This window comes from Lissotriton helveticus, chromosome 12 (assembly GCF_964261635.1).
Source record: "Lissotriton helveticus chromosome 12, aLisHel1.1, whole genome shotgun sequence".
Taxonomy (NCBI): domain Eukaryota; kingdom Metazoa; phylum Chordata; class Amphibia; order Caudata; family Salamandridae; genus Lissotriton; species Lissotriton helveticus.
Window position 1 is genome coordinate 203,274,558 of NC_136073.1, and position 72,089 is coordinate 203,346,646.

At 45.1% G+C, this 72,089-nt stretch overlaps 1 protein-coding gene across 1 annotated transcript; it reads left to right on the forward strand.

The window, feature by feature from the left end:
* Nucleotides 1-31,886: 31,886 nt before the first annotated feature.
* On the forward strand, nucleotides 31,887-53,823 carry FOXF1 (forkhead box F1). The gene is made up of 2 exons (XM_078669210.1): nucleotides 31,887-33,732; nucleotides 52,316-53,823. Exons 1-2 carry the CDS (start codon nucleotides 32,766-32,768, stop codon nucleotides 52,474-52,476), a joined length of 1,128 nt encoding a protein of 375 aa, XP_078525336.1. The 5' UTR covers nucleotides 31,887-32,765; the 3' UTR covers nucleotides 52,477-53,823.
* The last annotated feature ends 18,266 nt before the right edge of the window (nucleotides 53,824-72,089 follow it).

The window sequence follows — 72,089 nt, forward strand, 5'->3', positions numbered from 1 at the left end:
GAGAGGCGAAACTTGGGCTGATTCTGCTGGACGCAGAAAAAGCGTTTGATCGCGTAGAGTGGCAATACTTATGGACTCTAATGGAAAGTGTGGGATTCCGGAAAAGTTTCATGACTGCATTACAAGTTCTATATACCTCACCTATAGAGAGAATAGTGATAATGGGATTCACTTCAGAAATATTGCGGATCACCCAAGGCACGAGACAGGGATGTCCCTGTTCTCCCTTACTTTTCGTTTTATATATTAATCCATTTATAGAAATGCTTTCCAGAAGCCAGTTAATTAAGCCTTTTGTGGTACGCAGCATCCCCTATACAGTATTAGCATATGCGGATGATATTGCGATTACATCTGCGGATCCGGCTACTGCAATGTTGGAGATCGAACGGTTAGCTGGGAATTTTGGGGAGATGTTGCAATACAAGTTGAATATCACTAAGACGCAACTTGTATGCACTGACACGTTAGCACTAAATGACTCAAGAGTTGTGACCGAAGCTACATATTTGGGTGTGAAGATTAGGGCTTCAATGACTGCACTTGTCGACACAAACTGGGGATCATTATGCAGTAATGTTGCAGACTCTTTGGAGAGATGGGGGAGTCTGCAGTTTACTTTGATTGGGCGAGTGAATATTTTAAAAATTATTATATGACCACGGGTATTATATCTATTTAGAGCTTTACCGCTGGAAATTTTGTCAACCCAATTGCAGAAGCTACAGGCACTTTGTTCTAAATTTTTATGGGCCCTGGGAAAACACGTAGAGCCATGAGATATATGCCACTTTCAACTGCAAGGGTTGGTTTAGCAGTACCTGATTTTGTTTTGTATTATTATGTGTGTTTTTTACAAAAAATGGCGGTACTATTGTGTGGAGCGGAGGAGGGCAACATAACAACAATCAGCTCCATTTTTTATTTAGCCTAAGGAATAGAAGCCAATCACAGCTTATTTCGAGAAATTGAAGGGAGCTATTACAAAAGAACTAGGTTTAAAATTGTGGATGTAGCAATAAAAATATGGAGGAAAGTACGCAAATTAATAGATCTAGGAGCTCTGTCCTATTATACTCCTATGAATGCTACGAAATTGCTCCCTTCTATTTTTGGTGATAGGGCAGCGATTGGGTGGCGAGATAAAGGAATATGTCAGCTAGGAGATCTATATGTAAGGGGGGCCTTATCAAACAGTATGGAGATCTGGTAAAGGTATATAATTTACCACAGTCACAGTGTTTTAAGTTTCTTGAAGTACGGGTTTTTTTTTGTTAAAAAGGAAATTAAATTTGATCTCTAACCCTTTGATCAAGGCTATTAAAGTTCAGAGCAAAATAGGGGTATTGTATAAAATTATAATTTCATGTAAAAAGATGATTTGGAAAAGCACAACTTACAATGGTCATTGATATTGGGAGAAAACGCACTTGATATCTCAAGTGAAGAGGCACTTGTAAGATCTAAGGAAGTTTTTTTGTCAGCAAACTTGAAAGTACAATTTTTTTAAACGTTATTCAGATTGTATTATACCCCAGCACGTTTGCAAAAGTGGGGTGATTGCTATGATGGAAAATGCTTTAGTTGTGGGGGAGATAATGCTGACATAGAACATATTTTTTTCAGCTATGTTAAATTGAATTTGTTTCTACATGACATCGAGAACTTCTTGTCCATTATTTTAGGGGTTACGTTTAACATCACTCCAGCTTTAATGCTCCTGGGAATGGGGAAGCTAGTCACAAGAGGGAGTCTTTTGTATAAACATCGACTGTTTTTGTTTGTTGCAATGACGGTATCGCGCTTGTGCATTGCTGGGGACTGGCTATGCCCTGAGCGACCAAGGTTGGAAGTCTGGAGGGCGAAAATGTATCGACTAGCTAATCTTGAATTAATCTTATATTCAGTAAAGGGGGGCGACGAAACACAAATTTGGATTAAATATTTGGGAGCTCTTTATTGCTCATAGAACACTTGAACGTACGAATGTTGGACATTGTCCCTGATTTACGATTATGAATATTATGATTTTTGCTTTATGACTAGTCATGTTGTTTAACCCTCTGACTCTTCATATTAATTGGATCGCCTTTTGTTTGTAAGCTGTGTATTTTGGGACCTAATTCTTGATTTATGATTGATAATTGATGTTGCTGAACTGTGGAACAAAAAATAAATAAAAATAAAAAAGAAATAAAAAACCTTTGAAATTCACTGAAAACCCCATAGGGATGTTATAGTTAAGTTTGACATTTCACTCATACAAAATTCAGTCCTAATAGTTAGTTCAGCTAACTATAACTCACGCCCCCACAATGCACTGCGGATGACGTCACATATTACATCATTCATGACATGGTCAGTGACATCACTGATGACATCTCAAATGACATCACTGATGACATCCCTGATGACATCATCCAGTGACTGTGTGTTTTTGTAAAGTTTAAATATGTTTTATATGTATGCCAAGGTGTATTGAAGAATGAGTGGGTGTATAAGTGTCTGGATGGAGGATTTAGTAGGTGCGTGACTGACTGTATAAGTGAGTGGCTGAATTTCTCTGGTTTTGTATGAGTGAAATGTCCAACTAACTATAACGTTCCTGAAACCTATGTTTTTTTCAGTGAATATATAAATATATTATGTATATATGTAGGAGGCGCTTTGATTTGGACTTTAAAGCAGGAAATCACAACTTTGGGTTTTTTGGCACTCGCTTTTCTCTGCACCCCCGCACAACCATTTGGTATTTATTTCTCCCCCGCGCACTATCTTCCAGGATCCATAACCTTGAATTCTGGGACATGGTGTTTTCCTTCACCTACGGGACTCTACATTGGTGGGCAATCAATTAGCAGGGGGAGGAGCGGGCTTGTTACATCAATGTAAAGGAGGCAGGACTTACCATCAGTTTGCTGCAAAACCTCCTGGATGCTTGGGCGCTGAAGAAGGCTGTAGTTATGCCGAAATGCATTCGCCACTTCCAAAATAAAAGTGCTTCCAATGGTTTCCCCTTGGGTCTCTGCTCTTTTGTCAAAAGGAGTTTTCGTGAATATATATATATATATATATATATATATATATATATATATATATATATATATATACATATATTTTTTGCCCGTAATTAAATATTCTTCTCGTATCTGGATCGGTGTGGCACGTACTTCATTTGAATGGTGAAGTTGCCTGTTGGATATATATACATGTATATATATAAACTGGCAGTATCCAAGTGCAGTCGCACACACAGCAGAATCACGGACACGACGTTAGCTGGTTGCCGATATGAAGGAGCTTGTTTATTTAAACCATAAGGTGCAATTCATAAGACGCGTTTCGGACACAGACTGTCCTTGGTATATGTATATATATATATATATATATATATATATATATATATATATTCAATTCAATTTCAATTTCAAAAAGCTTTTATTCGATTTGTACATCAAATCATACAAGCAGAAAGATACATGATTAAAATATTTAAAATCACCATACTAACACTTATAAGAAAGGGAGTAGGGAGATGTGCAAAGGCTGGGATGCAACAATTGAAAAATACTCTTGCCATTTTAAATCAACATACTGTTACAGAAATGCAGGACATACATATGTGAACAGACAGGAAAACAGTAAGATTTTACTCAATAGGCCTTTCCTGGCAACTGTACATAACAATTTAAATAATCATTTTATACTGTGGACATCAACCAATAAAATAAATAAAATAATACCTTAATGACAAAATTGATGATAGAAGACTTAAATGCATATATATATACAGACAGGAATGTGAAGGATAATAGCAGCATAATACAATTCCTGGCAGCTGTATAACATAGGTACAGACAGGTAAGTATATAAAAATGTTATAGTACGATACTTTTCCTGGCAGCTGTACACTTCAGAATAAAAGTAGCCAGAAAAAAGCAAATTTCCTCATTCTCTAATGAAGATAAAAGTGTCAGTGCAGTTTCTGTAGTACGAGTATTATACTTAATAAAAATCGGTTTAAGGTATTTTAGTCTAAAAGAATGAAAAAATTTGCAGAAGAGTAAAAAATGGCAACTACTCTGGCGGGAAATACTGTCGCACGGACAGGGTATCTCTGGACTGGCTCTTGTGTTTGGGAATGCAACCAGATGGTGAACAATACCCAATCTGACACGCGTTAAGACATACTGATGGGAGGGACGGGTCACATACGTAAGATAGGGTTGGAACCCCGAAATCAAGTTCAGATTTTTGTAAAATTTTACAGTAATTAGATTGCTATAAACTTTATCTCGCTCTGCCTTTCGGAAGTTTAGAAATGTTGTCTTAATTTCCTTTTTTGAGATGGAGACAACTTCTTCCGGCTCACGGAACACATCGATATTAAAAAGGAGAAGATACCAATGGTGGATGTATCTCAGCCACTGAATACGTAAAGAGTGGTCCAAGCCTATACAATCAAGAATAATATCCTGAGTAAATCGAGTCTCTGGCTTAGCCCAAATAGAACGCCACAATAAGAGTGGCCGGACTGCTGCTAAGTCAGATATAAACTCGACCCCAACCTCTTCATGGATCAGTTGTATGGAGGCAGAAGGGGGAACACACAACAACCTCCTTAGGAACTTATTCTGCTCCTTCTGCAGGGAAATACCCTCGCTGTGGCCCCATACACCTGCCCCATACAATGCAGAAGAGACACAGCAAACATTGTATATGTTCATCATATCTAAAATGCTTCGTGAGCCAAGTTTGGAGGCAAAGCGAAAAATACTGCTAGTGGACCGCAGCATTTTTAAACAAATAGAATCAAATTCCGAGGTCCAAGACCCGCTATTGTTGAAAGTGATTCCTAGATAACAAAAGGACTTGACATGAGTCAACTTTTCCTTATCGAGGAAGAAAGTATGTTTGGACTGCTTAGCTGCCCGTCCGCATGACATAACATATGTCTTGGTTTTATTCACACGAAGCTGCCTAGCTTGAATAAACTGCATAAAATTATCGATTAGGCGCTGAAGGCCAATCTGTGTTCGGGATAAAAGAACAGCGTCATCCGCATAAAGTAACAGCGGAACTGGTTTACCACCAATCAGGGGGGCGTCTGCTGGAATGTCAACCAAGGAACGGTCGACATCATTAATAAAAAGGGAAAATAAAAGCGGGGCCAAAACACATCCCTGGCGTATGCCCCGGGACACTTTAAAAAATGGGGTGCATTCGCCAAGGGTGCCATAGCGGACTTTACAGGAGAGTTTTTCATAAAGTCTGGCTAAGAAATGAACAATTTCCTTCGGAGCCCCTGCATCGAGCAGAACCTCCCAAAGAATAGCGTGGTTAACCAAATCAAAAGCGCTGCTCAAATCAGCGAAACATAAAAAGAGGTTGCCATTTTTAGCCACAGTAAATTTGTTGATTAAAAGATCCAGATTGACACATTGATCCAATGTGCCCATGCCTTTCCGAAAGCCATACTGGACTCTAGTTAAAATATTAAAATCAGTTGCCCAGTCTTCCAGCCTCTTGAGCATAATCCTACTCATTACTTTTACAGAGGAATCCAATAATGAAATTGGCCGATAGTTAGAAGCCTCTGATTTATTACCTTTCTTGTGTAAAGGGATAATAACCGATTGACCCCAAGTAGGCGGGAAATCAGTTTCTACCGCACAATTAAATATCCTTACCAGGATGGGGGCCCACAAAGCTGGTTCATCTTTATATAGATCCAGCGGGACCCCATCAGGGCCAGGGGCCTTGCCTCCTTTGCTATTAGAAATTGCTTCATGGCTTTCTTCTAGCGTTATTCCCAACGGGAGGGGAAGCCAGGGGGTAGATTCAGGTGGCAATGACTCAAGGGATAACCCTTCTGGATTAAAAATTTTTGAAAAGTGACTAACCCAATCATTGCACGCCACATGAGATGTGAGTTCTGGAACAACTTCTTTATTGAGAAAAGGGCTGTTAATTGTTTCCCAATAAAGTTTGCAGTTTTTAGTCTCAGCTGCTTCCTTCAGCTTGTCCCACGCCTCAGTCTGTAATACCTTTTTCCTATTATTAATTGCACTTTTATATCTAGCCCTAAAATATTGTACCTCCGTCTTATCACGTGGTTTGGTACCTAAAGCTTTTTTCAGTTCTCGGAGGGCGACTATACAGGTCTTATCAAACCACCCCTGCTTCGGACCACTATTGGATGACGGGGCCTTTGTAAAAATACCATCAATAATACTGTTCATGGAAACAAAATGAGCTACCAAACAGCCAGGGTCGCAGTCATCATGTAGACAAAAACCAATTTGATACTTGCAACTAGTCAGTACCTCCTTCTGTTTAACCTTAGAATTAAATCCAGTCCATTTAATCCTAAGACCCTTCGGTCTTATAGGTACTAGGTCAGTTGTGCATTTTTCGCCTGAAACTGTCGAAGTACCATGCCCTAAGAGGGTAACACGAATGCTGTTATGGTCGCTGAGACTTTCTTCATTTATATACAGATCAGTAAAGTCTCCACTGCTAGACAAAAGAATATGATCTATAAATGATCCTGCATCTCTGCCTGTAAAAGTAGGGCACATTATTGCCTGGTTGTTTATGTTGCAGTTTAACAGGGTCATATCTAGTGTGGCTAGCATGTTATTTAATATAGAACCATAACTGCAATGTTGGAAATGAGGAGAATCCTCCCTCACTCCCAAACCCCCCCATTGGCTACTCATAGCTGCTCCAAAACCGCAAATATTCCCATTAGACAAATGGCAAGGCTGCAAGTTAAAATCCCCTGCCCAAACAACCTCGGCCTTTCTTTTGGATTTACCCAAGGCCTTGGTAATTTCCCTTTCCAGGGGCGGTAAAATATCTCCTCTACTAGCATCAAAAATATTGTTGTAGAAATTTACTACAACTAAATCAATGCCTTTCCTGCACTCCACCCTTAAGACTTGACTATGGGTCCCAACTGTTGTACTGCTTTTAACTGTACAATCACACAGCTTAGTGGATAAAAGCATCAAAAGGCCCCCCTTAGCCCTACCCGAGCTAGATTTGGTGGCTTTAAGGCAGTAAGATGCGTACCCTTCGATATAAATGGGGTCCGGACACCATGTTTCCTGCAACAAAATCAGGTCCAGTCCCTCCCCCATAAATCTAGTCCAAAAGGGTGTACCTAATTTGCTGGCAAGGCCAGCAATGTTCCAGGAAACAAGGGAGAGTCCTACTGGTTTACCAGAATCGCCAGTAATGGTCGACTCTGGCTGGATTACACCTAATGGGGTAGGACCACCTTCCCGGGAATTGATATCCGGGCTTAATCTGGGAGTAACAGTAGGAGTGCATGCATCAAGGCTATCCCTGTTCCCTGTATACAAAAGGGATATTAGCGATGACACCATTGGCACTTCAGGGGGCACAGATAAAGGGGTAACTGGAGGAACAGTCTCCATATCTAAATTGGGCATAGTAATGTTTGAGTCCCAAACATCAGTAAAACTGAGTCAATCTACCGCGTCTAACGCGGCATACCTATTCGGATGGGCAAATTGTGAATACTGGGGCTCTTGAGAGAGGGGCAGATCCTGCCAAATTTGTTGCCGCTGGGATTTAACTGGTTGTAAAGGCTGAAAAGGTTGCTGCCACTGATGGGCAGGCTGAAATAAAGGTGGTAAAAAATGAGGAGGTTGTTGCCATTGGGGATTAACTTGGTGCGGGAGAAAAGGTAAAGCATGCGGTGGCTGCTGCTGAAAATTAGCATAATGTGGGAAAAAAGAAGAGGGCTGTAATGGCTGCTGCCAGGGTTTAGTAGCATGTTGCGGGGGATACACAGGTCCTCCATTGCTTTGAAAAATAGAACAAGGAGGATTCAGTCTTGTTGACATCGGAAGAAAATAAGACAGAGGGAGTGGATTGATTTGGGTCACAGGACCACTAGTAGGTGCATTACAAATATAACTAGCTGCCCCTATATCCCTAAAGTTAACTGTGATTACATCCCCTACAATCGTTTTCTTGCTTCTACCCACCCAGTCCCCTCTACGCACAGTAAGAATTTCCCCATTCATATTGCTGGGTAGAGGTTTATGTAGATGGAGCCATTGAGCACATTTATTTCTTAGCTCAACAAAACTTTCTTTTGCTCCCTCCTTCAGCGGGGGAACTGCTGTCAACACAACCACAAAAGGGGAAACTTCTGGTGGCAGATTAATAGACTTAAAACGTGCCTGTTTTAACTTAGGACCATCGGTCTTATTTGTGGGAGGACATACTGAAGGGGTGTTCGATTTTTCTACAACGTCTGTTACTTGAGGAGTAGTAGTTTTATTACAAACAACAGAATGTTGGTGGGGCAGAATAGGGCCCCCCGCCTTTGGAGTGGGTAAAACTGTAGATTGAACAGAATTATTCCCTGTTTGCGACAAATGAGGTAAAACAGGGTTACCGGGGGCTATAGTTACTTGAGCATTATTCAATACCTCTTTAGGGGGCTGGACACAGGATGAGCATTTGGGGACCGCTTTTGTGATCCCTTGTGGCTGATCGGGCCCTTGCCCATTCGTTTTATGTGGCCATTTCAAATGAATTAGAGACGTAAGCCTATCAAGTTTGGAAATTAAAGGCTTAATTTGTGCTGCTATTGTGGCTTCAAGGTCCAATTTTAAATCGGTTACCATGTTTTGCACCCAGCAAGGAATACCTGATGCCAATTGCGGGGTGGGTGAAATCAGATTATGGTTCCTAACTCCAACTTTTGGTTTATGTTTACTCTTGAAAGTGACTTTTGGAAGATAGGTGACCCTTCCTCCTGAATCTATAGGTACAGGAGCTATTACCACATCATTAAGCCCGCTCGGACTCAGCACCGCTTTGCCAGGTGACTGACAGGCTTCTAGATCTGGTGTGGCCTCCAGATCGACAAAAGACGGGTCTGAGTCCGATAGGGCAACCGATAAATCAACAGCATTCGGTACAGTCGTAGCACTAATAGTAGGCATAGATAAAGGTAAAGAACAATTGTTCGGTAACTGCAAAGCGGGTGACTTAGCATTTGCAAGGGAACCCAGGGATGAGCGCTTAGCATTCGCAAGATCCATGGAGACTCTTTTTTCCAATAATACAATGCTTTGGTCAATAGTCTCATTCACCCGTGAAATAAAAAGATCTATAGGCCCAGTCACCTGTGCTACCACCGTAGCTTTTTTGGTACGACTCCTAGTTCTGTTACGCATGGCCGACATCTATAGCACAGGGAGGATGTAATATAACTGTGAGGCGGCCACTGGTATTACAATAAGCAAATACAGGACTCAGTTCCGCCTACCTTAGGCAATTATAGGATTTAGGCCAAAAAGACAAAAAGGCAGGGGTTCAGGGCCAGGGCCGTCCTTTACCGTCCTTGAACGGCCTTAAACGGCCCGCTCTTTGCCCGGTCTTCGCCCCGGCCTTAGCCCCGCGCGCGTCCCGCGTGCGCGTTACTCTGGTTGCTTATCACTGAGTGAAGGAGGAGGAGGGGGGCGGGAAGAGGACCAGCTGCGGCCGATCAGCGCCGCTGAGCACGCTGGTCCTCGCAGTCCCGCCTCTGTTCCTGGGGTCAGCTTTGAAGTCCCTCGAAGCGCGTTGGTGCCCTAGGGCACGGGTTGAAGCCCAGGAGTTGCCGCTGACAAAGTCTCAAGCCTGCGAGCGGCACCCGCGAGGCGTGGCGCAGTGGCCGGACGGGCAAACAGGAAGGCAAGTAGTGCAGGAACGCTGGCAGTAACCACTCGGCAGGGTCAGTGGTGGATCCCAGGAAAGACTCTCCCCGCGCTGTTTTTAACTGGAGGAGGGGGCGGGAAGAGGACCAGCTGCGGCCGATCAGCGCCGCTGAGCACGCTGGTCCTCGCAGTCCCGCCTCTGTTCCTGGGGTCAGCTTTGAAGTCCCTCGAAGCGCGTTGGTGCCCTAGGGCACGGGTTGAAGCCCAGGAGTTGCCGCTGACAAAGTCTCAAGCCTGCGAGCGGCACCCGCGGAGCGGGGGCCGCAAGGCGTGGCGCAGTGGCCGGACGGGCAAACAGGAAGGCAAGTAGTGCAGGAACGCTGGCAGTAACCACTCGGCAGGGTCAGTGGTCACCGTGCACTGCGAGTAACTGGCAGCTGCTCAGCAACTCGGCGTCTCGGACTCGCGGCATAGAATTTCTATATATATATATATATGTAAAAGTAACCTCCAGCAGCGCGGAAGGAAGAGGCCACAAGCAGGGATTGCAGATGAGGCTTTCTTTATTCGAAACAGCAGATGTGGCATAATGCATTTCGGCTATGAAAAGCCTTCTTCAGATGCCGCTGCCAAACAGAGGTGAGTAAAGTCCAGCTTTTAATAGTCCTGCACCACTCCCCTGATGAGGAATAGGCGCCACCCCCAACCATGTGATCATCCACCACGCTGTAGTGTGGTCGCAAACTACAACTCCCAGAAACCTGCATACCTGGGCTGGTGGGATGTGGGGTAACCACAAGTTGAATCCTGGTGTTTGTGACGCCTTGCAGTGTTGGACTCCCTTGCTTCAGTTTGCATTGCTTCTCGAAAGCCTCTCGAGTCCCCGCATTGCGCTCCAACCTGGTGAGAGCAGGTCCGCCAGATCGTGCACTGATTGCAGTGAACCATGTGCCCTCTGTGAAGTCACAGACTGCCGGCTGGCAGTATCCCTCGTTTCTCCTGGACTCACAAGGCGGGCTGCCGCTTGTCAATACCTTGACTAAACAAAAAGCTGCTTTCACAGGGACCAGTGATGCAAGCAGCCACCTTGAAAGAGCGGGGCCCCTTGACGTGTCTCTGGCTGACACGAACAAATGTAAAAGAAACCTCCAGCAGCGCGGAAGGAAGAGGCCACAAGCAGGGATTGCAGATGAGGCTTTCTTTATTCGAAACAGCAGATGTGGCATAATGCATTTCGGCTATGAAAAGCCTTCTTCAGATGCCGCTGCCAAACAGAGGTGAGTAAAGTCCAGCTTTTAATAGTCCTGCACCACTCCCCTGATGAGGAATAGGCGCCACCCCCAACCATGTGATCATCCACCACGCTGTAGTGTGGTCGCAAACTACAACTCCCAGAAACCTGCATACCTGGGCTGGTGGGATGTGGGGTAACCACAAGTTGAATCCTGGTGTTTGTGACGCCTTGCAGTGTTGGACTCCCTTGCTTCAGTTTGCATTGCTTCTCGAAAGCCTCTTGAGTCCCCGCATTGCGCTCCAACCTGGTGAGAGCAGGTCCGCCAGATCGTGCACTGATTGCAGTGAACCATGTGCCCTCTGTGAAGTCACAGACTGCCGGCTGGCAGTATCCCTCGTTTCTCCTGGACTCACAAGGCGGGCTGCCGCTTGTCAATACCTTGACTAAACAAAAAGCTGCTTTCGCAGGGACCAGTGATGCATATATATATATTTCCACACAATCCACTCCAATCAGGCTAGAAGAATGACCAGCACACCGATATCGTAGATGATGATTTTTAATTCAAGCCCCTAACCCCCACAACAGACGCGTTTCGCCATAAGGCTTCGGCAAAAAAAATATATATATATATATATCATGTGATCAAGCTCCGCTTGCGGAGCGAAACGCGTCAGGGAGGGCACTTGCTCTTATATTTGTAAAATAAAAATGGATTGCTGATACCAAGATTGGGAAATGTGGCTTCATTGGTGTTTTTTCACTGGATTACGCACCTGATCTGAAGTGGAGTGGAGGTCTGCGCCTGGTGTAACCGCTACTCTTGGCGGTCAGGATTTCACGTCTAATATATATATATATATATATATATATATATTCATGCTCAGGCTTGGGTCCAAAGGCTTGAGATGCACTCGAGCATCAGCTCGGGGCTCCAAGCTCCAGCCCCATTCTATCGGTGCACAATCAAGCACCACTTTTGCCGATAAGTTTCGAAAATATTTTTTCTTCTTCCAGGGCTTGTGGTGTAAGAATAGGCACGTACCAGCAACTGTCTCTCTTTGTGCAAAATTAGCGCGCCCTCTGATGGGCGGCTCTGAATGAGTCCGCGCTAAGCATCCTGGAGGTTGCAGTGCCAGTAAATTAACATTTTCATTCCATGCATGCATTTTCTGTTGATCAATAAAGAGCGCTGAATGAGCTCTCAGCCGGCAAGCTTACCTCAATCCAACATTGATGCTCACATTTGGAGGCTGTAATATACTGGCCCCCTAGGTTACTGAGGTGATGCACACTCTGTGGTATGGCCACCGCCAATTATTCGTGCTCAGGTTTGGGTCCAAAGGCTTGAGGTGCACTCGAAACATCAACTTGGGGCTCCAAGCTCCAGCCCCATTCTATCGGTGCAGATGACGCCAAACCGCTCCCTTTCACAGTCAAGCACCACTTTTGCTGACGTGTTTCGAAAATATATTTTCTTCTTCCAGGGCTTGTGGTGTAAGAATAGGCATGTACCGGCAACTCTCTGTCTTTATGCAAAATTAGCACGCCCTCTGATGGGCGGCTCTGAATGAGTCTGCACTAAGCATCCTGGAGGTTGCAGTGCCAGGAAGAAGAAAAGATATTTTCGAAACGCGTCGGCAAAAGTGGTGCTTGACTGTGAAAGGGTGTGGATTGGTGACATCTGCACCAATTGAATGGTGCTGGAGCTTGGAGCCCAGAGTTGATGTTCGAGTGCACCTCAAGCCTTTGGACCACAGCCTGAGCACGAATATATAGATTTTCCCGTAGAAAATTCCCGTTTGAGCACTCCCCTCACCAGGAAAAAAGGACTCACATTCCAAAGTCAATGTAAATGATATGTATTATTGGCAACACGTTTGATCAAAAGATCTTCACAATCTATATATATTTATAAATACAAACACACAAATTTACATGTCTGTGCAAAAAGCAGTAAAGGCTAGGTTAGGGATCCTCAAAGTATGGCCCGGGGGCCACATGCAGGACTCCTGACCTTTACATGCAGTCCCCTGGTGAACAGCAGCACTTTGGCAGCTGTTTACTTGCCAGAGCACGAACATTCAGAAAGCTGAGAAAGCATTTATTTGCACTTTGAATAAAGTAAAAGAAAAGCAGCAAAAGGGGTGTCCTGCACAACTTATCTTCATTTTTACAGTCATCTTGCTCTAAACATGTAAAAATTTGGAACACTCTCTTCAAAATTAAAAAATTTATATTTCATTAACATGCAGTAGTGGTTCACCTTAGTACATCAGATTATATCACTGCATTGAAAGGCATTTATTATAAGTAATCATTTTCAAACATTAATTTAGAAACATTCATTACTCCTCTTCTGACAACAATGCCTCTACAAAACCAATATGCATCATTTGTTAGGTGCAACCTTTGTGTGGTTTAGTTTCTTATTATAATTGTAGCAACAATTTAGTTTATTAAACTAACCACAAAAGATGGTTTTGTACTGCACACATCCTCAACTCAAAGTGCCCTCTAATGTAGTAATGAAGGAAAAGCAGGCAAAGTGAAACAAAATAATTGCCTTATGATCACACAATTTGGTAAAGTGGGGAAGCCGGAATTGATCCCAGAATTTCTAGATTCACGTTGTATAATTGAGCCACTAGATGAGTATCTGTTTCCTTCTTATGTTTTACATCAAAAGTTAATAATTTGTATTTAATTCTTGGCACATGAGGTTAGAGTGAGGGTGGCAGAGAGGTCACATGAAACCTCAGTTTGTTGTCCACACCATGAAGATGCTTTACTTCACTTTACGTCCATGTTACGCCACCCGACCCACACCCTGCTGGTAACAATGTGGCCCACAGGCATGCCACACACATACTGTTTGGCCCCTGGCTAAATCTTTGCGAGTACCCATGGGGTAGATATAGAAATAAGACTAAAGACGTTAGTCCTACTTTTATTTCTGGCCTGTCCTGGTTTTCGGTTCCCAAAATCTGGTCACCCTGCTCTTTTACCTCATAACTTTTGTACCTCATTCCTTAACTTTGGACAATATTTTCAGGTCATGAATATCTTTTTTCTGAAACGTTTTTATGGGTGGTTTACGGATGTAAGCTATCAATATTTACTCCTACAATGGAAGTGAAGTTTACAACATAACTGCACTATTGCTACTACCACTGACTAATATTTTACATACACTAGATTCAAGCAGGCAAAACAATCACAGTTAAAATATCATGCATCCCATATAAAACCCTTTCTGGGATTGCTCCTTTCATTACTTTTTTTGTTTGAAGCATAAATTCCTTCCACCTCAATTACAATTGAGGGTCTAAATTATATGATAGCACATTCTCTAAACATAAATTTCTGATGTAACATACGATCTGGTGTCCAGGTTTCCCTACTACGGAATCGGATCCCAGTAAAACTGAAGAACTGGGTTGTATGAAAACCTTTTGCTTTTGTGTCCAGGACTCCTTGCCCTTTAATCACTCAGGAGGAATTGAAACATAATGTAATATAAACAAATTATGAGAAAATTATATTTTGCTTCTATTGTTCCATTTGAAGTGATGACATTCACAAATCATTCCCTTTTCTGGCTTATTGCGTCATCAGAGCCCCCCCCCCACACCCTAGTACCCAATTGCCATTAATCAATCAAAGACATTGATTAAGTTTCAGTGCCCCCATAAATATGTTTTTTATGGTTAAAGTTACATTAAGCCTACTACATAACACAATGAAATTCAGCCAAACGAATTGTTAGGAGGGTAATCAAGCTCCAGGCGCCCCTGGTGAGACAAAGATGATCATGCTATACAGGGCACATTTGATGATAATGCTGGTAAAATACAGAATTACTTCAGAAATCATATCACTATTGACAAGAAAGATTACTCGAAAATCAAAATGGTTAGTATCAACGGTATAATTATGATGACCCAGCAATTAATAATAAGTCAGCTATTGCATTGTGTGATATGTTGTATATTTAGATACACTCATGGACTTTGAAATACATTGTAAATTGCCTGGTATGTAAAGTCTGTGGAAGAAAAAGCGTGTGACGTGTTCGGGGCAATCCAGAGAAGCATATTTCCCACTGTTGCTATCTGCTCTTGATGTCATCATAATGCATGGATCCAGTAGCATAATGTCATTAAGGGTAAGGGTGAGCTTGGTTACAGGCAAACATGGCTGCTGTCCAACCATTTGGGGTTGTATTTTTAAAGTTATATAGTTTATTTTTGCCCCGAATACCTCAAGATATTTTAGAAAATGTTCTACGGACAGGGACATGGTACAAGACTTCATCAGTGTCATAAATGAAAACTTTGTAATTGCATGAACATTTCTTTTTTCAGGTTCTTTATGTGTCACGTATATGTTCTGTTGCACACAGACATATCATTGAACTATTAACATGCAAAGAAATTGGTCTTACTGTATAAGTCATGTTTATAGGAAGTATTCCGCTCTCTATGCAAGAACAGAAAGGAAAAGGTTTGTGTACACTTGCTGTGTTATTCTTGAACATACGAAAGCTGGGTGTTGTTCCTACCTATTGTGAGAGTGTGTTATTGCTAATAGGGATTAGTGTTATTAGGTAATTTATTGTATATTTTTCATGACACATTTTGTATATTTCTCATTTTATTGGGGGCATTTGTAAAGCACAGAGACAAGCAGCGTGCTGTATATAATGTATACTTAGCCAACATATGAGAATACAGGGATAAAGGCATGTTTACATGTTTAGGCAGTGGGTAGTGGTATGCGAGAGTAGCTATCAGCCTTTTTTTATTCGACAGACCACACCTAAGTATTAAGAATAAAGTTGTGAGAGAGGTGTGCCTGCCGATTTTAATCACTTTTTGTCACTAGTGGAGTGTGATTGCTCATCACTCCGCTGCACGTTACACATTCTTTTTTTGTTTTGGACACTGTCTTTCATTTCTTTTCTTTTTGGACAATAAATGACTGCCTATGATGAGAAAAGGGGCCCAATCTGGTGAGTACCTGCCAGTTTACCCCGATGGTGGTGCGCCTGTGAGGGGTCATTTTGTCCTCCACACATTTTTTCACTGTTGCATATGTACTGCAAAATTTCAGACATTGGCTTCTCTTTTATGACTGTTGATTGAATAGGGTTTTATTAAAAAATAAAGGGCAAAATATAGTACACACCACCACATAGGAAAAGATAACTAAAGGGTTGTGTTGTAGTAAACAGATGGGAGATTTTTCCTGCTAAAAGAAATAAGATGAACATTTTTGCCTAAGAGACAGGGTTTTGTTTGTATTGATGTTTACAATGTGAACTTAGTCAAATAAGCAAGTATCGAAGAGATCAGAAACATAGCATCACGGTGGGTCAGATGGGAATGGGAAGGGACACAGTCTGGATGGTAGGAGAATTGTGATGAAGTGTGTTTGTGTTTTGAAATCTTGTCAGATTTGTACCAGTATTGGAGCAAAGCTGTGGTGAAAAAGGAGGTTGTTGATTTTATTTTTCCTTAAGAAATTTGTCCTATTTAAGAACTAAATTGTGAATGGGTGGTACCTGACATTGAGTTTTCGGCCTTTTGAGGGGGGGTTTCTCACAATTTAGCTGGAAGCCAAAATAATTATTGGTGAATCTAACTCTAGAACTTTGTCTGTCTGTCTGTCATGATATATATATATATATATATATATATATATATATATATATATATATATATATATATATATATATATATATATATATATATATATATATATATTCCGTGTCCACAGGCTAGCCCCAGGCCATACGTTGTATATCCACACAAATTGCTCTAAAGTTGCATTCATATGAAACTGATGTATTGCGTAACATACATAAATAAGCAAGTACATCAGCAAGTATATAAACAGGTGTGCAGTGTAACATGCTCCGTATTACCATTGTTGAGCAAAGGGAGGGGCCATGAATCAGGAGAGGCCAAGCCTCAAATAAGTCAAGCCTCAAATAAGCCCTCAACAATGGTAATAAACTGCATGCTTTACTCTGGCATCTTCATCAATGGTTTATGCCATGTTGTTTTTCAATGCGTATTTAAACTAAGATGCGCAGACTTAAAGTTGTTTAATGATTACATTTAAGAGGACGCATGGCTATTAGCAGAACTCTTTCTCAATGAAAAGACATTACTCCATGCAATATGTGAGTCAGTTCCACTGTACTGCAGTATGAAATTTGTAATAAGAAAGCGAAAAAGAATGAACACAATATGAGAATAGATAGCTGAAAATGACTTCGCCCTAGGGAGAAGCACACATATTTTAGGTCAAAAGCTCAGCTAATGAGCATTGCGGAAATAACAGTCATTAGTGCTATTTTATCATAATATAATCAGTCTCATCCATATTATGAAAAGCTACATAAATAATGTGAGTTACGCTAATAAAGGAATATCCTACACTAGATAAAGCATGTTTTATTGAAATGGATTATTAGTATTGATGTTGTCAGTATTATTATTATTGTTATTATTATTATTACTATTATTAACAAATAGAATTATATAATTAACTATATTATGTTTTTACATTTTTATAAAAGTTGTAATTAACCAAATGCATGAGATAAATACATTGTATTATTAACCCCTTGACCGCTGAGCAAATTCCGCCGCGGTGCTGGTGTTTTAATGAGTGGGTGAGGTTCGGACGGCCGGGGGCTATCCTCCGCACACGTCCACTGTGACGCGTGACGGCTCCTGACCATCACGCACACACAAGAGGTTGATATTGGTGTTGTTATTTTTGTTGTTTGCTGTTAATAATAATAATAATAATAATGATGATGATGATGATGGTGATAGAAATAATAATCATTATAATAAGGATAATGTTGATGATGATGAAACAGATGATCATGGTAATCTGGAGTGCTCAAGCTGGGGCTAAAGGCAGCGCCTCAACGGTGGAGCTGAACGGAGGAGAGCAATGATTCCGACCAGGGCTCAGAGGTCTTTGTCCACCACTCAAATTACTTTCATATTTTCACTATACTAATTCATCACTAATCCTTTCTGGGTTCAGAAGTACTGTGCTACTCTCCATTCGAAGCGCTTCCACACCCCTTCAAGGGTGGCAAGTGCTATATAAATGCAAACCTTTTTCCGCCTTCTATCCCTCCGCTATACTTCTCAATCCAAAAATAATTGACTAACATATTCACCACTCAAATTACTTTCATATTTTCTCTATACTAATTCACCACTAATCCTTTATGGGTTCTGGAGTAGCGTGATACTTGCCGAAAAAGTGCTTTGACACCTTGTCAAGGGTAGTAAGCGCTATATAAATGCAATTACAACACAATACAATAAGTAGGATGATGGAATCTACTGCTGATGCAAAACAAAAAAATAAGAAGAAAACTCATACCTGTGACTTCTCTGATCTTGCTCCAAGAATTTGGAACACTCTTCCTCCTGAATTCAGATCTAACCCCTCCATTGCCACATTAAAAAACAGAAGTCAAAGGATTGCTCCTGAATAGCTACCTGCAAAGACAGACCTGAAGCCACACAAACTCACTTCTACTTCTGTTCTACAGCTTTCTTTTGAATGTTCGGTGGTGCATTTGTACTGTTTTATATCTTCTATACCTGGATTGCTCTTTCTCTCGTTACCACTTACCTGGCTACTTATATTTTGAATTTCCTATGTTTCCTGTTCATATTGCATGCGTTGTGTACAGCGCTCTGACCCACAGACGGGTCATGTAACTGCTTTATTTAATTTTGCAACTAAATAAATAAATAATTGTTTCGTGAAATGCTTCCATTGCACCGCGCATCCATTGTGTCGTGTGGCGTGCAGAGCAGCAGGAGCCTGGCAGCGTCATTGCAGTGTTGAGTCCCCGCACCCGCCCCTCCCTCAGAGGGCGCCCCCTGTCAGCACCCACGGGTGGCATCAATCACGTGTTAACGCGGTGCCAGCCTCCCTCGATCTTTCGCCGAGTGGCCGGAGTGGGCTTCCCCCCCAAGCCCTCCGGCCTAATGTAAACGTTTGGGGATCGGTTTTCGGGGGAGGGGTGTCATTCGGGGAGGGGGGCCGGGGGCTGGAGTGAAGTCACACTCGTCTTAATTAAAAGCAGGACTGGCAGAGGGGCGCACGCCTGTCTGCCCCCTCCCTGGGTGGTCCGGGCTCTGATAAACACAGGGGCCGCTCCCAGGGCGCCCACTCGGCCCCCCTGGATACATTTCATGCTCACGTTACAGCCTCGGCTGCAGCAGAGTCTCTTTCACTTAAGCAATTAGCCAGTAAAAATACTTTGCTCAGGGAGAGGAAGAAGAGCCGCATTTGTCTGTTTTTACACGAGACGCTGGACTTTTATTGGAGGGAAAATAACTGCATTAGACTAGAGAGCGAGCCGGGGCATTATCTGCCCAGCTCCAACCCAGGCCTTGTGAAACAGGGGGGTTCCACAGATACCCGCGCCCTGACCTCTGAACTCACGTTATCGGTACGTGGCGCGTGAATGAGAGCCTCGGATCCAGAGGGCTGACTAAGGCATCTCCAGATAAAAAAAAAAAGGTTCCAATCTTCCTGATCCGTAATTCTCACGCACAACCAGCTCGGTCCATTCTGCACTGGGATGTATCCGTGCGCTAAGGTAGTCCTTTAGGCGCTAAGGTAGTCCTTTAGGCGCTACAGTGTTTGAAAACATATATGGTGTCATGCCTAGCAATTTCATGAGAAGACACAATGAACTCGGGTTCAAATCGGAGGGAAGTCTGTTTATCAACTTTTTGTTTTATTGTTTTCAGAATAGTTACATTAGCAGAATCCTGTAGTAACAGAAATGCGAGGCAAAGTATGGCAGAGTGTGTCAGAAGTTAAGTACAGCGAAAATAAACAAACATTGTCAAATTCATTAGCAACCAGTAGTGAGCAGCACTTGATACAGAGTAACTGCAAATGTAAGCACGGCCCAAGTAAACAAGCCCTCTCCTAGCATGAAAATGTTCCAGTAGAATAAACAGGCAGATCAGATAGAAGTCTGAGGAAGGTGACGTCTTGTTTTAATCTAATGTGACATAATTCCTGGCGGTATCAGGTTATGAATGAATGAAATATATTGCTCAGTTAGTAAAAACTTACAATATGACGCATTTATACTCACTTCATACGTATTATCAAAAAACTGATGGTATCGTGTATTATAGCCTAGCAGAGAATTGCAATGCTTTCAGGTGCAGCTATAAACAATTCTGCAAGTGGGTTCACTTTTTATAATCAATAAAACAAGGTGGCCAGTTGTGTATCGTGTCATTTTGGTTTTGTATTGGTGTATGTTATAACCTGCTAGCACAGTCCTTTGTCTGTGTATTTGCCTGTTGTAGGGTCTATGTCTCTTTCTGTCTTAGACACAGGCAGCCTGTCTATCTTTACGTAAATTCTTCATTCAACTCGACGACTAAGTTTACGCTGCTCCTAGAAGCCTGAAAAGGTTGTAGTGCTGGCTCCAGAATGAACTAAACACAAATGGACGTCTGTGTGTGTGCGCGCGCCCGCTTGTCAGTGAGTGTGTTTCATTACATTGTTGATATCTCTATATAAATGTATATGATCTAGCAAATATAGTGTAGTCATGTCACCTATTTTTAATACCGATTAGGTACATATCTATTTGTGTATGTTATACACCTGCATGGGAAATAGATGGACGGACGGAAGTGGGTGTTGAACAGACAGTGAGCTGGTAAATGGACGGACGGTTAAAGGTGGTTTTTGGAAGGACAGAGGGTTGGTGGACCAACTGATGGAAGTCTTTTTTGGAAGGACAGAGGGTTGGTGGACCAACTGATGGAAGTCTTTTTTGGAAGGACAGAGGGTTGGTGGACCAACTGATGGAAGTCTTTTTTGGAAGGACAGAGGGTGGGTGGACCAACTGAGGGAAGTGGTTTTTGGAAGGACAGAGGGTGGGAGGACCAACTGATGGAAGTGTTTTTTGGAAGGACAGAGGGTTGGTGGACCAACTGATGGAAGTCTTTTTTGGAAGGACAGAGGGTGGGTGGACCAACTGAGGGAAGTGGTTTTTGGAAGGACAGAGGGTGGGTGGACCAACTGATGGAAGTCTTTTTTGGAAGGACAGAGGGTTGGTGGACCAACTGATGGAAGTCTTTTTTGGAAGGACAGAGGGTGGGTGGACCAACTGAGGGAAGTGGTTTTTGGAAGGACAGAGGGTGGGAGGACCAACTGATGGAAGTGTTTTTTGGAAGGGCAGAGGGTGGGTGGACCAACTGATTGAGGTGTTTTTTGGAAGGACAGAGGGTGGGTGGACCAACTGAGGGAAGTGGTTTTTGGAAGGACAGAGGGTTGGTGGACCAACTGATGGAAGTCTTTTTTGGAAGGACAGAGGGTGGGTGGACCAACTGAGGGAAGTGTTTTTTGAAAGGACAGAGGGTTGGTGGACCAACTGAGGGAAGTGGTTTTTGAAAGGACAGAGGGTGGGTAGATGGGCTGACAGGCGAGGTGGGTTTTGGAAGGAAAGTGGGTGGGTGGAAGGAAGGAGGTGGGTGTTGGAAGGAAAGTGAGTGGGTGGATGGAGGTAGGTGTTGGAAGGATAGTGGGAGGGTGGATGTACAGACGGACTGAGGTGGATGTTGGAAGGACAATGCTTGGGTAGACGGATAGGCAGAGGTGGGTATTGTGAGAACAGAGGGTGGGCGGATGGATGAGCGGGCACATGGATGGATAACATATGCCGCAAATTATAACGTAAAGTGGGTGTGTGGGCAGGTACGTTTGTGTCTCAGTATATGCACTTGACACTCCTTAGTTGCACTTCAGAGCACTCATTACCTCTGTTTCACATTCATGTGGAGAAGTGTGGCTCAGTGGTTAGAGGCGGCAGACCCGGAATCTGAGATCGACCGTGGACCAGGGTTCGATTCCCCGCCTCGGCGGGTCTCGGGCTCATAAATTCCACGGTCTCGACAATTCTCGCTCCGGTGCCTACTCGACTCACGGGGTCACACTCTGCGACTCTGGGCAATAGCTTGCTTAATCTCCACATCGGCCCCTCGCGGCGGGATGCCTGGCTTTCACCTTGTGGATACCCTGCCGGGGTTTCTCACAGGGGAATACCAGGACGGGTTCCCTAAGCAAGCGCGGAGATGCCCCAGGGTAAGTCCTGCGCTATATAAGTTTCATACATTTACATTTACATTTACACATTTACACATGTGCTATTTCATGTTATGGCACCTGCTTCGAGAGCTAGCATGGCCCATACCCATGATAGTGTGTGCACTACATACATAAAATGTTGGGGGGGGGGAGAAGGTGCTTATGACATATGATCCATGCGTCCCATTTTCCTCTCTAAAATCTGAGGGTCCACCACCAGTGGGCACATATTGCACCCTGAAATGCCGGTCTGTCTTTGGTTTCCCCTGACCCATGATGTGGGCCTCGTAAACCACAGCAGAAGCCTGTCCTACGGTACTGTCACTTGCTAAGCCTCTACAGGCATTGCACCTAAGTGCTAGGGGTCAAGGTGGCATGTATAGAGTAAGGTACAAAACAAAGCGGGGAGAATTAGAAAATATATATATCAAATGATGATAAAACGAGAACATATAGAAAAGGCAAGGAGCATGAGGAGGCAGACATTTGGAGTATTAGACAAAAGGCAAGTAAAGTAGACAGCAGAGAAGACACGAACATAGAAAATGGGAAAAGATGGGCAGAAGTCAGGACGGGAACAGAGACAAAGTGGTCATTGGTCACCAAAGGCAGGCAGAAACGGTTAAGATAGATAGAAAATGAGAAAAGACAGACAGAAAGCAAAGGTAACATGGGGGACATGCAGATAAAAAAATTGAATATTACAACAAGGGTACAGTTACAGTCAGCTGTGGTTAAAGTGGAGGCAGGCAGATTGGAAAAAGGCAAAAAGATGAACGAATATTCAGAGGGGCAGATGCCACGCAATAAAGAGACAAAGGAAGGCAGATAAATGGCGGAGAACAGCTAGCTACGGAAAAAGTAAAAGTAAACAGAGAATGACAACAAGGCAGGCAGACTATTAAAGAAGGGATACACACAAGTAAACCGAGAGGGTGAAATGCAGAAAGGCAGGATAAGGGACAGATACAATCATATAAAAAAGCAGGCAGTTAATAAAAGCCAAAAAATACGTTTAAGCAGTCAGACAGAGAATAAAACAATGAAACAATGACAAAAGACAATCTGAAAAGTAAAACAACAGTTAAGTGGAAGGACAGACAACGGGTAAATGTCACACAGACACAAAGGGGTAAAAAAGAAATTCGGCAAAAGAGATAAGGAATGGTAAGCGAATGCGCACGCAGACATAAGATTTGCGGCACGCACACATTCGGAGAGCCATGCACACCTTGGAAATGTCGGGCAGACTGAGAGAAAACTCAGAAAAGCAGATAGAAAATGTCGAAAAGACAAGCGCTACTGATGGGCAGCCGATGATAAAATGTGGAAAAATAGGTGGGTTGAAATACTTGAATAGCAAAAGACAGGCTTCTAGAAGGAAGGGAGGGCAAATAGAAAAATAAATAGATTGCAAAAAGTTAGCAGACAGTGGATGCCAGAAAGACAGTTACCAGCATAAAAGGGAAAGAATAAAACCAGACTGAGATGATACCAGAAAGGCCAGTGAGAAGTGAATAACAAAAAATTACCCCTAGGAACAAAGAAAAAGACAGACAGAAAGACAATCAACCGAACGCTGTAAGATACAGAAGTACACTTCGCATAGAATGAACGAGTTGTGTGCAAAACACCAAATGCACACCGTACTCTCAATTCACTCTAGAGGCAGACATTTCGAATACAGAAACTTTATCGAAAAAAGATTAAAAATCCCTGTTGAAAATAATGTGCTACGGCAAAAGGTGGTGGTAGGTGGAAGGGGGTCGCCTTCTGATTCTTTGATGCAGACATCTGTACCCCTAAACATTCTGACCTTGGTATTTTTTTTTTTGCTTCAGTCATAAAAAGAAAGAATGCAGCAGTTCTTAATGTGGGTAATATCTTTATAGTTACACATATATATGTAGGCCTTTGTTTCTTCCAAATGATTAACAATCTTAGCATATACAGGAGTCTGTGGAAGTGTATTGAATACTAGTAGATGTAATGCCCCTCCGTGCAGCTGTATAATGCGGGTGTATTGCCATGTGAGAGGTATCCCACGGTGCGTGCGTGCGAACGAGGGGGCGGCTCGCGGAAAAATCAGTGAGTTCAATGTTAATTGAAACTACCTCGAGTTTGGGAGAAAAATAAAGTAAAAAAGTAAGCACTTTAAATGCAGAACAACATCCACAGTATAGTGAAAGCAGTATTCGCCGAGTAGTAAAAACGGATCTGAAATACAGGAGGAAATAAAAAGTGTATAGCCGCGAGGGAAGTTAAAGAGGGAGTTTGCGCCTAACATGTCCCTCTCCCTCTGACCATTCAATCTAGCAGCTCCCTCCTTCATCTTAGGAAGCAGCTCAAAACCTTCCTCTTCCCTTCACCCTGCTAATTTTGTAATCTCCCAGTCTGCATCTCACCTCTGTCCTACAGCGCCACAAAACTCACGGTGTCAGTGCGCTTTATAAATGTCACTTAATAATAATAATAATGTCAATAAGTTATTGCACAAAACATAGACTAGGGTCGACTTCATCATCGCATATAACATTTAGCTAAATCATTGGCTCTCTTCATTTAATGTTTAAAAATGTAAAGTATGCAGCGACAAAAAAGGGGCATTCTACATTTGACCAAAAAATGCCATTTATGGTTTAGTGTGCGACATAATTTTTTTTTTTTTAAAAAGAAGAAGAGAGGAGGCAACCCGTGCTAGTTCCCATGTTTCAAGTGAAGAGAAAATATATATATATATATATATATATATATATATATATATATATATATATATATATATATTATTTTTTTATATATATATTTATATATATATGCACACCCATGTATATATTTATGTTTATATGTTTCATTTACTATTTAAACATTTAGACCAAAAATAATCGTTCTTTCTCTCCACTCTTTGGCTCACTCCAAACCTTTCTGTTATAATATGGCCTCCCAAATATGTTTCCCAAACCTTTCCCTCTTTTCTGTCCAGTTCAACCCAATAACAGGCACACATGTCCACCACTCCTAATAACATCTCACATCTTGCCTTTATTCATGCACCTCAATTAATCTATCACTATTAAAGAGTAAATGTATGAGATCGCACGAGCATGAACTTAAACTTTACAAACATACAAGGAGGGGATCCCATATTACTCACCTACTATCTACACACGTGTAACTTTAGGTTCTGGAGTAGCGACTGTGTGTGATGCAACACCTCGTCAGGAGTAGTAAGCGCTACATAATTACAATTAAATTAATATAAATATATTATGTGCAAAAAAAATGGTTAACTCCCGATAGGTAGTACAAAGCCGCACGTTTATTTTGCCTGCAGGCTCACGACCCCCTACACTGCTCCCTGGAGGAATTCCACTTGACTGAGACTACAAACGCTGCGTTATCTGAGGTAAATGTTCACGGCAGCAGCAGCGCCCTGAAGCCGGATTCAGCTACGTCTGTTTGTAAACTATGCCCAGGGAAGCACTGTTTCTGCTGCCCAGCAGCCCAAGGAGGTCTGTAAGAGTGCCATTTCTAGACAATAGTATACTACTCTCATAAAACTGCCTGTGGCCTACTGTGACCCCTTACTCTCTGTTCTAGGAACCGCCAAAGAGAGAGTTTTAGGTGATGTCCCTGCTGCGACATCTTACCTAGCCCTGGGGGAGCGTCCACTGTCCGCTCCAGACGGGGGGGGGTCCTAGTGTGACCCCCATAATCTCTTTTCTAGGAACAGTCCACAGAGACAGGGTTACGGGATGTCGCCGGTGCGATTTATAGTAGGGACCATTCACCCTCAACTCCATGCAGGGTGGCCTTGGGGTGAATCTTACTCTATTCTAAGAATTATTCCCTGAGGGAGCTTTACTGGATAAGAGATTATGGGGGGTCACACTAGGCCCTCCCCCATTTTCAGCTGACAGTGGACGGTCCCTAGCACACTAGGTAAGAGGTTCCTAGTATGCTAGGGACCGTCCACTGTCAGCACCAGGCGGGGGGAGGTCCTACAGTGAACCCCATAATCTCTTTTCTACGAACGCCCCACTGAGATAGCATTGGGGATGTCGCCGATGCGACCTATAGCAGGGACAGTCCATTGTCAGGCTCAGCTCCATTTAGGGGGTTCTTGGGGTGACCTCGTTCTAGGAACCGTCCACTACGAGAGCTTCACGGGAGGGCTGGGTGACTTCTCTCTATACTAGGAACCGTCCACTGTCAGTGTCATGGAGGGGGGTCCTGGGGCGACCTCTTCCTCTGCGAGGAAACCTCCACAGAGAGGGCGCTGCTGGGGGTCCCTCGGGTGATCACTTTCTAGGAAACGTCCACTGGCTGAGGTCACGGGGGGCTGACGGGACCTTCTACTCCCCGTTCTAGGGACGCTCCATTGAGAGAGTCTTACTGGAGACCCTAGGTGGGGCCTCGTACCTACTATACCGGGACCGTCCACTGCCAGTGTCACACTGGGCGTCCTTGGGTGACCCCTCACTCTCCATGCTCTCCACTGAGAGACCCTTACTGGAGGTTCCCAGGGTGGCCTTTTACGACCCTACTAGGCTCTACTCTGGCAGTGCCATGCTGGGCCCCGGGGTGACCTCTTGCCACACCTAGGAGCCGTCTACAATCATTGCCTTACAGGTGGGCGGGGAGGGGGGGCTGGGTAACTTTTTACCTACAATGATAGGAACCGTCCACTTTCATTGCCATTCAAGGGCCCCTGGGGTGACCTCTTGCTTTCTATACGAGGGACGGTCCACTGTCAGTGTCATAAAGGGGTACCCTTGGTAAATCGTTTACTATATCTGCTAGGAACGCTCCACAGTTGGTGCCATACAGGGGGGCACAGAGTGGCATGTTTATCGCCATGTTAGGGACGCTCCACTCTCAGCGCTTTACTTGAGGTCCCTGAGATAATTTCTTACACACTAGCAACCGTCCACTATCAGCCCCATTCGGGGGCAGGGGGCGGGGCGACTTTTGACTCTCTGCTCTGTGAATTTTCTACATGGGGCCTTGGTTGACTTCTTATTCTCCACACTAGGAACCCTCCACTGTCGGTGACACACAGGGGAGACCTGTGGTGACCTCTTATTGTCTCAGCTTGGAACTGTCCACTGTCAGTGCCATATAGGGGTGCCCTGTGGTGACTGTTTACTCGCCCTGCTAGGAACTGCCCACTGTCAGTGCCAGGGGTGCTTCCTCCACCAGCAACCCTGCCCTGAGAGAGCCTGGCTGGAGGCCCAGGAACCGTTAGATACGAGTGGGGCTCGGGCAGCCTCTAACCTAGGAAACCAGGAACAATCCACTGACATTGCCTTACAGGGGGGCAGTGTTAACCTCTTACTCTCCATCCTAGGAATGCTCCCCAGTCAGTCCCACACAGGAGGGAGGAAGGGGGTATAGGGTAACTTCTCAAGCTCTACACCAGGAAACCTCCACTATTAATGCCTTGCAGGACTCGGGCACTGGGATGCATTTTACTTCCCCTACTCGGAGCCCTCCACTATCAATATGGGATGTCATGGGGTCACCTCTAACTCCAAATACTACAAAAAGTTCAATGATAGGGCGATGGGGGGGGGGGTCATGTGTGTCCTCTTACTACTCTCTGTACTAGGACCCCCCCTTGAGAGAACCCTCCTGGAGGTTCATAGGGTGAACTCTTACCTAGTGAAAAGGGACTCTCAGAGACATTTATGGGACCCTCTGAGGAACCCGTACTCTCAGTGCGAGGGACCCTCGAGTGGAAGATACTTACTGGTGACCCCGGGGTGACCTCTCAATATCAGCAATAGGAACGCTCCACTGTCGTTGTTGTACAGGGGAAACCTGGGGTGACATCTTACTTTCTGCACTAGGACTCATCCAGTGAGAGCGATTTACTGGTGCCCCCTGGGTGACCTTTCACGTTTTTTGCAGGTCTATATAGGGCAAACTCGACCCGAAGGTATCGGAGCGCTTTAAATAAGCAACAGTTATGTTACACAAGGACGCGTTCATTTTTGGTAGGCACGGGGAGTTTAAAGGATTTCCCCAGAATCACAGGATGCTGAGCCGAGGCTCCAACCGGATTCCTCGGCTCCAAGGCAGCTCTGCTCGTAAGGCCACATCCTCTCCTTCGAGGAATGCTCCACTGTCGCTGCGGGAGGGGGACACGTGGCGATCTCTTACTATGTTTATCAGGGCACCCCCCCCCCCTCTCTATACTAGGAAGCCTCATCTGCCTGTGCCTCACTGAGAGCCCTCGGGGGATCTCTTATTTATACCAGGACCCCCCCTACCAGTGCCTTACTGGAGGGGGTGGGGGCGGGGGGTGAGCTTACTTTTTCCATGCCTAATGGAGAACCCTTTGTATGTATCGTGCCATTCTGTGCTTTTTTTGTGCATAGTTATATAGCGCAACGGTATTCGAGCGCTTTACATGAGCTCCGTATTTACATTACACATTCAGGCACGGGGAGATTAAGTGATTTGCCCAGAATCACAGGATGTGGAATCGACCCCGAGGCTCGAACCCTGGTCTCCAGCACCAAAGTCCCTAGAGACCGCTCATTTTCTGACCCTTACTGAAAGACCCCCCAAACACCCAAATACCGTCCTACGAGCACCCCGTTTTATTTGGTTTAACTGGGGGGCCTGGAATGCCTCTCACTTCCCGTGGGAGACCCTGATATGTCCCGTACGATTCAGCCCCTCCCGCCCAACCAAGTTATGTGTCTTGCTAGGTGTACATATCCTCCCCCCCCCACCCTTTCAATGGATTAGAGGGAGGACAGGGACCCATGCCCAACCCCCCCCCCCCCCCGTCAACCCACCCCGCCCCCAACACACACACTCACTCTCTCTTCCCCACAGAGGAGCTGACGGGAGGGTTGGGTTCCCCTAAATATCGTAAGAACGGATCCCTTCTCGGTTGCTTTAACCCAGCCCTGCAACCTGCCTAGCGCCCCACCCCCCTCAGAACGCTCAGCATCGCCCAGACACCCCGAATTCCGCTTCAGCGCGCCCACCACTTGTTCTTGAACGTCCTCAAATATACATCGGATGTTGCGAACTTCTGGCGATCCGCAGCGGGTCCTGTCCGGTGTCGAGACCCGTTCGGTGGACAGACGTACAAATAAAATAATATGTGCCGGGCGACTGGCTACCATAAATCTATTAATTGTGCACATTAAGATATTACCCCTCCGACCCAGAAAGCCCGGTGCGTGCTTCTGCAGCGTGTCACAAAAGCGCTTCACCTCCTCGTCCTTAGTAGTAAGCGCTATATATTATTAACACAACCCCATACAATCTTTGGAAATGAGCGAAGCCCTCTGGTGGGGTGAGGTGCGCTGGGCGTCCGCGGGGCCAGCGGTGCAAGGCGGCGAGGTAGCTTAACTCCCGAACCCACTCTTAATATCCTGTCTGTCTTAACAAAGCAGGTTATCACGACACCATTGGACAGGTTATCACGACACCATTGGACAGGACGATCATAGTTGTCATTTTTTTCCGATGGGCGGACGAGCGCTCCATCTGCTATAGATAAGCATGTAAATGCCGCACCACTCCGAGTAAAGACCAGTAGCTGTATGGGGCAATACTGGGCCGCCTGAGTGGTGTGAAAGGACGAGGCATTTCCAGAAAAAAATTATATATATATATATATATATATATACATATATATATATATATATATATTCGGACAGTTTCACTCCAGTAGGGCTGAAAAACAGGCTAGCACACCGGTCTCCGATTTTTAGATGTTTATTGCGACCCCCACTCCCTTAACAGACGCGTTTCGCTTACAGCAAGCTTCGTCAGTGTAAAAAAAATAAAAAAATAAAATATATATATATATATATATATATATATATATATATATATATATATATATATATATATATATATATATATTCAACGCTGCTTCCGTGTCCAGGGGAGATTGTGCTCTGGGGGTGTAATGGTGTAATGGACGCAACTGTGCAGCGCTAGGGTCGACAAAGCGCTATACAACAAAAACAACTCTTCTTGTTTAAATTGTCAACCCTTGTGCATTGTGACGCAGAACGGAAACATGACATTGTCTGGTTTGGAAAGGGAAGTCGCCTTATGAGTGAGAAGTAAACAGGCGCTCAATAATGCCATTTTGACTAAAACGAGCGGAGTCTGTTTTCTAGTTTACAGATGTTGATGCTCTGCCTTGGGCGCAATACGACATCACTACGTCACCAATACAAACATACACGCAAAATCCAAATAAAGCCCCTGACGGGATGGCAGATGTTGTCAGCCTATCGGACACTGCTGGAAAAAAACTTAGTACATCTAGGCAAAGATGGGACGACACACATAAAATGCGAATTTACCCTCACGCGGTTGTTCCGTTTGTGCATAAAAAGAAGTACTTTAATGTGTTAAGATCTGAAAAAAGTTTGGGATGGACCAGATAGATAGAATGCATTTATGTAACTGGTGTTCATATAAAGCGCTCCAATACTTTCTGGTATAGTTGGCGCTACAGAAAACTGAAAAAAGTATATCTAAGTCTATTTGACGTCTGCGGCAGAGGGTGCGCGGGGTGTATCTGGTCAGGATCATCCAGTGAGAGTCTGATTCACGACCCCAACCTTCTCTCCCTGCCACCTCCCTCCAACGTGTGTCCAAATGCCACCAGTGCCCAGTCCCGACAGCAGACAGACTTACCGTGCGCACAGACACCATGCCCAGGATCAAGCGCGCGTGTGTGGCTCTGCCGGCCCTTCGATGCTGATGCCACGGTGTGTGGTGAGCCCGGAGTGGGTGGCAGCGTGTTCTCTGCAGTGCTAGTCCGGGCAGCCTTTATTTACATGTGTAAAATGTAAACAAGCAGCAGGCAGTCTGGGGGGCTATTTTACACGGAGCAGAACAGGGCACTATACGGTCTAGCTGGGGCTTTAGCCGTGTTTTTTTTTATTAAAGAACAGCAGAGAATATGTTTACATTTTACTGTGTAAACATCCCGCCCGTGTCCCTGCCTGCTCTGCTCCGAAACCAGAAAGTGTAGTTTAAACGGGCAGACAGCCCTCCTGCTAAACCAGAACAGGGGTAGGATTATAGAGGGGAAAATTGTGTAAATATGTGTAAAATTGGGATATAATTATAACAAGTACTCGAATTTGTTGGAATATTGCACGAGTCTAGTTGCCTCGGTTTGTGATAAGCAATACATATATTTTTACATTTAATAGGCAGAACATGTATTTTTACAGGATGTAAACTAACAAGAAATGCATATTTTATGAAACAGCTACAAAGAAAAGCAAAATAGTATAAAAGGTCGCAAATTGTAGTGTATCGACCGCAGACATTTTTTGCAGGGAGGGAGTCCTCTCTAGAATGTGCATAGTAAGATGACGAGCGGAATTTAAATATAGTATATATACAGAATTAAAAAAAACTATTAAAAAAAACACAAAACACGCGCACTTTTGTTTAATATATTACTGTGATAAACACGTGCACTTTTATTAAAAATACTGAGATGAACAGGTTGTGTTAAAGTGATATTTGGCTAATACTGCCATAACCTTACAGCTGATTTTAAACGCTATTAAAACAAATAGCGCCAAAAATTCACAGATTATGGGTTTTCGATGTCTGCAGGTAGGGTATAGAAATGAAAACCCCCAATCACCCACCCCAGTGGTGCGCTCCGTGTGCGAGGCCCCTTTAAGTGGCCACCGGGGCTGCGAAGGGGGCGTGGCGAGGGAATGGGGCGGGCCGGGCAAGAGCTGGGCCCGGGGCTCCTCTCTCCCCACGTCCTGGCTGTCAGAAGCCTCAGTCGTCGCTGACACGAGATAAGTAAAGGCGGTCCTCCCCGGGCGGGGGCAGAAAGGCGCGCCTCTGGGATGAGGAACATCTGCCCACATCTGCAGCATCTCACAAACGGAGGCCGAGCCTGCGGAGAGGGTCCGAGGACTGCCCAGTGAAGGCCAGCGCGGACCAGCACTGCTTACCGGGGCAGAGAGCAGGGGAGCCCGACCGAGGGGAGCTCAGTCAAGCAGAACCCAGACAGAGGAGCTCGCCCTGACGAGAGGAGCTCAGTCCTGGAGCTCAACTGAGAGGAGTCCTGCCGGGGGGACTCAGTCAATAGGAGCCCAGTCAAGAGGCGATCGATCAAGAGGAGTTCAGTCAAAAGGCTTTGAGCCTACAGGAGCTCAATCAAAAGGAGAGCAAACGCACAGCAAAGCTCAGCCAAAGAATTCTAGCAAAGCAGCGCCAAGACAGAGAAGAGACTACTTCCACAGCGACCTAAAAGTTCAAAAACGCAGTCTAGAGGAACACAGCAGAACGAACAGCTCGGCCCAGGCCAGCAGAGCTGGGGTGGGTCGAAGGAGCCCCGATACGAGCTCAGCCAAGTGGACTCCAGCACAGCCAACTCGGGAGCTTCAGCCTGCCCATCAAAGTGCAACGAGTCCAGGGGAGAAGGCCGAGCTCTGTCCAGCAGAGCCCAGCCTAGCACCAAGGACGTGAGCCCAGCCTAGCACCAAGGACGTGAGCCCAGCCTAGCACCAAGGACGTGAGCCCAGCCTAGCACCCAGGACCTGAGCGCAGCCTGAGCTAGCCCCATCTCAGGCCACCCACCTGTGGTGATCGCAGACCCCTGAACCCGGGGTCGGACTGGTCCAGACGCACAGGCCACCCCACAAACCCGCCCAATGACGGCCGAGATCCAGCAGCCCTCGGCGCAGCCCCCGGCCCAGAGCAGCCCGATGTCCGCGGCTCCCGACAAGCACCCGGGGGGCGGCCCGGCCCCCGCCCTGGAGGCCGCCTCGTCGGGCGCCGCCAAGGCCAAGAAGAGCAGCGCCGGCATCCGGCGGCCCGAGAAGCCGCCCTACTCGTACATCGCGCTGATCGTCATGGCCATCCAGAGCTCGCCCAGCAAGCGGCTGACGCTGAGCGAGATCTACCAGTTCCTGCAGTCGCGCTTCCCCTTCTTCCGCGGCTCCTACCAGGGCTGGAAGAACTCGGTGCGCCACAACCTCTCGCTCAACGAGTGCTTCATCAAGCTGCCCAAGGGCCTGGGCCGGCCGGGCAAGGGCCACTACTGGACCATCGACCCGGCCTCCGAGTTCATGTTCGAGGAGGGCTCCTTCCGCCGGCGGCCCCGCGGCTTCCGCCGCAAGTGCCAGGCGCTCAAGCCCATGTACAGCATGATGAACGGCCTGGGCTTCAACCACATCCCGGACTCGTACAGCTTCCAGGGCTCGGCCTGCGCCCCCGGCGGCCTGGGCCTGGACGGCGGCGGCATGGGCATGATGAACGGCCACCTGTCCGGCAACGTGGACGGCATGGGCCTGGGGGGCCACTCGGTGTCCCACCTCACCTCCAACGGGGGCCACTCCTACATGGGCGGGTGCACGGGGGGCTCCGGGGGAGACTACTCCCACCACGACTCGGGCTCCCCGCTGCTCACCGGCGGAGGGGTGATGGAGCCCCACTCGGTCTACTCTAGCTCGGCCCCTAGCTGGGGGCCCTCGGCCGCCGGCGGACTGTCAGGGGGCCCTCCCTACATCAAGCAGCAGCCCCTGTCTCCCTGCAACTCCGGGAGCAACCCTCTGTCCTCGCACCCCTTGGACCAGCCGTACCTGCACCAGAGCAGCCACAGCACGGCGGACCTGCAAGGTAAGATGCCCGCCTTATGCCAGTCTGTTTGGCCCCCTCTTCCTGATATCAGGCAGTAGAGTCCCGTTGTGACATCCCTGCACCTCTCTGTGCCACCCACATTAAGCCAATTTGTGCTACCTCCACGTAAAGTCAGGCAGTGACACCCCATCTCTATACCTCTCTGTGCCATCCACCTTGCCAACCTGTGGTACCCCGATATCCTAGTGCTAGACAGTGGTTCCTAATTGTTACATCTCTATCACTCTCTGCTCCTCGGCTTATGCCAACCAGTTTGTCCTGAACATACCAATACCAGGCGGTGGTGCCCAATTGCTACATCCTTGCGGCTGTCAACCAAGCTAGGCTAACCTGTACTATCTCCGCATCCAAGTGTAAGGCAGTGGTACATTACTAGGGCATGAAATGGGCTAGGGAACCACATTAAAATTGGCTCCCGTTAGTTAACCAAAGAGCTAAAAAAAATGGGGCCTACATTTGCAAGTTGGGCACACTTTGAACTTGAAAAGGCACGCTGGGAGTATTTTGCAAGGTGTGGGAGGCTGCATGCATTTTTGTTTGCTGCAGGCACTGTTTGTTGTAACATCAGGGAAAACAACAGTAACAACCGGCCCACCTGGCCATAAAAAGCGCTCCTAACAGCCCAAAAAACAGCCAACACTGACCTGTCAGGCCAGCTCATTGGGCACAACGGTATGCTAAACTACCTCTCAAATGATGCCACACACCTGATGCCGAATAGCCGTACCCCATATAGGTAATCTCAACTTGCACCGCCGTATGCTTACCTGCTCTATGCCAACCAGTGCTACCCCTATTCTTATGTAAGGCCTTGCAAACTCATTATTATTTCAATTTCTGCCACCATAGATGCCAACCAATGCTGCGTCATCAGACTCGCATACGTCACGTTATACAGCTCTTCTACTTAATCTACTCAAAGTTGTTTACCGTATGCATACTCGAACTACATGGCACTCTGTACATCAGGCTGCATACCGCATCCGTGCACCGCAGTATGCGACCCATCTAATACCACAACGCCGAACTGCTAGCACGTGGACCAACCACTTTACTTATGCCACCCCATGCTGCCCACTTTTACCTCAACTGGTACTGCCTACCCGTTATGGCCGTGATACCTCGCCCACATCTCTGCCCTGTGGCAAACCATGTTACCTACACCTATAACAAACCTTTTTTACTTCTACCTTATAGAAAACGAGTTAATCTCCAACCGTATTACAAACAAAGTTACCTTCATCCATATAACAAACTAGTTCACCTCCCTGTAACAAAAAGGTTTACCTCCCTGTAGCAAACAAGAGTACCTCCATGTAACAAATAAGATTACCTCCATACATTATAAGTGCTGTTGCCTATTTCCTTATAAATATGTTTCCCCTTCTTGTACCAATGTTACCTGGATCCAAAACAAGCAATGTCACCCTAACCACCTCACCTCCATCATTACAACAAGCAGTGTTGCTCTCTTCCTTGCTACTATGGTACTCCTGTCCTCATAGTTAGCACTGCTGTTGTTATCATTATAACAAGGTTACCTCCACTGTATAACAGAGTGCGTCACCTCCATGTATACCGGGCACTTCTCCACGCTTAGAACAAACAGCCATACCGCCATCTTTATATCAACGTCACCCCAGTCCTTCTTTCAAGCAGGGTTACGCCCATCCTTACCACCAGGACACCCATCCTTGTATCAAACAATGCCACTTCCATCCATTGCATTAAAGCCCGGCTCTGCTCCTACCTCCTCTTTAGAACAATATTACCGCCGTCCCTGCAACAAAAGGGACAGCTCTAACATAGTTCACTCTCATCCTTATAAAAAACTGTGTTACCAGCGTATTTACTACATACACCGTTATCTCATCCTCATAATGGTATTACCACCATCTTTGTAACAAAAAAAGGACACCTCAAACAGTATGACACATTTCCTCTCATCCTTATAATAAACTATGCTGCCAGTGTACTTGCTACAACGTAACCTCATCCTTATTACAATGTTATGTCCACCCTTACAACAATGTTACACCATTCTTATAACAAACTTACCTGCGCCCTTGTAACTAAAGTTCACCTCCAACGATATAGCAAGTTACTCACATTGCTATAACAAACCAAGTTCCCAATGTACTTCTTACAGTAGAACCCCAGTCTTTATAATAATGTTACCTCCGTCTATAACAATGCTATGGCCACCCTTACAACAATGTTACACCATTCTTATAGCAAGCTTATCTCCATCCTTGTAACGAGCAGGTCACCCCCAACAGAATAACAAGTTACTCAAGTTGTTATAACACACCAATGTATTTATTACAATGTTAATCCCATTCTTATAACAAGGGTACCTCTATCTATAAGGAGTAATGTTATCTCCACCCTTACAACACCACCCTTATAAGCAGGGCCACTGGAATTATGTGGCAGTGTCTACTACAATATGTGGCAAGGAAAGACAAATTATCTGGCACAATGCGGCACATTTGCTGCTATTATTTCTTCATTATTTTGTCATTCTGATAGATGATAATTCTATCTGGGCCAAGTTTTCACCCCATTAGACCAGTTTAACAACCAAATACAGAAATATGCAGCTGAAAGATGACCAGTTAACTTTTTTTTAAAGGGTCTTTCTACTGTGCGCAAAAACTTTGCCAAACTTTTAGTAAACTTTGAGCTGTTTGTGCTAGAAACATTTATTGGTTTAAATCTGCAGATTAATATGCAGTAGATGATGGATTGGGTGGGAAATGTGGCAACGTTATATATATATATATATATATATATATATATATATATATATATATATATATATATATATATATATATATATATATATATATATTTATAGCCGTAGATGCAGAATCACAACATTCCAGTGGGTGATTGAGATGGAATTATAGCAGTGTAGATTCTCACTGCCCCAAATGGCCTGTGGGCCACTGAGAAGTGTTGGCACTTTCCCACTAAAAGCATTGAGCCCTGCATAAAAGTGCAGGTACTCTCCCTTTCAAAGCAGAGAACGTCCCATTCAAAGCAGTGCCTATAACAATTTTACCCCCCTCATTCTAAAGAACAGGACACCTCCAGCATTATGACAAGGTGGCTCACATCCTTATCTAAAAAAAATCAAGTTTCCAGTGTACCCACTACAATATCACCTCATCCTTACAACCATGTTACCTCCAGCTATAGCAAGCAACATTACGCCCACCCCTACAACAATGTTACGCCATCCTCATGACAATGTTCCTTCTAATCGTACCACGACGTTATAAACACAAAGTAACTCCTGTGGGTGGCAAGCGGTGCTACCCACGCCCTGTACCCTGTACCAAAGTCCCCATGGCCCTCCTGCCCTGTCGTATCATACAAGTTTCATTTAATCCACGTGGTATATAAACATCCATCCGCGCTATCCTCTTCCGTACCCTTATCGGTCCTTCGCGCCTGCATTTCAAGCTCGGCCGCCGTCCCCCCTGTATGCCAGCTCCTAGAGACGCGTTCTAGGCGCCTTGGTACCCGCTTTACGACGCACTGTACTGTCCGTCGCTCTGGCTTGAAGTGTGCTTCGTCCCTATGTGGAGGTATGCAGCCGTCACTCACTCTCTAACCTATGGACCCATATTCTAATGCAGCCTGATAGAACCCTATGTTCCATTCCATATGCAAACGTATGCAGCTCACCCTTATATAACCCCTGGTACCCCGATATTATAGTAAGATGCCCTTCCAGTGTAACGCTATCTACACATTATTGCGTCTCGATATGCCGCCTTGTTTATTACCCTGTGCACCCCATTCTTTCAATAAGATATGCCCCCGTGCCTATAAAACCCTATGTACTCCATCCACCTCCTCTATGCAGCCTCACCCATATGTAAATATGTGTGCCTCGCCCTTTATATACCCCGTTATTTCAGTTCTACGAGCGCCACCACCCCCCCCCCCCCCTCCGAGGAGAGGTCGTGCACCCTGACCCCAGCGTGTTCCCACTGCCGCTCTCCTTTCCAGGGCGTTGTGTACAGAGCACACACCCACACACCCTCTCCCACTTCTCACGCCATCGCGTACACACCATTTGTAAACTTCCAGAAGCGACGAGTGAGGCAGTTTCCACCAGAACACCTCGAATTAAAATCGCCATTCGCATATTTACTCTTTGTGTTACTGCCACTTGGAAAACTCGAGGAACATCGGATTTGTTTTTAATCAATCTATCTATCTATCTATCTATCTATCTGTCTGTCTGTCTGTCTGTCTGTCTGTCTATCTATCTATCTAGCCATCCTACTATCACCACATCCCAACACACACGTGCATTCGAAACATGCACGTGTTCATGTGCTTACACGTACTTGCAATATTTTTATATTTTATACAGCTATATGAGTTTGTGCAGGTTGTCGCTTGATGTCACATATATATATTATCGGATATATAATGTGCACCTTTATAAAATATCGCAAACAGATATTTGTGTAACGACATGCTGCGTGTTATACCCACAGTGACCCACAGTCTACCTATATTTCAGTGTGAGCCTGTGTGTAGTAACAGCTCTTAATTTGTGTTTTTACAAACCTGACTAAAGGTATATACACAAATAATGAAATTTAAACACATGAATTATTTGCCAGTAGTGGCGGCGTTATACACAAGGCATAGGCATTAATGTGTGTGACAGTGTATAGTGTGACATGCACGCGACATGCACATTTACGTACCCCGCATTACACGTAAGGCATGCAGCTTTGAACATGGAATGTTATGAAAGTGTTAAAGTTCGTATAAGGAAGGGTAAGTGGGGGTTTCAGCTGCGATTCTGATACACTTTTCAAACGTTGGTCTCTGTGGCCCGCTCCAAGTGTAAAGCACATTTAAAGCGGGCCCGGGGCTGCGGGGAGGCATTAAGCCGGAGTCCTCTGCCCCGCGGGCTCGGAGCCTGGGAACGGAGCAGCGAGCGGGACTCCTCGCCGGATAACATCTGAGCGTCTCGGGCCGAGGCGGCCTGTCTGCGGCTCCCGGAGGCCCTGGAAGTGTCCGGCAGTTACAGCGGTGCCAGCGGGACGGGGCCTGGGAGGAGGCCCGGGGCGGGCAGGGACCCAAGTCCACAGGGACCGGGGATCGTGTCCCCGTCCAGCGGATGGCGCGAGTTCACAAAGACTCACCAAACACACACATACATACATTCCCCAGGCCTCACAAACACCATACATCTGCACAGGCACAAACACACACGCTCACTCACAAACTCAAACAAAAACACACCAGCAATATAAACGTTATTTCACAGCGAAGAGGCACTCAATTGTCCACACACAATCCAAAGAAACAACGTTGCACACCCAGGTGCATGCTATATAATTCGGTGGTCGCACGCCAAACTGGACAGGAAGTACACTACACCAGACACACACAGACCACACGCATAAACATAACACAGTCGCAGATTAAAAAAAATCACCGTAGGCACATGCATCCTCACACAACAGACACATGTGCACAGATACAAAACAGCCTACCACGCACCAAACAAGGCCACACACATGCACGCATGCGCACACGTACACAAAATTACCTCACGCAGAGACACTGCCATAATCCGCCATAACCCCCACCACTGCTTCCACATCCACCAAAAACCAATAACCTCAGGGGGGTTTTCCTATTCTGCCCTCAGTGAGGGGTGGGAGGAGAAAAGCCCACCCCCGAGAGCGGTCCTTCGTGGAGGGAAAGTGCCCCTGGCTCTGTTGACATCGAACCTGTCTAAGCCCCGGTCAAGGGGCAGGGGGTGGGCGACGCGCTTCCGGTTGGTCCAGGCAGACCCCCTCGTGCACACGGGCAGCTACTTCCAGAGTGAGTTCATCGGCTGGTCCACGCTATTTTTCCGATCCTTTGGAAAAGCGTTCATGTCTTTTCATATCTGACTGAGGCCCGAAAAAAATGGCATTTAATATATTACTCTGAAGGACTGGAAAATCCGAATTATTACGTCTTGCCCGGAACTGCGCGAATCTATTTTTTTTATCTCTCACGCTAACACACTGGATAACCTGACTCTCTGCATTGAGTTATTACCACCTGTAAACACTGACATTTTACATCTAACTCCGAGATACCGAGGGTCTGCCCCTTAACACCTAATTTGAACTACTAAAGTATTCCTTGTTTTACATCTGACATCGAAACCCCGAGAAAGCTGCCAATAACGCATTAAAACTCTGAACATCTGTACTTTAAAATCTCACCATGACCACTGGCGAAGCTGAACGTCTATTTTAATAGTGAAACGCTGGGAAAGGTGACGTTTTACATCTCAAATCGAGCACCGTAAACGCTGGTGTTTTACCCCCCCCCCCCCCCCTCCCCCCCTCCCCCCCTGCGGAACGTCTGGAAGGCCCGCGAGCTCTGGCATCTGTCAGCCGCTGGAAAAGCAAGAATTAGTTTGACATCTCTCGGAGGAGACATACTGCGAATGCAGCCTTCCCTACTGCATCTCGCGCTGGTCATGTGCAAAGGATGGGCCCCGCTGCAGGCTGACCTGGGTACCCGGCCAGCCCGTGCCCGCAGAGGCTGCGATCATTCGGGTTTCAATAAAGGTGTGTTTACTGCTTCTCTTGTGACAGGGGACGCCGAGCGCACGTCACTCACATAGCTTTACTTTGAATATGGCTGTTCATTAAAAGATGCATTCAAAAAAGCCATTCCGTAATGCGAGCCAGGGTAACGCCAGTTATCTGCAGCGCTTAGAAACCGTGGAGGACGGAGTTATACAATATGTTTTAACCCACAGCTATGCAAACTCCTTGGGCGGGGGAATTAGGGGGTTGACGGCTGGGTCCCTCTGCGCCAGCACAAACTGCAGGAGCCTAATGACGCCCCTGGCCAGAGGTCACTCCGTGTCGGGGGTGGAATAGGAGCCGCAGGAAACGGCCATCACGATGTCAAGGCACTTTGTACGCCTTGTAAGACACAGAAAACAGACGCGCGAGGGGCCCCAGGGAGCCGTAATGCAGAGCAAGCAAGAGCTGGTTTGAGGTAGGGCCTGCAACTTAAGAGAAGCAGGAGATAAACACATCGAGTGTGGGGCGGCTCCCCCCTGACCCCCAAAACTGGGATCCTTAGACAGGGATATGTATATGGTACAATAGATGCTTTTAGGGGTTTGATTATTAAAATGGCTGACATGACGGTATACACTGCCTCTAAAATAATATAATTAAAATTGATATGTGTACTTCCTTCCCTGCATGGGGCCCACCCCGGGCCCACGCTGAGCCCCTCGAGCCCCACGCGGCTTCCCGGACGTGTAATGTTATCGAGTGGGAAACACTGCGCAAATTCGAGCTCTCATTAATCTGGTCTCGCGCAGATGTCATGGGATCCAGGATAGGGCAGAGTCGGCGGTTTGCGGAATGTAGCTCATCGCCGGCTCAAGGATAGGGCACAGACAGCGCTATGTGGAACGTAGCTCCTATCGCGTGCCAGTATAGGGCACAGATGCTGCACAGAGCGTAGCTCCTCTCCGGCCCAAGGATCGGACACATATAGCGGTAAGTGGAACACTCCTCCTAGCCTGTGCTAGGATAAGACACAGAGGCTGCACAGATGGCGCTAGGTGGAACATAGCTCATCGCAGGCCCAGGATAGGATACATAGGGCGCTATGTGGAACAGAGCGCCTCTTCCGCCTCAGGATCGGGCAGTGCTTTAAATGAAAATATAGAAGTGCTGGTACTCAGTGTCACGAGTACCTGTTTCCTCCCAAAAAGGGATGGTATTCTTCCATCAAAGGTATTTTTCTGAGAAGTGCATATATTCTCCCATTCAAATGAAAGTGCAGATACTCTCACATTCAAATAAAAGAAGTGCATATACTCTCCCATTGAGATTAAAGCAGTGCAGATACTCTCCCGTTCAAATGAAAGAAGTGCAGATACGCTCGCATTCAAATGCAAGAAGTGCAGATACTCTCCCATTCAAATAAAAGAAGTGCAGATACTCTCCCATTGAGATTAAAGCAGTGCAGATACTCTCCCATTCAAATAAAAGAAGTGCAGATACTCTCCCATTGAGATTAAAGCAGTACAGATACTCTCCCATTCAAATGAAAGAAGTGCAGATACTCTCCCATTGAGATTAAAGCAGTGCAGATACTCTCCCATTCAAATGAAAGAAGTGCAGATACTCTCACATTCAAAGGAAAGAAGTGCAGATACTCTCCCATTCAAATGAAAGAAGTGCAGATACTCTCACATTCAAATGAAAGAAGTGCAGATACTCTCCCATTCAAATGAAAGAAGTGCAGATACTCTCACATTCAAATGAAAGAAGTGCAGATACTTTTACATTTCATGTTGTTCTCTTTTTCATGCCCACTACTGTGAAGCGCTCTGATACCTTCGGGTCTTGTTAGCGCTATAGAAAACTTCTAAATAAATAAATAAATAAACATTCAAATAAAAGACGTGCAGATACTCTCCCATTGAGATTAAAGCAGTGTAGATACTCTCCCATTCAAATGAAAGAAGTGCAGATACTCTCCCATTTAAATGAACGAAGTGCAGGCACGCAGAACCGGAGAATACCTGCCCATTTAAATTACTGCGCTAGGGCTCACCGGCGGCGCTATATGGAACATTGCTCCTCGCCGCCCTGGTATGAGGCGCTATGTCGAACATATCCCTGTACCCCAAAATAGGGCCCAGACTGCGCTATGCGGAACATTACTCCACGTCGGGCCAGTGAGCGGTGCTATGTAGCTCCTCGCCAGCCCTGATAGTGCTCAGTCGGCCCTATTTGGAGCATTGCTCCTGGCCGGCCCCGGATAGGGTACAACTGGCGCTATATGGATTGAAGGCCCTTTCCATACTCCCCGTCTCCGCACAAGGCACGCGGGCCGCTCTATTAAACGCTTCCCCAGCTCTGCGGTGCCGGAGCCGAGCTTCGTTGGGGGCCGCGGCCCCGGGCTCCACATCTGCTTCGGATTTGCGATGTGATGGGCGCAGCTCAGCACAACAGCGCTTGTGTCTGGAGCTCCGTGGCCCACCGCGGCGATTCCAGTCAGGGCCGGGTCTGACGTCAGAAGGCAGACACTGACCCTTCTGCTGCGTCCTGTTCCCGTCTTTAGTGGCGGTCGGGGCTTCGGGGCGCTTGGGTCGCTCACTGCCTGCTCCCCGCAAAATACCGACCCCACAAGTAAAATGCAAACAAGCGTGTCAATAAATAAATCACAGCTCGAAGGAACCCTTACCACTTCTGCCCTGTGAATAGGTCCCTAATCTTTTAAAGGAACTGGCTACAAATTCTTGCCCGAGCTTGCCAAAAATGATACCAACCCCAAACCACAAAAGAACATTTCACTATTCCAGGCTAGATTTCAGGTTTAGAGACTCCCGATCTGCACCATGCATGATGTGTATAAACACAGCAATAATAGCAAGAAATATATACATATATATATATATATATATATATATATATATATATATATATATATATATATATATATATATATATATATATATATATATATCATGCTCTGTTTAAAGTATATTGGCATGTAAAGTATTAACGTAGCAAATTAAATGAATACATTGTTATTATTTCCCCCGCTCTACAAATAATTTAAATTGTGCTAGACAATGCAGAACCCGTTGCCAAAAGTTGGACGGTGGTGTTTCCCAAAAGCAGTGACCTGCATAATAAAAGAGAAAAGTCGCTGAAGTTTGGCCAGACTCTTGAACGCCACTTTCCTACGAACATGCTTAATAATAATAAAAAAAACACATGCTAAAGAGTTCGATAGCTCATCTAACTACAAAGCTAGCTTTATTTTTACTTCTAAATATTTTAATTGCGCTATGGCCATGTGGGCCGTAGCGACATATACCTTCCGTTTGCGTCTTTAAATAAAATAGTGTAAAAGCGTGCCTTTTATAAATAAGATTGTTGTGTAATGCGAATAATGCACATTACATGTTTCCCCCTTTGGCTGCCTTAGTTGCAACCGTGGCGCTGTCAGAGCAGTAAAGAGGCTGCGACGCAACTTTCCCCAAAATAGTCAAGGAAGCAATATTTATGTTGTAAAATATGTCCTGTAATATGCAGTGGAGGAAAGGTGAAAAAAGTCAACAAATACTGGAAACCGGATTGAAAATGTATCTGGCATCTAAGGTCCTTCCTGTGAACTGCTGCCCGAGGTAGCAGCGAGCGCCAACATACTAGGACTATCTGTTTGCGCTCCAGTCTAATGGATCTGGTGAAATATGTCTGCTCGGTGATACTCATTTTATCTGCACTGATAAAATGCTGACCTTTCTCGGGATTCGAACCTGCGACATGTAGTTTGCAGCCAAATGTCAACAGCAACCGTTCAACCCGCAGTATTGCTGTTCTGGTCTGTGACACACCTGCATAATCTCCACTGGCAACCATTATTACATGTAATTTACCTCATATATACTCGTCAGGGATTCCCCGAAAATGTGACTGGATTTCCCTGTTTCGCGAGTAACAGGCCCAAATCTGTGGCTTGTTTAGCATTATATGTATTCAAGTTGTACATACCTTCTGTGTCGTTGGTATGTTAGTGGTCGCATTTGTAGAAGCAGGTCAACATCCGGCAAACAGAACCGTTATTATTTAATACATATTCCTAAAATGGCGCCCATCATACAAGGTTATTGATGTTTACTACTACTGCTTTAACATGGCTGCTCGCGCACCGCTTGTTAGACCCCGCTGTCCACGTCAGGAACAAGTTGCTGGTTTGATAGCTGGCTTTGGCGCGCCTCAATTTAAAAAATGTTATCCTATGCGTGAAAAAAATAAATATATAAAACGTGACCAAATGCAGCATGCCTTTAAAATACGCCCTATCATTTCCCTATCTTTTCTGTGCATGTAATAATCTCTCCCTTTATAAATCACATATGTACTTGCCCTGATACTGCCCTACTAGGCTTAATTCGTCCCGGTGGTTGCGGGTGGTGGACACCGGCATTATTTCTGGGGTCAGGGACTTATTTTTCACCATCATACTTTGACGTGGCAAGAGGGAAAAAGGTGGAAAAGTAAGAAAGACGGAGCGAGGGAAAGGGAAACTGTGACATCCAAAAAATGACTGAAAAAAATAACCGCAAAGGGAGATAAAGAGAAAGGAAGTGTTGAGAGGTGGAAGAAAGAGACCTGAGGTGACCAGACAAGAATTGACACTCAGCAAGCCCGACCTTTGGCTCTGCCTATATAAATATATATTTTTAAATAATAAGCGCTACTTGATGCGGGAAGTATAACGGCGCGGGCGGCGCACTGCAACCAGGGAGGCCGAGAGCTCACACAGCGAAGAACCACTGAAGCCAAATTTGACTTCAAATGCGCCCCGGATTATGTTCCAAAAACATCTTCGACCTCAGGGGTGCGGCCTTGTCTGAGCCCTCGCACCCACGCCGGCCCACACACTACCCCAGTCGATTTCGGTCAATGTATTTAGACATTTAATTACAACGTAAAATGTCATAAAAAAGTTTACTTTTTTTGTAAACTAGAGGGTTTAAACCGGGATCCCGGCAGTCCACGGACATTTTCCGCGCATCCTGCCCCGTCTCTGCCTGCGGGCGCTGCTCGACGTGTCCCGGGTCTGCGCACAGAGGCGAGGGCCGCCCGAGCGCTCAGTCTCTCTCGGGAAGTAGGCCTGGCCGAGCGCGCGCAGGCACCAGATTTGGCCGATGAAGGCTTTGGTTTTTCGAGCCGGATGAGTGGCCCCGCAGTGGCCGCAGCTGGCCCGCGTTCTGTCCCTGCTGTTTGTTTTCAGAACTGGATAAATGTTTCTGCAGTGACCAGAGCGGTCTGAGGGTTCTGTCACGAAATAAAAGGAGGTATGGCGAAATTAAATATGGACAGGCCTCTGGGACTATGCGGCAGGGGAGGGCCAAATTATGCACCAGTGTTGTCTAAATTATGCGCAATAAAGGTAAATTATACAGCACAATGCGTACGTATTGTGCTGGTGTTACTTTATCATCTATCATTTTTTACTTCATATATTATCATTTTTAAAATGTTCAGAGAGCCTGAGCATATCTTTGACCTCATTAGTAACAGTTTAATATTCAAATACATCATTATTCAAAGGACTGGTGGCTAGTCAAACTTTGCGAATGGCCTTCCTTTGCAGGCAACACCTGTCGCTGCGTTTTTAGTAACTTTTGATCCATTTGCGCTAGGAACACTTTCTTTCTTAAAACCTGCAGATTATGCAGCAAATTATAGGATTATGTGGCAAATACTGCAAATCCATAACTATGCAGAAAACGCCGCGGCCTCATAATCACATAATTTCAGTAGCCCTGCTAATAGGGACAGTTACAGTTGGCCAACGTTTGTTTTTGTAAGGTTACTGAGGGGTTGGCCAAGTTCTTGTTTTTAAAAAGTATTATTTCTAGAGCAAGTAGAGTTGCCTGAGTGTCCATGCTGTGACCCGTGCTGGCTCACTGCTCTTTGCAATGACAGGGCTGGTCACTCATTCTTGGAATTAGAATTGCTAGGGCTCTGGAGGCCGGTAAGTGTTCATGAGGTAAGTACAACTCAGTGGTATTTGTATGGCCAGGGATTTCTGAAGCTCTGGAGCTGACCAAGTTCTCAGGGAATAGCCTTGGCTGGCTGATTGTTCCTAGAAGAGCAGCTTCAGTGTTCGTGGAATGGCCTGGCGCTCTAGAACTGGCCAGGGCTTGCCTTTTGAGGATGCTTAGAGCTGGACTAGTGTCCCTGCCAATGTTGGAGCTGTCTAACTCTCTCTGGAATAATTATAACGCAGTGATAGGTATATGGCCAATGCTGGCTAAGTGTTACTAGACTCAAGAGCTCTAGAGCCGTTTAACCTCTTCCCCGCTCATGACGAGCTGAGCTCATCATGAGCCACGGCGCTCTGGTGCTCATGACGAGCTCAGCTCGTCATGAGCCGTGGAACGCTCAGGTGCGGGGAGAATTCCCCTGCTGTGCTGAGCGTTCCATGGCAGGTAATGCACCTGTGAAGAGCTGAGCTCGTCATGAGCATGCGGGCGTTGTGCGCGCCCCCTCTCCCCCAAGCACAGCGGGGGATTAACCCCCGCAGCGAAGGGGCTAAGTATTCACTGAATGGCCAAGGCGGGGGGGACTGCTTTTGGAACTAACTGTTCTGGATATTTCTAGAGCATTAGAACTGACTAGATGTTTGTGGAATTTCCAGAGCAGGCTGACTGTTCTCGTAATTGCGAGAGCTCTAGACGTGCCAAAGTGTTACTGGAACGGACAGAGCTGTTGCACCATTCTACGAATGGCTCAAGCTCTTGAGCTGACCCGTTCTTGGGGTGCCCAAGGCTGACTGACTGCTCTGGGAGTTTCTAGCGCTATAGAGCTGGCTCAGTGGCCATGGCTTGGCCAATGCTGGCTAACTGTTCTCGGAGTTTCTAGAGCGCTAGATATGTCCAAGCGTACGTGGAATGGCCAATGCTAGCTAATTGTTCTTGGAATTTCTAGAGCACTAGACCAGGCCAAGTGTTCTTGGAATGGCAAGTCTGCCTAACCCTTTTTGGAATTTCTAGAGCACTAGATCGGGACACATGTTCTTAGAATGGCCAACTCTGGCTAACCGTTCTTGGAATTTCTGGTGCACTAGATCAGGCCAAGCGTTCTTGGAATGGCCAATGCTGGCTAACCCTTTTTGGAATTCCTAGAGCACTAGATATGGCCAATTGTTATTGGAATGGCCAACACTTGCTAACCATTCTTGGAATTTCTAGTGGCCAATGCTGGCTAACCCTTCTTGGAATTTCTACAGCACTAGATCTGGCCAAGTGTTCTTGGAATGGCCAATGCTGGCTAACCCTTTTTGGAATTCCTAGAGCACTAGATCTGGCCAATTGTTCTTGGAATGGCCAACACTGGCTAACCATTCTTGGAATTTCTAGATCACTAGATTTGCTCAAACGTTCATGGCATGGGCAATGCTGTCTAACCGTTCTTGGAATTTCTACAGCATTATATCTGGGCAAGTGTTCTTGGCACGGTCAATGCTGGTTGACCATTCTTGGAATTCTAGAGCACTTTCTAGAGCAAGAGATCTGGCAAGGTTTTCTCAGATTGACAATGCTGGCTAAACATACTTAGAATTTCTTGAGCACTAGAATTGGCTAATTGCTAGTGGAATCACCAGCACTAAATGATTGGTCTCGGAATTGCTTGAGTCCTTCAGTTGACTCATTTTCATTATGCTAAAGGCTAACTGATTGCTCATGGGATTGCCAGCGGTTTAGAACTAAGTGTTCATGGCATGGCCAACCCTGGCCAACCAGTCTTAAAATGCTCAAGGGCTATCCTCAGCCTGGGATGGCTCTTGGTAGGCCTGCAGCACTCGGAATCCCCCACACCCTCGGACCGCACACACAAAATCTCTGCATAATCTTGGACACTCCGCTCTCAATGAACTGCGAAATCAATGCCGTTTAGTCCTCCTGTTTCCGTACGCTCTGCCTCTTTCGTAAGGTTTTCAAGTTGATCCCCACCAAAGTCCAGGAAAAATGCACTCGTCAGCAGCAGACTCGACTACTGCAACACACTCTATGCCTGCACTACCCAAAAACTCCTAAATACTGCAGACCATCCAGAATGCCTCTGCTAGACTCATCCTGAACATCCCACGCCACAAGCATATCACTGGCCCCCTGAGAGACCTTTACTGTCTTGCTGTCAACAAGAGAAACACCTTCCAGCTTCTCATGCATGCCTACAAAGCCCTCCACAACGCTGCATCTACATAGTTATCCACCACCTCTCTTTCTACACTCCCACCAGACATCTCCGCTCTGCCAAACTGGCCCTGGCCTCCATCCCACCGATCTGCAAGAGCATACCTGAATGAAGATCCTTCTCCTACCTCATTGCGAAGCCCTGGTACTCCCTGCCTCTGCATCTCAGGCAATCACTATCACTGCCATAATTCAGGAAGGACCTCAAAACCTGGCTTTTTGACTGAACCGCAGATCCCCCCCAAACCAGCACCTTGAGACACTTACGGGCGTGTAGTCGTGCTTCATAAGCACACTGATTGATTGATCAATTCCAACGGTAGAGCTAGCTAACCGTTCTTGGAACTAGTAGAGCTCCAGCATTGGTTGAGTGTTCATGGAATTGCAGTGTGGGCCCTTCTGAACATGGATACCTGAATAGGTGTTCCTGCTGAAGGGTGGAGTTGGCTGAAGCATAGGCAGGGATCCCTGGCACATGGGTCCGGCACCTGCTATGAATGACTAAAGCTGGATAGTGATAGTTACATCTGGGTAATAGTTATGAGAGCCATGTGCCTGCTGGGGAGACGAGTGGATATCTCTGCCATGGCCGGTTATGGTTGTGTCTTCTGTGGCCTCTTACTGATGTGAGTGGTGGCCAATTAATTTCTTTTATTCTACCCCTGCCACCAAAGGCTTGGCTCAATGTTCTCTCTGTTCTTTCCCTTTTGGGAACAGATGGGGCACTGGGAGTGGCTGTGGGTAATGCTGGAATGGTGTTCTGTAGAGTTTCTTGGTTGGGGCTGAGAGTTTACTGTGTTCTGCTGTCTGAAGCTCATATTTCTCTGAATTTCGATGACCTGACTTGGTGTTCTCTGGCGAGGAGGTTAAAGGAGCCACGTTTGTCCCATATTTGTCTTGCAGGTGCTAAATGGTCTCAGTAATGTAATGTCTGGGGCAAACTGGGTGTTAATGTCGGGGGCTATCTGGGTGTTATGTCCTTGCATTGACTACCTGCTGGTGTTTGCTCGTTATGGGACTGGGACTGCGGGCTCTCTGTGTTATGGTGACTTCGGTTCTCTATACTCTCGTGGGTGGGTTGTGTTCTTTATGTTTGGGTGGTTTTGGTGAAGTAATCTCCACATTCAGAGAGCTGGGGTTCTCTATTCTGTATATTCTTATGGCTGAGGCTCCACACTGTCTGTCATCTAATGGCTGAGCCGAGAGCTTCATATATCAACTCATGCTTGGGGCACAGTGCTCTCTAGACTGATAGTTGGGGCTCGGTGCTCAGTCTCTAGACTAATAGTTGGGGCGCAGTGCTCAGTCTCTAGACTAATAGTTGGGGCGCAGTGCTCAGTCTCTAGACTAATAGTTGGGGCGCAGTGCTCAGTCTCTAGACTAATAGTTGGGGCGCAGTGCTCAGTCTCTAGACTAATAGTTGGGGCGCAGTGCTCAGTCTCTAGACTAGTAGTTGGGGCGCAGTGCTCAGTCTCTAGACTAATAGTTGGGGCGCAGTGCTCAGTCTCTAGACTAATAGTTGGGGCGCAGTGCTCAGTCTCTAGACTAATAGTTGGGGCGCAGTGCTCAGTCTCTAGACTAATAGTTGGGGCGCAGTGCTCAGTCTCTAGACTAATAGTTGGGGCGCAGTGCTCAGTCTCTAGACTAATAGTTGGGGCGCAGTGCTCAGTCTCTAGACTAATAGTTGGGGCGCAGTGCTCAGTCTCTAGACTAGTAGTTGGGGCGCAGTGCTCAGTCTCTAGACTAATAGTTGGGGCGCAGTGCTCAGTCTCTAGACTAATAGTTGGGGCGCAGTGCTCTCTATCGTCTAATGGAAGAAGCTCAGTGCTGTCTTTCTCATCTAATGGCCGAGGCTCAGTGCTTTCTATCATCTAATGGCTGGGGCTCAGTGCTCTCCACTGATGGCTGTGACTCAGTGCTCTCTATCATTTAATGCCTGTGGTTCAGTGCTCTTTATGCTGATGGCAGGGACTCAGTGCTCTCCACTGATGGCTGGGACTCAGTGCTCTCTATCATTTAATGCCTGGGGTTCAGTGCTCTTTATGCTGATGGCAGGGACTCAGTGCTCGTTATGCTGATGGCTGGGGCTCAGTGCTCGTTATGCTGATGGCTGGGGCTCAGTGCTCGTTATGCTGATGGCTGGGACTCAGTGCTCTCCACTGATGGCTGGGACTCAGTGCTCTCTATCATTTAATGCCTGGGGTTCAGTGCTCTTTATGCTGATGGCAGGGACTCAGTGCTCGTTATGCTGATGGCTGGGGCTCAGTGCTCGTTATGCTGATGGCTGGGGCTCAGTGCTCGTTATGCTGATGGCTGGGACTCAGTGCTCTCTATCATTTAATGCCTGGGGCTCAGTGCTCGTTATGCTGATGGCTGGGGCTCAGTGCTCGTTATGCTGATGGCTGGGACTCAGTGCTCTCTATCATTTAATGACTGGGGCTCAGTGCTCTCCACTGATGGCTGGGACTCAGTGCTCTCTATCATTTAATGCCTGGGGTTCAGTGCTCTTTATGCTGATGGCAGGGACTCAGTGCTCGTTATGCTGATGGCTGGGGCTCAGTGCTCTTTATGCTGATGGCTGGGGCTCAGTGCTCTTTATGCTGATGGCTGGGGCTCAGTGCTCTTTATGCTGATGGCTGGGGCTCAGTGCTCTCTATCATTTAATGCCTGGGGTTCAGTGCTCTTTATGCTGATGGCTGGGGCTCAGTGCTCTTTATGCTGATGGCTGGGGCTCAGTGCTCTTTATGCTGATGGCTGGGACTCAGTGCTCTCTATCATTTAATGCCTGTGGTTCAGTGCTCTTTATGCTGATGGCTGGGGTTCAGTGCTCTTTATGCTGATGCCTGGGGCTCAGTGCTCTTTATGCTGATGGCTGGGGCTCAGTGCTCTTTATGCTGATGGCTGGGGCTCAGTGCTCTTTATGCTGATGGCTGGGGTTCAGTGCTCTTTATGCTGATGCCTGGGGCTCAGTGCTCTTTATGCTGATGGCTGGGGCTCAGTGCTCTTTATGCTGATGGCTGGGGCTCAGTGCTCTTTATGCTGATGGCTGGGGCTCAGTGCTCTTTATGATGATGACTGGGGCTCAATGCTCTGTATACTGATGGCTGGGGTGCAGTCCTCTCTATCATCTGATGGTGTCTGGGGTTCAGTGCTCTCTGTGATCTGATGGTGTCTGGGGTTCAGTGCTCTCTGTGATCTGATGGTGTCTGGGGTTCAGTGCTTTCTATCATCCGATGGCTGGGGTCAGTATATTATATGTAAAAGATGTATGTACTGTAAAATCAGATATCTAGGGTTCAATGCGCCCTGTGTTCTGATTGATGCTGCTATGTGCTGTATACTTTAAAAGTTGTTGGTTTCTGTTCTTTGTATGGTGCTCCTGCTGTGAGTAGACAGTTTACTGTTTTTTGTACATTTTATAAGGATCTGAGGATTTCGTTTATCAAGCCTCTATTGAAATAACTACATTTTAGAGAATGTAGGCCGACCTATTTATATTTACAATCACTTCCAAATTTGCATTCATGTGTGGTATTAGTTAGATTCTTGAGGGTGCTATTTTCAGAAGGGAGTCACTAACTGCTATATGCTAAATTGCACATGCTTTTTATCTGTACTTTTATCTTTTAAAAAACATTTTTTTAAATTCTTTTAAATGTCTGTATGTACACTTTTATGATTCATCACTCTGAATCGAATAAAGATGATTATGATATGATACATGAGTAGACAGTGATGAGTGTCCTTTCTCTCTTTCTCGTGCAGGAATCCCCCGGTACCACACACAATCGCCCAGCCTGTGCGACCGGAAAGAGTTCGTCTTTTCTTTCAACACTATGGCCTCGTCGGCCATGCACCCGGCCAACAGCGGCTCCTACTACCACCAGCAGGTGACATACCAGGACATCAAGCCCTGCGTCATGTGATGCCTTAGCGGGGCGCATTGGGGCAGCCACCCAGGACATGCAAGGACATGTGCTATAGGAAGCTAGGACCCTCCACGGTAGGGTCCAGCCACCCCCACATCCGGGGAGTCAGTGGACTCTTCCAGACCCCTCCACACCCAGGGCACAGCCCATCTCCCCTTGAGGTATATAACCAGAGCAGACTATGGAATATCTTTCAACTTTGATGTCTCTGTCCTTGGCCTGAAGGAGGATGGTGAACACACGGAGCTGTGTTTTTTTTTATTTTCAAAAATGTAACTGTGCCAGTTGAACAAATCCCCACAAAAATTATCTTTCTTTTTCTGTGCTACAAAAACGACAAGTCGATATTGTATGAGTGATGATGCTGTGCACGTAAGAGATATATCTTAAAAAATACTTTTGCGCATTGTTTTAAAAAAAAATTCTGATGGGGAAAAAACAGAACGCCTGAATTTAAGAAACCTGGATACTGTAACTAAATGATGATTTAAACACAGCGTTAGATTTATAATAACTACTTTAATATCTATTTTTTTTCTAAATCATTGCCCAACAAATGTGGTGACGCAAAGTCACTTATTTCTACATGCGCGATGCTAACATTGCCTTAATATTCCAGACATCTCCAGTGCCCTGTTCTAGAAAAAGCAAATCATTCATTTTAAATGCCGTAAAAAAAAGGAGTTATAATCAATGCACCTGTGTTCCTCTAAAGCATTTTTTCCTTTTTTTGGGAGTAACATATTTGCCACTCAGAACGGTTTCTTATCATTATTATGCAGACAGGTTTCCTTCTTACTGTTCACCTCGGACACTTATGATGCCAGCCAAGTGTCATTTTAGCTCCAGAAACATTTGGGACGTTACTGTACTTAAACACACGATTTCGGGGTAGCTCCTTGCAGAGATATTACAGCACTTTTTACATCAAGGCGCTTCCTGTTATTTATTGTACTATTTTTATTCTTTCTCCTATCGAGAGACACCTCATAGCCTCATTTTATCAGTATTAAAGCGGTGTACTTTGTTGGCAATATTTGCCGTGAAGAACTTTTTAGATAGTAAATGTAAATATAAAATAAAACCAGAACAGTGTAAAAACAAGCAATTCTGTATGTTTTATATACATGTACATACGACGGACTTACTTTTTTCATTGTTGTTTTTTAAATGTTTAAAAATTTGGATGTGACACATTTTTAATTTCCTTCTGCACTGTAAAAAAAATGACAAATATGTTTTCACCGTTGTGTATTTTTTTAAAGGACAAAAAATAATGCCTGTATAACACAGTCTACATAGAAAAGTACAAAAGTGTAATAAAAGCAATTGGTGTAAACTGTTCACATAAGACTCCATTATGATTTATTAAATATGCAGGAATAATGTTGGAACTACCACTCTAGCTCCCACTGCACAATGTACAATAAAGAACAGAAAACAGGCCCAGGCACCAAAATAAAAGTGGCCCTATTTGTGAATTAGATCCTAAAAATGTGGCCCATGTTTGCAAATTGGGGCAGGCTTGAACTGGTAAAGAAACGCTATATACGTGTTTTCATGATGTGGAAGACTGCATGGATTTGAGCTCACTGCAGTCAATGTTCGTTTTAATATCAGGGAATTCAACAGTAAAAACCTGCCTAGCAGATAATAAAACAGGACAACAAACGCCAAAAACACATTCCAAACTCTGGCCTCTCACTCCAGCCCATGTGGCACAGCCTGATTGCCTTACACACCAATATGTAGAGCTGGAAAAAAAAGGTGGTTTGCAGGGGCCTATAAGCGGCCAGTTAAATAATCTAAAATAAAAAATTAATAAAAAAACAAAAAAACATTGGAACCTTTCAATAAGAATAGACCCGTATCATTATTTTTGAAAAAAAAGAGTTGCCTACTATATTGCCTACTTTATAACGGCAAGGTTAAAATTGCAAAAAAAATGCATAATACATTAGCTATGGTACCACATTATCGAAGAGTAAATATAGTTTGACAAAATCAATATATTATCATTTACAAAAATGGCACCCTATATTATAAAATCTACAACCCACTCCCACAATATTTAGGTAAATTATAATTTGGACACAGTATTTGCGCCAGGCGATATATTTTTCAACTATATTCTGACATACAACCTCTGCAGTTGCACCTCTGTGTTGAGATTTAGTCTTGAGTCCCAGAGGAAAGACATATATTATGTCATTTGAAATGTTGGCCTTTGGCAAAAACACAATCCAGGACTAAGCTCATAAAATAATGGGGTTTTTGTAGGGTCTCGATTCCATGGGACTTTACAGAGAGCATGTTTTCCATGGATCTCCAGCCCATGGGGCTCTGGAATTATCAAGTACCCTGTGATGTCATCTATGTTTTCACTGTCAATTTATCTCAGTTCAAACGTTTAACCGCTACCGCACTAGCGGGTTTTCCCGCTGTGCGCTGATTTTTGAAAACCACGCGGTTTGTGACAAAGCCAGCTCGTCATCCGCGTAGCGCAGGTAACGCCCATGACGAGCTGGCTTTGTCATCCGCATCGAAGGGGTTAATCAAAAAGGAACTCAAAAAAAATAAAATACACCAACTTTTAGATGAAAAAATAATAAGAGTGTAGGTTGGGACTACCGTTATCCAACATGATCATAGTCCAGCACTGCTATGGCTAGGCTAGGGTTCAAAGGTGAGTCAGGTAAGATCAGAGGTAGGGTAACTAGTAGATTGTTATGGTGAATGTAGGAGAAAGGTAAGGGTTAGTAGTACTTGGGTCGGGTTTAGAGTTGGGAATATGTTACTAAGCATATTAAACAAATAATGCCATATAATTTCAAAGGAATGGGGTATTTTAATTGACAAACGAGTACAGTGTTTTTATTGTGAACATTTTAGAACACTTCTTTTTTCAACTACATTGATGTTTGAGTGCAAGGCATATCATAAAAGTCCCATGTTGTGATGTAGAATACGGAAGCCAGGCCATTGTTAGAAAGATTAGTATAATACTGCTTACAGAATACCTAGCGCCTTCAATGTTTGTCACAACAGTGACATTAATTGTTCATGTGTGGAATGAAATAAATGTATTCTGTAAAAATACGACACTTATGAGGCATAATTATAAACTGCTTTCGATTGTTTCAACGTTTGTAGTGTTTTAAGAATGCTTCATTTTCTGTGCCTTGAAGCTGATGAGAGAAACCATCAACATGTAGGTCAATTGTATTAATATATATAAACCAATGTCTAGGGGCGGCTCTAGGCTCATGGTGGCCCTGGGCAGGGAGCATAAATAGGGGGCCCCGGAAGAGGGGGCCCGGGCGGGGCGGAGCATGGAGGCCAATGAAGAGGGGGCGGGTGTTTGGAAGTGGAACAGAGCCGGAGGACGCCAAATCCCTGCCTGGGGCCGCCACGCAAATATGCATCCATCCTCTGAGGTTTATTATTTTAAGGATATATATTGGCATGGCGGCCCCTGGGGTTTGGTGGCCCTGTGCAGGTGCACAGCTTGCACATGCTTAAGGCCGCCCCTGCAATGTCAGTATGGATTACGGGCCGGGTCAGGCTGACCGACGAGATCCTTGAGCCCATTGGAAGCCAGTCAAAATGAGCGGCTGGTTTCAATTCTGACTGGCTGTATCATAATCAGCAGGTTTGAATTGAAACCAACAATGTCAGTCGTAAAGCCTCCGACATAAGGTCGGAGGCTTTACGACCGACATCATAATCGGCCCCATAGAAGCAGAAATATTTGTGACTATCAATCTGATAAGAAATGATCTATTATTGACAAAAAGATAATCTAGTGGCAAATGTGATTAAGTTAAGATTAAAAATCACAATTCGTGATCCTGGTGCCCAATCAGTGAATTCCAATTTGGAGTCTTGACATTACTGTGAAGGTCTGTGTAAGCAAATGAAAACTTCTAACATCCCCACATATGGCCATTTTAATGCACTCTACAACTGTGCAGGGTTTGTGTATGTATTTTGTGAGTGCTAAGTAACCACTGTCAATTCGCAGCGCAAGAGAAATAGAAGAGGTATTGCAATCGATCAGAAAAAGAGAATGGAGACGACTGGTAAGCAAATCAAAGCAGTAGAAAGAAGGTCTGAACAGTCCAATAGGCCTAAATCCTAAATAAAAAGTGGGTGATGGTCTTGAATTCTGGCCATTTGTTAGTGCATCTTGGAAGTGGTAGGATTTGAAGCTTTTATGGAAGCCACAAAGGAGGCATCATCAAAGATGTACAAGATGTGCACAAGTAAGTTCCAAAGCAGGGTCTCATTGTCTCCACCATGTTTTTAGGTCTGCAGTGAGCCAAGACCTTTTGATTTTCCTAAAAGTATACATATAATGAATTTCTTTTCAGAGGCTTTCACTCAACCCTCGTCATCTATTGGTATGTTGTGCAATTATCATTTTCTGTCACCCACTATAGCATAAGGCAGTGGGCCAGACTCATCAGCCATTGGCTAACTTACCTGTGAGTGATGGCATTCTTCCCTTTAACAAAGGAGAACATATGCACGGTTACAGGGACTCAAAAAGCACACAATACCTTAGTATTTTGTGCTTTTTGACACCAAAACAATATTTTTGCTTTAGAGATTGCTTTTTTAATTCAGTGGTGCCTGCGAGCTCTTGCATGCAATAGGGTTCTAAAAAAAGAATGTCAAAACAAGCACTGGCAAAACCAAAAGGCTGGCAATTGGCGAAAAACCGGTCACTTTGTCAGTGTTTGTTTTTTAAGTACAAGTGGGGAGATTTCAGTTTGCATTTGGGTTGCTAGATGCGAGGTATCAGAATGGGTTGTAGGGGAGGCAAATAGGTCAGAGGTGCTTGGGGCCTCATTTATGAGGCCTTGCGTCAGTTTTGCGCTTCCGATGCGTCACTTTTATGTGACGCATCGGCGGCGTAAAACATGCCTCCTGCTGCGCACTATTTACAAAGTGATGCATCTAAGCAGACGCGTCACTTTGTAAACCCCTGCACTACATTATACCGGGGTCAGGTATAATGTATGCAGAGGGGGCGTTCCCCCGCAAAAAGCCTCGTAATAGTGACGCAGTGAAATCTATGAGATTTCACTGCGTCACTTTTAGGACGCTGTTGCGTCAAAATCTTGCGCCTGCCTCACAGCAGGCGTAAGACTAACGCAAGCCCTTTCACATGGGGCTTTCCCCATGTGAAAGGACACATTGCTGGAGTTGCGTCACTTTTGTGACACACCCCAGCAATGCGTGACTTTTGCGCTTACAGATACGTCAGAAATACTGACGTATCTGTAACTCCTTGCGACATGATGCGTCATACTGTAAATATGATGCATCAATCATGTCGCAAGGAGTGCGCACTGAGAAGTGACGCATCGCTGCTTTCACGCAGCGATGCGTCATTTCTCATAAATGAGGCCCCTGGGGTTTTCTCTCCCACTTGAAACTAAACGTAGGAATTTTAATTGTGCTCTTTGTTCAGCTAGGAATCATTACGTTTTCAATTATGGGGTGATTTAGTCCATTTTCCTCAGCAGACACATTTTCCTACTGTGCTGTCTAGCTGGCAACAGACAATTGTAATATAGAATTATGGAATTTGAGCACAACTGTAAACTCCAGGAAACTGATGAGCAACATTTTGGACTTTCAGCAGGATTATTTCCTCTAATATGGTGCTAAGGATTCTGTAGTCTACCTTTCTATGGATTTTGTCATCTCTATTTCTTCTGGAAAGATGTTTTAGGCTAATGCTGTCCTTCCAAAATAATGCATTTATGGATGTTTCTCATAAGGTTCCCACCTCCAACGAATAGTCACTCTCAGGTATTCTCATTCCCTTGAAGAACTCTAAAATCTCTGTCCTATGCCCCTGTTCCTCTTTCTCCCTTGAATGCTTATTTAAGCTCTTTGCCTCCCCTCTTCTGACTCAGATCAAGTCGTACATTATCACCCAGTGTCAAAGGCTCTGCCCACCCAGAAGGCATCCCTAGACCTCAATGTTTACAGAGAAAGTTTACCACTGGATTTAGCGAACTTGAATATGGCACTAGGCACACTGGGTATGCACAGACAGCACATTCTAAATATCACAATAACCCACCAGGCAATATAACCCTCACCAAGTGATATAATAAGTAATATATGTAGGCTACAACCCCACTACACAAGATTGTGGCATCAATAAAAACAGGAGTAATGTTATTATTATTATTATTATTTTTGTTAAGTAAGCAAGGGGGGCACTTCTGGGCATACTCCTGGCCACTTAAGAGTATTGCATTAAGCCCAAATAAAATGATAGAAGGGTGCTTGCAATAAGCCTAACCACTGGCAATAACTCATGGTATCCTTCCAACCCATCCTTTTTTTGCCTAACCTGCCACTTCAAATGAGAGCCAGCCATATTCAAATCAGTCTTGTTCCTGCTCCAATGGGAACGGTCCAGCCCAAACTTCCAAGCTAGGTCACTTACGGGCACATGCATCATTGGTTTTTGCATTCGCAAACGGTGCGAATCGGTAAAATCGGCCGTTTGCGAATGCAAAAACCATGTGTGGGATGCATCAAACTTGTTTGCACAATTCGCATTTTTTAGCATTTCTAAAAAATGCGAATGCATTTAAGGAATCTCATTTGTGCGATTCCTTAAATGGAATGCATCATTTTTTTTAAAATTGCGAAAATGGAAATTGGAAGTGCAAATTAACACGAGGTTGACCCTCGTGTTAATTTGCGAAAATTTTTAAAAAAACAAAAAAATTAATTTTTTTAACTTGCATGTTACAGACACACATGTCCTTAGGACATGTGTGTGTGAAACATCCACTTAAAAATACATTTCAGGGGTGCAGGGGGGGGGTCCTTTGGACCCCCCCCTGCACCCATGGAATGCATCAACATTATGCGAATCCTAATTTGCAAATTCGCAATTCCCATTGATTCCTATGGGCCTTTTGGCCCATAGGAATCAATGGGAAATGCGAATTAGCAAATTAGAATTCGCATAATATTAGCAAATCGGTAAAAAATGCGAATTTTACCGAATCGCTAATATTAGAAAAAATTCATGCATCCCGTTTTGCGAATTCCAAATTGCGATTCGCTATTTTTCGCAATTTGGAATTCGCATGTGGCCGTTAGAGTCTTTTAAATGTACCTCGAGGGCACTTCACTGATGCCCCTCAGAATATCAGAGACTTCAAGTTCTTCTACATCAGGGGAGAGTGTCAGCAGTTCTCTTTCGGATTTGCATTGTTTTTATTATTATAATAATTTTTTTATTTAGTATTTGACCTTGTATATTTTTTGCACCAAAGTACAACAGATTGCTTTACAGAAAACACTTAATTGTACAGCAGCATCCCTTACAAGAGATGCTTCATGAAGTGTTCGGTCTCTGGTTGTCTGAGACCAGGTAACAGAAATCAGGATGAGGAGGAAGCTCGTTGGGCATGAGAAATGGGACAGTACTGGAGAGAAAACTGAAGTTGTGTTTTTACACATTAATATTACACATGCTAGTAACGGTGATCTTCCATTACAAATGCAGGTCTTTCAGTACCAGAATGCGAGGAAATAGCCCTGAGTGGTTAAATTGTGAACATGACAAACTGTAGCTTCAGTGCTGTGGGGTACAGATTCTTGGAGAGCAGCCAAGATTGTTACACTATATAAAAAATGAATGCATGCGCGCCTTCAAACTATAGGCCAATCAGCCTAATTGATAATGCTCAAAAGATTTTTGCTAAGAAAATTCTTGACAAATTGTTACACTGGGTAGACTCTAACTATATTATGTCAGCCCTCTAAGCGGGGTTTCGCTCAAAGATGAGTACTTCTGATCAAATTTTTAGATTTGCCACATTATACTGGAAATATATTTCACTGAGTCATCAGAAACTTCATGTGGCTTTTATCGACCTTAGAGCCACTTTTGATCTTATTCCACATACTAATCTGTGGTTTGTTTTAAATAAGATGGGGGTCCCCGGGAATTTAATAAATCTTATACCTCAACTGTACAGGAACAATTTTGCTCATGATGGTGCGGCCACAGGGGAGAATTAACCAAACGCATTCCTATCCAGTGGGGTGTGTGGCAAGGGTGCGTTCCTGCACCCACGCTATTCACCCTTTATATAAATGATGTGGTTAATATTCTGATGAACCGCAGAAATGACTCCCCTGTTCAGAACAGCAATAAGGTACCGATTCTCTTATTCACAGATGTCTCCCTTGTCATTTCTAAGACAGATGGGGCAACTATGGACACAAAACCTCTAATCTGACCTATTAGTTTTTCAAGAGAGAATTAATCAAAACCTTTCAACAGGGATGCAACATCAATAAAAGGTATTCAAATGGACATAATGTTCTTTAGTGTTTCATTTATTTTCATTTTCAAAATTTAGGATAGAAAAAACGTTTTTTTTAACATTATTTGATATTTTTTTAACATAAGACAAATAAATAGTTCAGTACTAGAGAGACATTGTTTATAGTCAAATGACTTGTTTTGAACCCCACATAAGAACCGAACAGTGCTGCCTATCTTTCTATCATCCATACTACATAATTCACTCAAGTTACATATATACTCATATTAGTGGCTAAATACAATAAAAAACAACAGAAAACAACAATACATCTGAGAACCTCATTTGATCTTTTATCATTAAATATCCATATCTTTTTCTCTTGCTGAGTTCAATTTATATGTTGTTTTTCCTTTTAGTTCTTCTTTTTATGTTTCTTTATGCAAGGGTCCCAGATGTATAGGGCCTACGTACGTTTCGGTAATCTATATAATTTGCATCACCTTCTTCAGGGCCAGACAAGTACATACACATACATGTAATAAAAAATGAGGGGGTTCTTCACATTTGATAAAGTGAAAGAAACGTATTGTAAAATGCGATTCGCAGAAAGGCGATCTCATATGTATATAGCTCTAGAACAAGTCCTGTTAGATGTTTTAGATCGTGTCTGTATAACAGCGTGCAATCATCACTTTTAATTCTGGTGGGGAGCAGGGTGGATATATGGTCAAAGGTCTCATATAGAGACTAAGTCCTTAAAACACTTAAAACATATATGAGTGCTTAATGTCTTTTCTTCTTCAATTAGTCGTAAGACTAGGTAAAGCTTTGCTTAGGTTGTATTATCCTGTGCCGTAATTCCAGTGCAACTTGTAAAAACCGAACTGCTCCCTCGAACACCTCTGCTCTGTTGAAAGATTTTGATTAATTCTCTCTTGAAAAACGTATAGGCCAGATTAGAGGTTTTGTGTCCATAGTTGCTCTTTTTTCTCCCCTTCTAGACCTAAAAAGTAAATTTGGGAGTACCCTTATTATACATTTTCGTAAGACAAATGGGGTTCCAGCTCCTTGGTGACAAATTCACAGAGTTTTGTATGTCAAGGGGCTTGGAGCTCAATGTTATTAAACCAAATATATGGTGTTTGAAAAGGGAGTGGTCAAAAATTCTATTATATCAGTTGGTGGAGAAGCCCTGGAGAGGGTGAGGATATTTGATTACCTAGGAGTCAAAGTAATGGAGAACTTAGTGGAAAGGTCTACTAAGCAAACACACGCTATTAGTTGAGTACAGAGAAAATGATATTAATAGGCTGCATAGGCAAATGAGCTCTTGTGCTGTCTTACCGGCCCTTAAAGTATATTGTGGTAAGGTGCAAGGGGCCACTCTTTATGGTGCTGAGATTTGGTGTTGTACTGATGTTTCTCCACTTACCATTGTAGAAAATAAATTTGTCAGTCAGCCGGTTTCCGTTCCTAATAGTACACTGTTAGAAATGGGATTTCTGGTTGGCTAGGGCATGCGCCTAAGCCAGACAGAAACCACCACTCTAGTCAGGGCAAGGGAGTTAAACGCTGAAGATAACCCCTGCTCACCCCCTTGGGAGATTGGCACGAGCAGTCAGGCTTATCCCAGAGGCAATGTGTAAAGCGTTTGCGCAACACACTCACACAGCAGCAACACACTAGGCACACCACAAAAATAACTCTACACAAAGTTATATAAAAAATAGCCTTTGTATTACTCATAAACACATTAGATCACAATCACAAATATACACTCTGCCAACTGGCACTAGGTAGTACTTTACAGGGGATTATATACAGGACAGGGCCAATCGGGCCACTGTCAGAACCATCAGAACAGGTAAGTAGTAAACCACCAGTAACTACTGGTATAGACACTTATGCATAAACCACAATGGCATACATATTAGGCATAAACACATTATGCATCAACACTGGGCATAAACACCTTATGCATCATCACATTAGGCATAAACCTTATTATGCATCAGCCGTACTTGAGCATAAACACATTATGCATAACCTCTTAGGCATAAACATTATGCATCACATTACACTGGCGGAGTGCACCCATTAGGCCTAATCATGATCAGCAGTGCACAGTGGCTAACTACCTATAGAGTGCACATATAACAACCACCCTCAGGCATTAGACATTACGTCATAGTTGCACATATCAGCAGTAGTAAGGCACCAAAAGTACCCACAGTAACACCTGCCGCGTTGCCTATCACCTCAGCCCCTCTTGGGTGTAAGCACAATGGACCACAGGCAACAATGTGCCTCCCTATCCCCGGGAGACAACTGGCCCCCCCAGTGGCAGTCTCATCGCCTCTGCGCTCTCCTCCTGGACTGTTGGGCAGTTCTGTGGAGACTCCTTGCTCCACTCACACTCGGGGTAACACAAAAAAGTACCTCAGGGCAGCCTCGATCGTCGAGGGGGGAGGCAAGCCGATCCTGGGCTCCCCCTCCTCTGCCGTAGCTCAAATGAATGAGGCTCCTACCCACATGATGACCGGAGCTTTCTGCAAGGAGAGCACAACCCCACTCACCATTTCTTTGGGCTGAGCGAGTCTACTCCTTGTGGACCGCAATCCCAGGGAACCTGGAGGATTCCTTCCTCTCGTCTGCTCCACTCTCTGGGGACTGCCTCCGCTTAGGGCCACTAGCTGGAGAAAAGGGCAGAAAGGGGCAGAAGGCTCCAGCCCACGAGGCTCTGGTCCTTCACCAAGTAGCCCGGTGAGCCTGGAAGGCTCCGACTCTTCCTGCTACCACTAATAGACTCAGCAGCATGCAGGGCTCTCCTAGTCGCTATGGGAGCCCCACCTCCAATCAGGCGCAGTCCTTGCCTGTCTTCCGGATGCGCTGCTTCACCATTTGCTGGTCTTCGGTCAGCCTTGCCCCTAGTCAGGCAGCAGGCGCTTGACTTCCAGTTTTGCCCTGCAGCAAGAGCCCACATCTCGGGCTATTAAACACAGTGCTCCCCCCGCACTGTTAGGGTCAGTAGCGTCTCTCCACGCTCGCCTTGCTAATCCATGGGAGAAGAAGGGGGGAAGATTTTCCCATAGATGCACTGACACGCACTGGTAGCCTCCTTCTCCTTCCTAGCCACAGCGCTCCTTACCAGCAGAGTTGGAGACCCTTCCTCAGGCTCTGGAAAAGCAATTTTAGGAAAGCACCTATCACGCGCTTTTGAGGTGCAGCCCAGCACTGAGGGGCACAAGAATCCTACAGTGCCGCAAGCCCAGGGCTGCAGGACAAAGGGAAGAAAATGCAGCGCTCACCCTGCTTCCCTCTTCAAAAGCCCAATTGGGGAGCAGGCAGTGTTCTCCCCCCAGGAGGCCGAAGCTGGGGAAATAAAACAACAGGCAGGACAGCACGCTGGTGCTCTCAGGCCAGCAGACCCCTCAGCTGCCTAGCAGAGCAGCAAGTCTATCCCCAACGGTGGTTCCTCCTGGCAGACTTATTTATTTATTTATTTATTTATTTATTTATTTTTGGCAATTTTTAAAGCGCTGCAAATACCCGTGGGTGTCTCGGCGCTAACAGCTAAAAAAACACTAACCAGAAAGTAAACAGAAAACAGTGACTAAAGTGATCCACAAGAGTGTCATTGAGAAAACAGCCACGTCTTTAGCTGCTTTCTAAAGACAGTCAAAGATGGACTGGTCTTTATATTGAGCGGAAGAGAGTTCCACAATTTCGCCGCTGCTATGGTGAAACGTCTGTCTCCCCAGGTCACTGTCCTTGTTCTGGGAATCTGAAGCATGTGAGCCGTGTTGGAACGCAACGTTCTAGGGGTTGGCAGAGGTTTAAAAGAACTTCTCAGAAATCTAGGTCCCATGTTGTTTATTGCCTTGTAGACAATACAAAGGGTCTTGAACTTCGTGCGACTTCTGGCTGGAAGCCAGTGCAGTTGGTCAAGATGTCTAGAGACAGAGCTGTATTTGGGAATACCTAGTAGGACTCTAGCAGAGGCGTTTTGTATTAGTTGCAATTTGGAGATAACCTTTTTTTGAGCATTGAGGAAAAGGGAGTTACAGTAATCGATGCGAGAGAACACCAGTGTGGATATGAGTGTTTTTCCCATAGCTGTGGGAAGATACGGTAGTAGCTTCTTTATCTTCCTTAGGATGTTAAAGGAGGATGACACTACCGAATTCGCATGATGATGGAAAAGGAGCTTGTTGTCAAATATCACTCCCAAGTTTCTAACTTTACTGACAGGTTGCGGGGGGGATCCCAGTTCCTCTGGCCACCACGAAGGGGACCACTCAGGTTGGATATTTCCAAAGAGCATAACTTCTGTCTTAGCAGAGTTAAGTTTTAAGCAGTTGGAGGCCATCCAACTGCTAATGGCCCTCATTCCATTCTTGAAATTTGCTGCGATCGTAGGTCCGTCTTTGTGAATAGACAGCACCAGCTGAGTATCATCAGCGTACGTTGTCAATTTGATGTTATGCTCCTTTATAACCCTCGCTAAGTCCGAAACATAGATATTAAAAAGGGTCGGACTTAGCGAGGAACCCTGAGGGACTCCACAGGGAAGGCTGAATATGGGTGATGTAAAAGTACCCAGCTTGACCGCTTGGCTACGATCCGCCAAGAATGATGCAATGAGATCCCTAGCTTTATGTTTAATGCCGATGGCCTCGACACGGCCGACCAAAGTTGCGTGGTCGACCGTGTCGAAAGCCGCCGACAGGTCCAACAGTATCAGGACAGCTTGTCCACCCTTATCCATTGTGGCCCTGATTTCGTCTGCCGCCTTGATCAGGGCAGTCTCTGTCCCGTGACCTTGCCGGAAACCAAACTGAGTTTCATCTAGCAAGTCGTTGGTATGAATATAGTCAGAAAGTTGTTTGTTCATGACCGACTCGAAAATCTTGGCAGGAAACGGCAGAGATGCAATGGGACGATAGCTGGAGGGTAGTGTAGGGTCTAGGGAAGGCTTTTTAAGAAGCGGCCTAATAATGGTGTTTTTCCAAATGGTAGGGTAAGAACCAGTGGCAAACATACTGTTACAGATTCGTGCCAATGGCATTGAGATAATGTCTGGGATTTTATTGAGTATGGATGGGTGACAGGGATCCAAAGGGGAACCAGATTTGATTGACTGAGTTAATTTGTAAATGTCATGTGGGTTCGTGCTGATGAATTCAGTAAATTCTGTAGAAGCTGTCAGGGTCTCATGTAACTCGAGGTCAGAGTTATCAAAGGTTGACACTTTGGGGCTGAAGTCCCTAAATATAGATGTGACCTTTTCGGAGAAAAAGTCAGCGAGTGTGTTACAGAGATTTTGGGACGTTTCCGTCCGAGAATTAGAAGGTTCAGCAAGATGGTTGACAACTTCAAACAGTTTCTTCATGTTGCATTGGGCTTGGTTTATTTGGGCAGTATAATAGATGTTTTTCTCAGATATTATATTCTGCTTATAGCTGAGAAGTGCAGCTTTATAGGCGCTCTTATCTGCTAAATTGTAGTTTTTACGCCAATGTCGTTCCTTATTACGACAGTATTGGCGTTGGAGTCTGAGATTTTCGGTGAACCATGGGGCCGAAGGGGTCTTCCTGTTACATTTTCGTGTTTTGAGGGGAGCCAAGGTGCGAAAAGCTTTTTCCAGAATAGAGGTGTAAGTAACTGCTACATTATTTGGGTCATGTGTAGTGTCTATACTAGCAAAGTCGTCAGTGAGGGTCTGAGCAAGTTGATTAAAATCAAGATTTTTCCAATCTCTATAGGTGAAGTCAGATTTTAGAGACGTGGTGTAAGGAGCTGTATTTTTTATTCGTATATCAAATAAAATGGCAAAGTGGTCTGACCAAGTTAAAGGAAATATAGCGTTTTTAATAATATGAGGATCATTAGTAAATATACCGTCAAGTGTATGGCCAGCTTCGTGGGTTGGCTCTGTGATCACTTGTTCAAGACCTACAGCAAGCAGATCGTTAATAAGCTGGTCAGTATCTTTATCTGACCGAGAATCAAGATGAAAATTAAAATCTCCCAGGAGAGTGAAATATTTGTGATCTGCAGATAGCTCACTCAGTTGATTCAGTTGAGAGAGAAAGATAGAACGGGAGCCTGGAGGTCGATAGAGAAGGCTACCTGTGAACGTTTGGTTGTTGGTGAGGGTAATTGTAAAAGCCAATGCCTCGCAACTTGAATGTTTAAGATCGATAGTTTTCACACGGAGGCAGTTCCGGTATATTATTGCGATCCCCCCACCTTTATGGGCAGAAACGCGATCCTGCCTATGAACACAGTAGTCCTCTGGCATCGCAGCCTTAAAGTCAGGCCCAGATGCATTGTCTCCCCAAGTCTCAGTAAGAAATAGGAGATCAATAGCATAATTATTGAGCAACTCCAGAATGTCAATTTTATGACAAGGGAGCGAGCGGGCGTTAACAAGTGCAGCGTGTATAAGTTTCTGGGAGTTGGGTGGAGTGTGAGTTTGGGTAACCGTGCTCTTGTTAGTGCACAATGTACATTGGAAAGGACCCCCAATAGGGTCAGCTAGTAAGCGTGTAGGAGGAACATGTGCAGTCTGAAAGGTGGTATTGAACTGACGTAAATCAGTAGCAGTGTAGACTAACCTTACTGAGGGTGATGATGTAAGGGGGGTGGCCCTGGGCTCGGTCCAGGCTCGGACGGGCGCAGACGGGCTTGGCTTAGGCGCGGCTTCGGCGCGCGCCCGGCGCGCCCGCTGCGCCAGCCCGCTGCGCCGTCTGGAGATAACACACATTTTATAGCCAGTTGAGGAGGGCGTGAGTCCTGCGCAACTAGAGCGCTGACCCCGCTACCCCCAAGATGGCGCCCACCGCTGCCAGACGCGAGATCAAGTCGCCACCAACAGAGGTAGGGAAGTAGTGGAGAGCGTGAAAAAGGTGTCAGAGTGCCTGATTAATTCCCAGTTAAAATCTGTGATAAAAAGCCCCCAAGTATGAATTGTCTAACGAAATACCGTTTTTGACACAAACTAATTAAAAATCACTGTTACACACAGTTAAAAGCTGTCTTCGTTTTCTGTCTCTGGTTAAACGCGAATAGCTCGCAGCCCCAGTCGCAATCACCGGGGAGAGCTTCTTAGGCAGCGCGGCCTCCGGGAGCCTAACTTAAATACACTGGGAGGGCGGGAGTCCTGCGCAACTAGAGCGCTGACCCCGCTACCCCCAAGATGGCGCCCACCGCTGCCAGACGCGAGATCAAGTCGCCACCAACAGAGGTAGGGAAGTAGTGGAGAGCGTGAAAAGGTGTCAGAGTGCCTGATTAATTCCCAGTTAAAATCTGTGATAAAAAGCCCCCAAGTATGAATTGTCTAACGAAATACCGTTTTTGACACAAACTAATTAAAAATCACTGTTACACACAGTTAAAAGCTGTCTTCGTTTTCTGTCTCTGGTTAAACGCGAATAGCTCGCAGCCCCAGTCGCAATCACCGGGGAGAGCTTCTTAGGCAGCGCGGCCTCCGGGAGCCTAACTTAAATACACTGGGAGGGCGGGAGTCCTGCGCAACTAGAGCGCTGACCCCGCTACCCCCAAGATGGCGCCCACCGCTGCCAGACGCGAGATCAAGTCGCCACCAACAGAGGTAGGGAAGTAGTGGAGAGCGTGAAAAAGGTGTCAGAGTGCCTGATTAATTCCCAGTTAAAATCTGTGATAAAAAGCCCCCAAGTATGAATTGTCTAACGAAATACCGTTTTTGACACAAACTAATTAAAAATCACTGTTACACACAGTTAAAAGCTGTCTTCGTTTTCTGTCTCTGGTTAAACGCGAATAGCTCGCAGCCCCAGTCGCAATCACCGGGGAGAGCTTCTTAGGCTTCCAGACTTCCAGCCTGCCGGCAGCAAGTAAGCACCAGAAAGCACACCCAACATGGGGTCACAGCCCCAATACTTATACAGGGCTGGTCTGTGTTCTGTCCTGGCACAGGGCTTGGAGAACCAGTCTCAACTGGTCCTGGGGGGTACTGGAGCACTTTGTGTACAGTGCTTTCACCCTCCTTTGTCAGGTTGGGCTCTATCATCAGACATACCACAGGGGGGCGGAGCGAGCATTCAACCAGGCAGGCACAGACCTATTCAGGGTCAGGGGACTACTACTCCCACTACTCCAACTGCAGATGTCCTATTCAGTCTAGCACTGACTCACCCTACCCTCCCTGGAGCCACAGACCTTACCAGCCGCTGTCACTCCAGAGTCAGACATGCAATACACATAGGCAGGCAGAAACATAACACAGAGAAATGCCAACTTCTAAAAGTGGCATTTCTAAAATAGTGATAATATATCTGCGCACACCATTGCGCAGCATTTATTATTACTATTCCAAACTTGACCACTCTGCTCTTCTCATATCAGGAATTACCACTGAAACACTTATCAGGGAATCCTCAATGCATTCCTATGGGAGGGCAGCCTCACAGCAGTGAGAAACCAAAATGGCTGTTTGTCACCACCAGGACATGCCACACAGTAAAAGGCACATTTCCTACCTTTTACCTACAATGCACCCTGCACATAGTGCTAGCCAGGGCCCACCTTAGGGGTGACTGACATGCAGTAAAAGGGGGGTTACAGACGTGGCACACACTTTAGGTGTCACGTTACAGCGGCAGTAACACTGCGCGCACAGGCCCTGCAATGGAAGAGGCCTGAGACAGGTTTGAAAGGCTACTTCGGTGGGTGGCACAATCAGCGCTGCAAGCCCACCAGTAGCATTTAATTACTTGGTCCTGGGTATCTGAGAAACCACTTTACAAGGGACTGACAGGTAAATTAAATATGCCAAACAGGTGTAGTCAATCTTATCATGTTTACCACAGACAGCACATGCACTTTACACTGGAAAGCAGTGCTAACGTGCCCAGAGTCCTAGAACCACCAACACTGTGTCAGAAAAAAGGCTAGGAGAAAGGCAAAAAGTCCAGAGATGACCCTGCAAAAAGGGCCAAGTCCAACATACACCATTAAGTCCCCTAGTCTTTGATTTAGGATTAAAAAGAATTGCAGATCCGGCCGCTCCCAGACCACTTGTTTATAGGGTTTGTTTATGGGTTACACCTGAGTTAAGAGAGTTCAGAGACTGCCTTGTTGACTTGCTTACTGCAAGAGGTACTAAATCAGTACCCTGGGTTAAATTTCTTTGTGACTGGATAAGCAAGCTGGGACTGCAAAGGCTATGGACCAATCCGGAAAAAATGTGTTAAGCTGATCTTACCATTTCAAAATCCAGTTACTGGATTTATATCCAAGATGGCTATATTAATAACCAGTCAATTGGCCCATTTTTGATTTTGAGATATTAAACCATTTCTCTGTTTTGAGGAATTTTGAGATTTTGTTTTCTCCTCCTTTGCGAAAAGTCTTTATATCCGCTTTCGAATAGGCAGGCACTTTACCTTTGAGGTCCTACACTTATAAAAGGAATAAGTACTCAGTTTCCAGTATTTGTCTGGTGTGTGGCTTGGAAAACGAAGAAGAGACACATTTTCTATTCTTTTTTTCCTGGTATTCTAGGCCCACACCAGAAATGGATTATCCCTCTATGCCGTAACCTGGAGGTGACCAGATATTCAGTGGCTTTTAGAATCTTAAAGAGTGATACTACTCCCGTAATTATTATTGCTCTCAGCAAATGTTTACAAGCAGTCTGGTTCAAACGTGGTAGACTACAGACTGTGAATGCCAGCGATTAAGATATCTTTTAATTATTACCTAATTTTAACTATATCTATTTTGTTAAATAAATAAAAAATCTCTGGACTTTCTATGCTGTCTGTTGCTTGCTTTGCACATAGCCCATGTTCAACCTTTGCACTCTATTCTGTACACAAGTAATGATTGCAGGAATGATTTCTCAATAGCATCTGCTTTTTACTATAAACTTGAGCTATGTGATGTTTTAAAAATGTATTTTGATGTATTTGTTGTATAATTTCACTACTACTACAACAGCTGTACATCAGATGGACTATGTACTGCAGAAACATCAGTAATTAAGCAAGTAGGCTGTTTCTTGAGTTCCCCATCGCATCTATGCAGATCATTACTAAGGACGCCAGTGAGCAGATTAAGAATCCAGGATAATCAAAGGGTTTGACTGACTCCCTGGAAGTGTCTCTCAGCTGAAGGTCACTCAGTCCACCTGCTTGCATCAGTCAACACTGCACTCAAGGCTCACCTCAGTTTACAGGAATCACTTTACCTCAGCCTATTTTCAAATGAGTCTGTACTGTAAGTGTAACTATGGCTATATGTATATATGATAAATGTATGTAGTGTGCAAATATCGTTCATCATTCATTATAGACCACTCCACCTCTATAGACCAACACACCTGCTGTATGTCATGTGTACCAAGTTACTACCGGCCTGCACAGTATTACTTGTCAAAATGTTTTGTGTCGCGTAAATAAGTAAATACAAGTTTGAGTCTGTCTATGATGCTGCAGGTGCACTGTTATAAGCGCCCACTTGTAATGCAAGTGGCATGAGTGCACATTACACACCTGTGCAATGCAAGGGGTGCACATTCCTCATTTGCATAAGGTTGTGGCCACTTGTAATTTAGAAAATGCTTGCCCATGCACCTGCTCCACATTAGTCTCAAAGAGCAGCGTCACACGGATCTTCTGGTCCTTGGTGCCGGGAGCTGGTGCAAAATTAATGCACCCCAAGAATGCCCTATGAGAAAGGCGAGACTCTCCCAGGGCAGGGTAGGGGAGACCCAATAACAAGAGCACTTAACCACATTTGTTCTCCCCCACCAAAAAATCTGTCAGATCCGTCATTGTTCGATATGATAATCAAATTGTCAGGCCAAATGTATTTACAAACAAGATTAAAAACAGTAATTCCGTCATACGATTCCAAACGTTATATACATCAATTATTGGAGGAAAACTAGACATTAGATCACTTCAACAGTGACTTCTCCAGGGTAATGGTTAAGTAACTAGGTGGCTCTTCCAACACCAGCGAATTAACTTGGGGCCCTTATCACTACTCCTAGAATCCCTTTTGGATTTCTCACAGAACAAACTCACCTGCTCCCCAGCATGAATGGCCATGTTAACTGAGGCACTAAATAACACCATGACAAGGCTAACCATAAAGGACTATCCTCCCTGGCACTCTTTGGGCGATGGGCGTGGGCAGACAGGCCATCACTTGGACCCTTGGCGTAAGCATCATCTCACCCACTGCCCTATGGCAGTGCCATGGAGAACCCATTAAGGGTTAGAAGCAATCACCTCCCTCTTC

What these genes read in the sequence shown, in the direction of transcription:
- FOXF1 (XM_078669210.1), top strand. Translation starts at nt 32,766, where the DNA reads ATGACGGCCGAGATCCAGCAGCCCTCGGCGCAGCCCCCGGCCCAGAGC. An exon ending in CAGCACGGCGGACCTGCAAG is followed by an intron (nt 33,733 to 52,315) that starts GTAAGATGCCCG and finishes TTTCTCGTGCAG; the next exon opens with GAATCCCCCGGTACCACACA.